The sequence below is a fragment of the Xiphophorus maculatus genome, unplaced genomic scaffold (assembly GCF_002775205.1).
Source record: "Xiphophorus maculatus strain JP 163 A unplaced genomic scaffold, X_maculatus-5.0-male Unplaced_Scaffold_BN000161F, whole genome shotgun sequence".
Lineage (NCBI taxonomy): Eukaryota > Metazoa > Chordata > Actinopteri > Cyprinodontiformes > Poeciliidae > Xiphophorus > Xiphophorus maculatus.
The window spans coordinates 26,543-98,631 of NW_019369761.1; the positions used below are offsets into that span (position 1 = coordinate 26,543).

Here is a 72,089-nt window from a genome sequence, read left to right on the forward strand (position 1 = left end):
TGCTTTGCCAGCTTCTCTTACCGCTGTCACTGCAAAACATAAGAGAGCGTTGGCAAGAGTGGAATATCTGGAGCGGGACAAGAAAAACACCATGGCCAGAGAGAAGAAGGCAAAGACCACAGCAAAGTCACTTTTGGGGGAATTGAGTGAAAAAAATCTCATTACTGAAGAACTCAAAGAACGGCTTGAATTCTACTCTGGTAATTCAAAATTAATTCCTCAAAATTTATGTACATTTTCTTGTATGTTTATTTTTCCTCCTGAGCTACATCAGAAGAAGAGTTTATATTTTTTCCTCTTAAATTGTCAGATCTACAACTAGAGTTTATGGAGAAAAAGGGCCATGAATACTCCAACGAATATAGAGAGTTTGCCCTCAAACTTCATCTCCATGGCCCAAAGGCATACAAATACCTTAGAGAGAAGCGAAGATTTCCCCTCCCACATCCGCACACATTACAAAGGTAGCCTTAATATTCCCCAAATGTTTTTTTTATTTTATTTAACCTTTTAATATTGCAAACATGTTAAATATTGATGCTCCTCCTACTTTTTACAGGTGGTTGTGTTCAGTAGATGACAGGCCTGGCTTGAACAAGATGATGCTGGACATGCTGGAGAGAAAATGCCAGGAAGACCATGCTAAATATGGATTTGTTGCACTCATTTTGGATGCAATGGCAATCAGAAAACATGTGCAATATAATCTACATACACAGTCACTGTCTGGCTTCGTGGACCTGGGGGATGGAAACAATGAGACTGAGGTTGCTACTGAGGCTCTTATGTTTATGGTGGTTGGCCTCCAAGGGCATTGGAAGGCTCCCATTGCGTACTACCTGACGGCGTCTCTGTCACCAGACACACAAAAGGTACTTGTCAGTCATGCTTTAGAGGAGCTGCATGCTCGAGGAATTCGGGTGCTATGTATAACAATGGATGGGCATGCTACCAACATCAGCATGTGTAACCAACTTGGGTGTGAACTGAAGGGAAACCCACAAGAACCCCTGAAAACCCACATCCAGTTACTGGAGAGAAAGTATTTGTAATGATGGATCCATGCTTCAAGGCTATTAGATTGTGTAAAAATGTAATGAATATGTAAATACTGTCACAACAGATAAGTATGCATGTGTGTATGTGTGTATATATGAGATTATCGGAATATATACATAATGTGTGTGAATAAATTGCATCTTTGGTTGTATCTTGCAAAACATGTCATACTTTAAAACATTGTATTCCACCAAAATTATTTAAATATGCTAAACTATACGTTCCTATACATGCAATTTTAATAGCTGTATGCCTAAAATTTAATTATGTGAAAATGTGATTACTATTCAGCGTGTTATGATCTATTAAATGCGCTGATCCTTTATTGTGCCTGCCAAATATATAAGGCTGAGTGGAGTGGTATACCGCTCCAAGATGGCCGCCCTAAATCTCGTCAGCTCCAATAGGCGAGAGCGGCCCATGAGGCGTCTATCCATATATTATGTCTATGGTGCTCCCCACCTTTGTCTTCTTCTTCTTCTTCTTCTTCTTCTTCTTTGGGATTTTATGACTGTCGTTCATTCATGTCATTGCATTACCGCCACCTTGTGGATCTTACGATCATCACATCTAAAGATTTCTCATACAGTGCCAGTTCTCTTTGAAAGACGTAAAATCTTTTCTTCCACTTTATCTAAATAAAACAAATACAATATTAGTATTCCAGTTTTCCACAAATACAAAGTTAATATTGTCTTCTGATTCGTATCTCCTACATCCCGCAACATGTTTCACAGTTTCTTCACTCCACCAGATCAGAACCTTTCCTATAGTTTCCGTATATCCACAATGATCGCTGCTGCTTTGTTCGGAGTTACCGCTGGTTCCGCCCATCCTGTGGCTTATTGAGAGCCGATCAGCACCGGCTTGTTCACTGAATTGTGCGGTGCTGGTGGTCGAGTGTAAAAGACTTTTAACGGTTTTATCTATTTGATTTTTCTACCGGTATTTAAATAATACTGTAGTTTCTTTCTACTGCACTAGATGGGTTAAATGCTATTACTCTCTTTAATACTGAAATTATTCAATATATGATTTTATACTTTACCTTTGTAAGCATTTCTATGCAATATTTAATTTTTAAGCAGCGTTGTTGGTACTGGTTTTAAGTTATTCAGTTTAGCTGACAGATTTGCACTGTTTAACTTTTTTCTGCTGCTTCTACTCATTTCATTTCAGCAAGTGTTCTGCAGTTGAACTCAAATGTTTCTACAATTTTCAGCAGTAACATTCAGCACTAACACGACATTTTCACAGGAAAGGCAAATGTTCTACTTACTTTCTAAGACACTAATAATATATCTATGTGTGGAGGTTAAATTAGTTCCAGCATTAGAAACATGGTGATCTATAATAGAAAACAGCTGCAGCAGAACAGAGAAAAATATAACTAAGACAACAGAAACACTAAATTACTGAAGACAATAATAATCAACCATACTTTCTAAAATCAAGAACCATCAATGTATGAAAATTAATTTATAATGAATTTTAAAAGTAATTATTTTTTATTTATTCATTAAGCTATTACATAGGTGGAGTTGAACTGGTTAATATAATTTTACAAATAACAGCATCAGTTACAATGTCATTTTGTTTTAAAGAGAAACTTATCATCTTATAAGTTTTAAATCTAAGCTTAGATCACTTTTAGACCATATACAGTACAGACCAAAAGTTTGGACACACCTTTTAATTCAATGAGTTTCCTTTATTTTCATGACTATTGACATTGTAGATTCACACTGAAGACATCAAAACTATGAATAACACATGTGGAAATATGCACTAAACAAAACAGTTTAAAACAACTGAAAATACCCCTTATATTCTAGTTTCTTCAAAGTAGCAACCTTTTGCTGTGATTACTGCTTTGCACACACTCTGCATTTTCTTGATGGGCTTCAAGAAGTAGTCGGTCGGTCCATTTCTTGGGTTGGGGTTCTTTCAGTTAACCCAGTGCCCTGTATGTCTGCTGGATCTTCTTCATTGGGACTAGGTGGATCCTTTGGTTGGCAGGCTGGCTTTGTGACTTGGGATAGGGGTTTGGTTTGAATGATTCCTAAGCTGGTGGTCCTGGTTCTGGTTGGTTGTTGGATCTCTGTGTATGAGAAATGCAAGTGGGTGTATGGCGTCCATTTTTGTTTTGTTTATTTTGACATTGTCTACATGGGTTTGAATGTCTGGGTGTACACATGAGAATGGGAACATGTGATCTTGTCTCTGTGTGCCTGGTCTGTCTGTCAGGTTTGGTCTCTGGCTCCCTCCTCTCTGTGATCACCTTTATATCAAGTTGGGTGAGAGGAGGGGGCCCCTATAAAACTTTTTTCTCACCTTTCTTTTCTCTCCAGCTTTCTTCTCCGTCTCATTACAATTTAATAAAATAAACCCAAAGCAGTTTCTAATAAAGTTTCATGTAAATATCAGGGGGAAGCCATAATGGTCCACTTATGCAAGTCTTTAGGGCTTAACCTTGGTGCTCGACAATGCTGAGTGTCACACTGTCAGACAGGACAAGTTTAATACAAAACACAACAAAAAGACAAAATGCAAGTGTATAGTCAATGGTAAATGTATGTATAGCGATTTATCTAGTGCAGAGGATGCCAAAGTGCTTTACATGTTGATGGTGGTAAGCTACATTGTAGCCCAGCTGCCCTAGGGCAGACTGACAGAAGCTGCTACACAATCGGCACCATCGGACTTCTGACTAACAGCAGGTAAGGCAGGTTTGGTGCCTTGCTCAAGGACTCAACAACTGAGATGGATGTGTGTAGCGCCTTTCTCAACTGAGCAGATCTGACTGCGAGGTGTAGTGTTAACCAGTTTGTATAATCAGAAGTAGGTACGGCACGGAGTCATGAGTGGGGTGAATAATTAATACAACTGATACAAAAAAGTAAAGTTTCTAATTATTATTATTGATGGCAGTGGCAATAATATAATAATAATAATAATAATAATAATAATACCAAAACAAAACAATAAATTTCCAAAAACAGAAGGGGAAAAAAACAAACCAACAAAAACAATTATAATAATAATCAGTGATACTTCAAACGTAATAGAGTCCACAATAGATCCAAGAACAAAAAGAGAATAATTATGTTCCCTTTTCAATACTCAGAGTTTAGTTCGTTTCTGTAGGGAAAGTGTAGTTCCGTTTTCCTACCACCAGAGGGTGGGTGGGTAGCTCGCCATCTTCCGTCATCAAGTGAGTCAATGCAAGGGGGAAAAACCTGACCTAAAAGGCCAGATAACACACATTAAGTTCATATATAAACATTATATTTATATAAACTAAATGGAAGAGACAAGAAAACAATTAAATATGTACTTGCTATATTTTAACAACTTCATAGAAAAAATAAAAAAGAAAGGAGAAGATAAAAAGAAAAATTTAAATCCTTTTTTTTTAAAAAAAGCGCACTTCATAATTCAAGTTCAAAATTGCCTAGATAATATAATTAGCAGTCGTTACAAACAACCAATATTGAATCAAATCAATCAACTTACAAATGTGATTGATCAAAGTAGCTACAAACTAAATCATATTAGGTACCAAATTTCATCGCTGCAAAAACATGGAATGCAACACCAATAAAGAAATCATGGAAAAAATAATCAAATCTAAAGTTGAAAGGTAAACCCTTAAATATTAAAGGTGTGGTCTTTAATTCGGCTGCAACAGTGTGATTCTTCATTAAGTAAGTAATTAATAAGTAGACTAAACTGATGTGGGCCACTGATTGTCGATGGATCAGAGCTAATGCTAATGCTAACTGGCGCAGCAGAGCGAAAATAACGCCCTATTATCTACTCACCGTCGAGTAACGGATTATCTGATGAGGTGGATGCAATGATAACTTGCTCAGATCAGGAAGGTTCACCAGCTGTCAATGGATCACAACCTGGCGAGTGATTCAACAGGAGGGAAATATTAGCGGCGCTATCATTGCAAATGCTATACAACGTCAAGTCAGATGGTATTTAACAACTCACCGCAATCTTCAAGTTTTAGAGATTAAATGAGTGATGAGTCGATTCAGAAACTCCAGGTTGTTTTACAAACAACCAACAGTGAGTAGCAGCAAGGTGGGGAGGAAAAAACAAAACCCGGAAGCACCCATGACAATCAACTTAAAGGGAAGGTGATTGGGTCATGGCGGACACCTGGGTTACATGTGGGAAGTTTGAACCGGCAACCCATCAGTTACAGGAACCACAGTGGCTACAACCAGTACAGGTGTAGTACCACCATCTACTGGGTTCAAGGATCAGGCACAACATACACTAAAGAAAAACTCAAAACTTTTAATGTTAAATGAAATGTTACACCTTTATTTCTTTCTAAAATACATATAAACATAAAAATAGTTTCAACATTAAAATACAGTAATCTAAATGCTGCAGCAGAACAGATTAAAATATTACAGCTAAAACAAGAGAAAGCAAAATATTGCAAAAGCAAATATAAAAAGCAAATATTAAAAATAATTACATGTACTTTGTGCAATCAATGCATGAAAATTAGTTTGCGGTGAATTTTGCATTTTTTAAAGTACAAATGATTTTTTTTTATTTGAATAGATTTTAATTAGGTAGAGTAAAACTGGTTAACATAATTTGAAAGAAATGAAATCAGATTCAATCTCATTTTACATTAAACACAAAATTAACACAAATACTGTTTTGTAGATTTTTTTTAAAATACTCAACCATTATATACATTCTATTGTTGATTTAAAAAACTACAAAAATAAACCCCACTCACTCTCTATGGTACAGAATAATACAAATCAATCCCTCAAGTTCAATCATGTGAGAATGTTCTGGAAGGGAGTCCATGTCCGGTCAAACTCTGTTAATGCATGAAATAGTCAGTGGGCCCCCAAGCCTCTTCATCTATCAGCATCAGTACTGGCACTCCTCAGGGCTGTGTGCTGAGCCCTCTGCTCTTCACGTTGTACACACACAACATACAGTTTGACATAAACAGTAAGTTAATACAATAACATACAGTTTATCATTATTGTTTATTGATACAGAATATACCAGAAAAATAAAACACCAATGAAGGAAAATGTGTCATGGTTGAACATCTCTAAGTATCCAAATGTGAAGATCAAAATGATCACATTTAACAAATACAACATAGGACATGTATGGAACATACTTCTACAGCTTTTCAACTGTGTGACGCGTCATGTGCTGAGTTAAACTTTTTTTATGACTAAAACTTTTTAAACAGGTCACACATGAAAATGGCTTTTCAGTGTGAATCCTCATGTGCCGAATTAAATGGTTTTTTTGACAAAAACGTTTTCCACAATTTCCACATGAAAACGGCTTTTCACCAGTGTGAATCATCATGTGCTCAGTTAAATCCTGTTTTCGAATAAAACTTTTTCCACAGGTCACACATGAAAACGGCTTTTCACCAGAGTGAATCATCAGATGCGTAGTTAAATTCGATTTTTGAATAAAACATTTTCCACAGTTCACACATGAAAACGGCTTTTCACCATTGTGAATCCTCATGTGCTTAGTTAAATTCGCTTTATGACTAAAACTTTTTAAACAGTTCACACATGAAAACGGCTTTTCACCAGTGTGAATCATCATGTGCTGAGTTAAATCATGTTTTCGAATAAAACTTTTCCCACAGGTCATACATGAAAACTGCTTTTCACCAGTGTGAATCATCACATGACGAGTTAAATCATGTTTTTGAAAAAACTTTTTCCACAGGTCACACATGAAAACTGCTTTTCACCAGTGTGAATCCTCATATGCTGAGTCAAATTATATTTTCCACTGAAACTTTTTCCACAGTTCACGCATGAAAATGACTTTTCACCAGTGTGAATCATCATGTGCCTAGTTAAATGCGGTTCTTGAAGAAAACTCTTTCCACAGGTCACGCATGAAAACGGCTTTTCACCAGTGTGAATCATCATGTGCCTAGTTAAATGCGGTTCTTGAAGAAAACTTTTTCCACAGGTCACACATGAAAACGGCTTTTTACCTGTGTGAATCATCATGTGCTTAGTTAAATTATATTTTCCACTGAAACTTTTTCCACAGGTCACACATGAAAATGACTTGTCACCAGTGTGAATCATCATGTGCTGAGTTAAACTCTGTTTTCGAATAAAACTTTTCCCACAGGTCACACATGAAAACGGCTTTTCACCAGTATGAATCATCATGTGCTGAGTTAAATTATATTTTCCACTGAAACTTTTTCCACAGGTCACACATGAAAATGACTTGTCACCAGTGTGAATCATCATGTGATGAGTTAAACTCCGTTTTCGATTAAAACTTTTCCCACAGTTCACACATGTAAACGGCTTTTCACCAGTGTGAATCATCATGTGCTCAGTTAAACTCTGTTTTAGACTAAAACTTTTTCCACAGTTCACACATGAAAACGGCTTTTCACCCGTATGAGTTCTCATATGAGCATCAAAAACAGATTTGAAAGTCAAACGCTTTTTACAGATGACACATGAGAAAGGTTTTCTTCTTTCCTGATTTTGGTTCTCAGCTTCAGCAGCTTCCTGGAAGATGACTTGGTTCCTGGTTGGTTCTGATTCAGTGTGGTGTGTTTGCTCATCAACAGGAACCACCATGCAGGTATCAGTCTCCTGTTTTAATTCAATCTGTTCTTCACCCTGACTGCAGTAAACTTCTTTCTCTTCCACTTTTATCTGCTGGTGTTTTAGATCCTCCTGCTCTTCTTTTATCTGATGATCTTCAGGCTCTTCCTGTTCTTGTTTCACCTGCACAGGTTCCAACTCCTCCTGGTCCAGAGTGGATCTCCTCTCCTGGTAATAAATGTTACACTGCAGGCAATCTGGACAAGAAAACAGATTTAAAAAGCAATCGTTATTTTATTGAAGTAAATGGGAGAAATCGTTCATTGTTTACGACAGAAATGAAAAAAATGAAAAAACCCACACTGAAAAATTTAAGAGCGTAGACAGAGAGACAGATCAGGCGACAAATCCAGCTGACAATTGGAGAATTCTCAAACAAACGGATATTAAATATTTTTATTTATTATAAAATTAATAATAGTTGCCAATGTTGTTAATATTTACAAGTAAATTTTATTATTTCAAGATATTACTTCATTTGGAACTATCATTACTTTTATTTGTATTAAAATTTGACTTTAGTTCACTTTATATTTTTGGGGTTTATTTACAGAGTTTATTTACAGGTTAATAATTGTTTAGTTTTTGTTGCTTTGTGTTTGTTATTTACTTTTGTAAGTTAGACATTAAGAACTGTGGGTCCATTTTCTGTAAGTATAGGGACTGGTATAGGACCAGCATGCACTGGGTTGGGCCTGTGGGTTTTGACCAGAGCAGGAGAGGAAACAATGAAAAGTAGTGATGGTGAGATGCAGCTTCATGAAGCCCTGAGGAACTCCATCCAATCATTCGACTCATGAGCCGATGCACCGCGGTGCTTCATTTGTTCTACTGTGACATCAACTGGACAATATATGTAAAATAGGCAACGTGAAAACAACACGAAGCTTTACAATGAATAAACAAGTTTAAAATGTTTGTGATTCTGATACATAAATTCTGATTAATCTGGTTGTATGAAACAATGGCTGGATCCAAAAGAAACTAGAAACAAATAGAAAAGAGGGTTGTGATTGGCTTGTTACTCGCTATGTCACCAGGGACAACGATTTATTACTAAAAAATAAAAACTTTAACTGCTCAGGTTTAGGTGAGTTCTCTGTCTTACCCGCTTCATTACTCAACACATCACTAATGTAAAGTTTGATCTTTGTTATTTGCTTGTCAAACTGAAAAAATAAACTATAAAAGCAATTTTCAAGTTTTTTGGACATTGAACTTCTTTTACCTTCGTACGAAGCATCACCTCAGTGCAGCAGTGGCTTGTTGACTGAACTTTTATAGGATGTTTGGTTTGACAAACAATCGCCACTACAATTTATTTATTACAAATTATTACATTTTACAGCTACTAACACACTATTATTGTTTCATGCTGTTTGCTTTACTAACCTTGCGCTGCATTGTTCACATTTCTCCTGTTTTCAAAAGTAAGTTTGATTAGTTAAAGGAGAAAAAGCCATAAAAGGTCATTTTATTTCTACATCAATAAGCCATTTTCACAGCGTAATTGTGATTCCTGCGTTCATTTACCGGTTAACAAAACATTTATACGGGAAAAGAACATTTACTAAAATGATCCTCATACAGAAAGGTGCAGACATTTAGACCTTAACCTGCATCCAAACGCTGGTGGTTCCTACCTATTCGGTGTAAGATTATCTGGGGCCTCCGGGAGAAATCCAGCAGTCTGCGATGATCATCCATCTCTTCCTCCGACTTGACGATGATTTCTTTAAACTCTGTGAATGTTTCTTCAGCAGCAGTTAACGGCTCGTTGATAAACTCGTTTAGAGAAACAGTCGAACATTCAACCAAACAGACCATGCGCCATTTTCTTTGTCTTCTTCTTCTTCTTTGGGATTTTATGACTGTCGTTCATTCATGTCATTGCATTACCGCCACCTTGTGGATCTTACGATCATCACATCTAAAGATTTCTCATACAGTGCCAGTTCTCTTTGAAAGACGTAAAATCTTTTCTTCCACTTTATCTAATTAAAACAAATACAATATTAGTATTCCAGTTTTCCACAAATCCAAAGTTAATATTGTCTTCTGATTCGTATCTCCTACATCCCGCAACATGTTTCACAGTTTCTTCACTCCACCAGATCAGAACCTTTCCATATAGTTTCCGTATATCCACAATGATCGCTGCTGCTTTGTTCGGAGTTACCGCTGGTTCCGCCCATCCTGTGGCTTATTGAGAGCCAATCAGCACCGACTTGTTCATTTAATTGTGCGGTGCTGGTGGTCGAGTGTAAATGACTTTTAACGGTTTTATCTATTTGAATTTTCTACCGGTATTTTAATAATACTGTAGTTTCTTTCTACTGCACTAGATGGGTTAAATGCTATTACTCTCTTTAATACTGAAATTATTCAATATATGTGTTGGGTAAATTGTATTATTAGTATTATCAAATATTCGTTGTATCATGTAGCCTTGTAGTTACATTTAGATAATGTTTCTGTGTGTTAAATAACTTTGATTCCTTCCTGAGGCTTCCCTGGGAAATAGAGGTGACAGCTACTCTCAGCAGCTGTTGCCCTGCAGGACTTCCTACAAGACAGAGGTGTTAGTTGCTCCCAGCAGAGTTTTACAGTCCTGCAATAAACTCTGCTCTGTGCTACAAAGCCGTTGCTTTGAAGCTATACAACGTGTCCTATTCGACGCCGTGCCTGGAGCAAGAAGGATTTAGATTGTAGATAACATGTGTTTAGTTTAGTGATTGTCTTTTAGCACTGCATCTAAAATGCTTTGACCCCACCCCTTAGAGTTGCAGTGCTCAGTGTGAGAGGGTTCCTAAGAGCAATAAAAGAGAGGAACAGACAGATGTGTTTCAGAGCAGTTTGGAGATTTGTAACTGAAAGCACATCTCTGTCTGCTCTCCTCGCGAGAAACAAAGAATCTAACTCTCTTGTCTTTCCTGTGTTTGTTTAATAGGTATTTAGACCTGACAATATGACCTTATATTTTACCTTTGCAAGCATTATTATGTCATATTTAAAGTTTTAAGGAGGGATGTTGGATGTAATTTTAAGTTATTCAGTTTGGCTGACAGGTTTGCACTGTTTAACTTTTTCCTGCTGCTTCTACTCATTTCATTTCAGCAAGTGTTCTGCAGTTGAACTCAAATGTTTCTACAATTTTCAGCAGTAACATTCAGCACTAACACGACATTTTCACAGGAAAGGCAAATGTTCTACTTACTTTCTAAGACAGTAATAATATATCTATGTGTGGAGGTTAAATTAGTTCCAGCATTAGAAACATGTGTAACCGGGTTCTGCTTCACTCCACTGTACCAGGCCGGCCCCAGTAACCCCTCGACTCTGCGTTGTGTAGATTTTTAATGAAGACGAGAAGTTTCTGGTTTATCAAGTTTATTTCCTGAATGGGAACATATGGGGAGTTCAGATCAGTGCAACGGCTCCGCTTCATTCAGCACACTACAACAGAGCGTTAAGTTAGCCTTTAGCTTAGCACATGAAGTGTTAATTTTAACTAAACTAAAAGTACAAAAATTGGTGCTAGGCACACATCTAGTAATTAATAAATTTCACACTATTTGTCCAAGTTAATAAAAATTATGTTGCTAACACGTTTCTACTGTGTGCTGAAAAACGCAACTCACCTCTCGTGCAGCTTTCACAGACTGGCACTGAGTGCAGGAGCCAGCAACATTTAACCAGCCACACAGAGAGGGGGCGCTATTTCCCCATTGCACTGATCCATATAAAGCAAGTGGGATTCTACAACTTAAACCTAAACACTGTTACACATGGTAATCTATAATAGAAAACAGCTGCAGCAGAACAGAGAAAAATATAACTAAGACAAAAGACACAACAAATTATTGAAGAAAATATTCAACCATATTTTCTACAATCAAGAAAAATCAATGCATGAAAACCAGGTTGTACCAGGTTAGGATTGGCTTTTTTACTTATCACTTGGCGGCGGGGATGTTTATGGACCTGTGAGGGGCTGCTTCCTTATTCACAGTTGGTGCGTTGGCTTTTCTGTAGCATCCTTCCTACTGGTGGTGTAGTCGGCAAGTTGAGAGGCTTGTGTTTTTGGCTTATTTGTGTATGAAGTGGTGAAAGTGCTTGTGTTGGCTGGTGTTTGCATTTTGATTGGCCCCTTTTTTTGGGTCTGGTATCGTTTGCTGTCTGTCTGTCTTGGTGTTCGTATGGGGTGTGATTTATTGCTTTGCTAGCCTATCTGTGGCCACAGCCTGGTGCTGGGCTGGGATTCAGGGCTGTGGGTGGTTTCTTGTTCTGGATATTGCGCTGAGCTGGCTGGTCGGTCCATTTCTTGGGTTGGGGTTCTTTCAGTCAACCCGGTGCGCTGTATGTCTGCTGGATCTTCTTCATTGGGACTAGGTGGATCCTTTGGTTGGCAGGCTGGGTTTGTGACATGGGATAGGGATTTGGTTTGAATGATTCCTAAGCTGGTGGTCCTGGTTCTGGTTGGATCTCTGTGTATGAGAAATGCAACTGGGTGTATGGCGTCCATTTTTGTTTTGTTTATTTTGACATTATATACATGGGTTTGAATGTCTGGGTGTACACATGAGAATAGGAACATGTGATCTTGTCTCTGTGTGCCTGGTCTGTCTGTCAGGTTTGGTCTCTGGCTCCCTCCTCTCTGTGATCACCTTTATATCAAGTTGGGTGAGAGGAGAGGGCCCCTATAAAACTTTTTTCTCACCTTTCTTTTCTCTCCCGATTTCTTCTCCGTCTCATTACAATTTAATAAAATAAACCCAAAGCAGTTTCTAATAAAGTTTCATGTAATTATATCAGGGGGAAGCCATAATGGTCCACTTATGCAAGTCTTCAGGGCTTAACCTTGGTACTCGACAATGCTGAGTGTCACACTGTCAGACAGGACAAGTTTAATACAAAACACAACAAAAAGACAAAATGCAAGTGTTTAGTCAATGGTAAATGTATGTATAGCGATTTATCTAGTGCAGAGGATGCCAAAGTGCTTTACATGCTGATGGTGGTAAGCTACATTGTAGCCCAGCTGCCCTAGGGCAGTCTGACAGAAGCTGCTACACAATGGGCGCCATCGGACTTCTGACTAACAGCAGGCAAGGCAGGTTTGGTGCCTTGCTCAAGGACTCAACATGTAACCCACGTGACCGCCACGCCCCAACCACCTTCCCTTTAAGCCGTCCCTTTAACAGCTGGGACCCTCATGTGTATTTCCGGGTTTCCACTGTGCTGCTGCTCACTGTTGGTTGTGGCGTTGGTTGTTAATAAAACAATCTAAAATCTCCAACTCGACTCATCGCTGAACGAATTCATCTCTGAAACTCGAGGATCTGCGGTTGGGCTTTGTTGATGCCTGGTTTACCTTCTGATGAGAACAAGTAACATCCACTTCCTCAGACAATCCGTTACTCGACGGTCAGGTTTTTTTTTTCTCCCCCTTCATCGACTTGCGTGCTGAAGGAGGATGGCGAGCTACCCACACACCACCTGGTGGTAGGAAAAAGAAAGACACTCTCCACACAGGAAAACCAAACAACACTTTCCATACAGGAAACAAAATAAACTCTAAGGGAGTATCTAAAGGAAAAGAACAATTCTCCCGTTGCTCTTGGACTTTTGAACTACATTTGGTTTTGAAGTATTATTGATTATTTCATTTTTGGTTTGTTCTTTTTCCCCCGTCCTTGTTTCTTTTGAACAATTTCTCTTTGTTTAGTTTTTGCTGTTAGTATTATTATTATTATTATTATTATTATTATTATTATTATCATTATTATTATTATCATTACTATTTCCACTGCAATAAATGGCAATATAAACAAAGCTCTTTGCATCAGTTGCATCAATTATCCACCCAATCATGACTCCATGCCGTACCTATTTCTGATTTTATAGAGTGGTTAACACTAAGCCCTGCAGTCAGACCTGCGCATTTAAGAAGAGCGTTACATGTGGCGAGCTAGCCAGGAGTCTTGTAGTGGGTGAATAATTGCATAATTCCACAGTACCTTTATTTTGGATGTGTTATCATTATCAATAACGAAAACAAAAATGGATGTTGTTACTCAGCTGGGGTTAAACATGCAACGATCTGTGTTAGTTACTGGCACTCAGAGCAGTGAGGACGAAAAAGAGATAGTTGATCGTTTACAATGTTATGGTGCAGTAAAAGAGGTTTTCCATGTCAGTGATCCACAAAGTACATTTTATAAAAACCTGATTGTCGAGTTTGAAGAAGATTCTACATTAAATGCACTACAACCCCTTTTCCCATATAATTACCCTTCCAGAACCACAGTAGATGCGATATTTCGTGTTACTTCTCTCGCTTCAGAGTATGCAGCCTTAGTGAGTAGCAGCAGCCCTCCCATGGACTACATTGATGAGCTGAAGAACATAGCTAAACGAAGTGGAAAACGGTTTGAGGAGGTCCTGAAAGGTGTAATGGATCAAATCAGCACACATTTGGAGACAACAGGAGATGATGATGGTGATGAGGACGATGATGATGGTGGTGATGATGGAGATGATGGTGGTGATGAAGAGGAGGAAGAAAAAAAAGAAGACATCCTTACCTTAGTACAGTCTGTGCAAAGTCAGCAGATGTTACCAACTGTGCCTCAAGCCTCTTCACCTCCTCCAACCCATTCGTCCACTGATCAGCAGGGAGCACCTCCTGGACCCAGTCACTTCCGTATACCACCAACCCAGAGGGTTCCTTTGTCGAGGAATGACCTTATTCCACAGGACGTTCAAAGAGTTGTGGTGGAGCATGTTGTACAAAATAGTGACTTTTCCACATCTTCACTTAGACTCCGCTCATTTTCAGGAAAAATTCCTAAACCAAGCAATGAAGCGGACTATGACTCATGGCGATCTCAAATCGAACTGTTACTTGCTGATCCCAGCCTTTCCAGATTGCATGTTAATCGGCGAATTGTGGAAAGTTTGTTGTCGCCAGCTGCAGATTTAATTAAATGTTTGAGCCCTGGTGCACCACCTTCCACTCTTCTTCAAGTCCTTGATTCAGCTTTTCAGACAGTACAGGATGGAGAGGAGCTTTTCGCTCAGTTTTTAAACATTTTCCAAAATCCTGGAGAGCGGCCATCTTCCTATCTCCAGCGATTGCAGCTTACCCTCAACACAGTAATAAAAAGAGGAGGAATATTACCAAGAGACAAAGACACACATTTACTTAAACAGTTCTGCCGGGGATGCTGGGACAACTCAGTCATCTCCAAGTTGCAACTTGAGGAGAAAAAAAGCAATCCTCCCCCATTTTCTGAACTTTTGTTGTCACTCCGGACAGAGGAGGACAGACAAATTGCTAAAGAATCTCTAATGAGAAAGCACATTCATTCATCTAAACAAAAAGTGACCATTCAGTCTCAGAGTACCTGCTCTTGTGGTCATGTCACAGTTAATGAAGAACTGAAAGAATTAAAAAAGCAGATTCAGCAACTCCAACGGCAGATGTCTTCCTTCATGTCCAGAAAGACACCCGTTGATGCAAAATCAGAACTGCAACAGACCAAGTCTAAGCCAAGGACCAGCAACACCTCACCTCAGACCGCTGGAAGACCAAAGCCAGGGTACTGTTTTAACTGTGGTGAGGATGGTCATATGTCTTCCCAATGTAGCAACAAAGCAAATCCAAGCCTTGTGGAACAAAAGAAGAAACAGCTTCGTCAGAAACAACAAGCGTGGGATGGACAAAAGTCAAGTCAGCAGTTAAACTAAATGCAGTTCCTGCTGAGGGACACCCAGGAGCTGCCACCATCAGCTGTCCCAACCCCCATTCTGAATCACATTTTGTATTACCTAAGGGTCTCATCGGTACAAAGAGCATGGGCCAAATCCAAATAAAGGGGACAAACTTCAGCTGCCTCCTTGACAATGGGTCGCAAGTCACTACAGTACCACATTCATTTTATAATACCCACCTCTTTGACCATGAAATTATGTCTCTGAACAATCTGTTGGAATTTGAGGGCGCCAATGGCCAAAATGTACCATACCTTGGGTACATTGAATTAAATTTGACTTTTCCACCTGAATTTCTTGGCTCACCAATTGAAGTGGACACCCTAGCTTTGGTAGTCCCAGACACCAAAACCACACATCCACTTTTACTAGTAGGCACAAATACTCTTGATATTGCCTACAAGAAGCACCTTGAGAGCCAGTCTACTACTTTTAAACCCACTGCTTGTGGGTATCAAGCTGTCTTGAAGATCCTGCAGAACAGGTATGTTCAAAACTCACCTGAACATCCAGTTGTTTTGACTCTGCAGCCTGATCAGCCACAAACCATTTTATCTGGCCAAACTGTTGTCCTTGAGGGATGTTTGACCACACGGGTGTTGAGGGAAGAGAAAGTGGTTGTTGTTGAACACCCAGCCTCTTCCTGTCTGCCTGGGGGACTTATGGTTAAAGCCTGTCTCATTAACATACCTCAACATCGGCCTTGTTACCTGCCAGTGGTAGTAACTAATGAGTCAGACCATCCAATTATCATCCCCGCGAGAGCAGCCATTGCAGAGATTGCCGCTTTAGAGTCTGTTATCTCCAAAGAGCAAAGTGTCAAAGTCCATGACAAGCCTGCAGAGTCATTAACACCTCAGCTTCAATACAATTTTGGAGAATCGCCTCTAACACCAGAATGGAAAAGTCGGATCATTTCAAAGCTCAACAGCATACCAGAGGTCTTTGCCAAACATGACCTTGATTTTGGTCGTACAGACAAGGTGAAACATCAAATAAAATTGTCTGACCCTACACCGTTCAAACAAAGACCACGCCCTATACATCCACAGGATGTTGATGCTGTGAGAAAACATCTTCAAGAACTGCTTGAGTCTGGAATAATCCGTGAATCAGAATCTCCATTTGCTTCACCCATTGTGGTGGTGCGTAAGAAAAATGGCTCTGTACGCCTCTGTATTGATTATCGGAAACTTAACATACAAACCATTAAAGATGCTTATGCCCTTCCGAAGCTAGAAGATGCATTCACCGCACTAGCAGGCTCTAAATGGTTCTCTGTGCTGGACCTAAAATCTGGGTATTACCAGATAGAAATGGAGGAAGCTGACAAGAACAAAACAGCCTTTGTTTGTCCTTTAGGCTTCTGGGAATTTAATCGTATGCCTCAAGGAGTGACCAATGCTCCAAGCACTTTTCAACGACTCATGGAAAAATGCATGGGTGAGCTCCATCTGAAAGAAGTTCTGGTTTTTATTGACGATTTGATCATCTTCGCACCAACTCTTGAAGAACATGAAAAAAGATTGATGAAAGTCCTAAACAAATTAAAGGACTTTGGACTAAAACTGTCCATTGAAAAATGTGTGTTCTTCCAAACTTCAGTGAAGTATCTTGGCCATGTTGTGTCCAAGGATGGTGTGGAGACAGATCCTGATAAAATTTCCACCCTTGCATCTTGGCCAGTGCCAAAGAACCTGAAGGAACTGAGATCGTTCCTGGGATTTGCAGGATATTATCGGCGATTTGTGAAGGACTATTCTGCAATCGTCAAACCGTTGCATGACCTTACTGCTGGCTATCCACCTAGCCAAAAGAAACTAAAACCTATGTTGAAACCCCAGAACTATTTCAACCCAAAAGAGCTTTTTGCTGAACGTTGGACTGCATCCTGTCAGCATGCATTTAACATCATTATTAAAAACCTCACTACTTCTCCTGTACTTGTATTTGCAGATCCTCGCAAGCCATACACTCTCCATACTGATGCCAGTTCTTCAGGCCTTGGAGCAGTGCTATATCAAGAAAATGATGGCAAAAATCGAGTTGTAGCTTATGCAAGTAGAGGTCTGTCCAGAAGTGAATCAAACTACCCAGCACATAAATTAGAATTTCTGGCACTTAAATGGGCAGTTACTGAGAAGTTTAATGACTATCTATATGGCACACAATTCACTGTGGTCACAGACAGCAATCCGCTGACCTACCTTTTGACATCAGCTAAGCTTGATGCTACAAGTTATAGATGGCTCTCTGCTCTGTCCACATTTACCTTCAAGATTGTTTACAGAGCAGGAAAACAGAATGCAGATGCTGATGGGCTGTCCCGACGACCACATCCTGAGATACCGGATGACCTTAAATCCTGCAAAGAAAGGGAGAGAGTATTAAAGTTTGTTCGACATCATCTCGAGGAACCAGGTTGCACCACCATTGACCAGCACATTGTCGAAGCCATCTGTGACCGCCACCTGGTGCTCAGCTCAAGCAATGACCATGCCCTTGTTCTCTCTTTGTCTGCCCATGTGGAAAGCCTACCTGACAGTTACACAGACGATGCCCAATTTGCCACTGCTGTTCTGCCCCGGTTCTCTACTACTGATCTTACTGCCAAACAGCGAGCTGATCCCATCATCCAACATGTGATTGCTCAGCTTGAGAGAGGGGAATCTCCACCGCCATTGCTGAGGGATGAACTTCCAGATCTGCCACTCCTGCTGAGAGAAATAAATAAACTGGAGCTCCGTAACAACCTTCTTCTCAGGAGACGGCAAGTGGGAAACAGTGTTACCTATCAGTTAGTGTTACCAGAGGAGTGTCGGCATATGGTGAAGGTTCAGCTTCATGATCATATGGGCCACCTTGGGATTGAGAGAACATTAGACTTGATTCGTTCCCGGTTCTTTTGGCCACGAATGTCCACTGACGTTTACAACAAAATCAAGACCTGTGAACGATGTGTAAAAAGAAAAGCTTTACCAGAACGGGCTGCACCTCTCGTTAACATCAAGACTTCAAGACCTCTAGAGCTAGTGTGCATGGACTTCCTGTCTCTGGAGCCAGACCGCAGAGTGAAAGATATTCTCGTGATTACAGATCACTTCACAAAATATGCTGTTGCTGTTCCAACACCAAATCAGAAAGCTCGAACTGTTGCTAAATGCTTGTGGGAAAATTTTTTTGTCCACTATGGCATTCCAGAGAGGTTACACAGTGACCAAGGACCGGATTTTGAGTCCCGTACCATCAAAGAACTGTGTGATATTGCTGGCATCCATAAAGGAAGGACAACTCCTTATCACCCCAGAGGTAACCCTGTGGAAAGATTCAATCGCACATTGCTTAACATGCTAGGGACATTAAGTGAGCAGAATAAATCTCGATGGAAAGATTTTGTAAAACCCCTTGTTCACGCATACAATTGCACTAAAAATGATGTCACTGGGTTTTCTCCATACGAACTAATGTTTGGTCGCCAACCTCGTCTTCCCATAGATGTGGCTTTTGGGTTACCACTGGAAGAGGACACCTCCACCTCTCACCTACAGTATGTCCAAAGACTGAAAACGCATCTGCAAGACAGCCATCAGTTGGCTGCGGAAAACTCAGAGAAGGTGATGTCCCGCAATAAGGCCTCTTTTGATCGGCGTATCACCACTTCTGAACTTGCCGTAGGCGACAGGGTCCTTGTTAGAAACGTCCGACTGAGAGGAAAGCACAAATTGGCTGACAAATGGGAACCTGACATATATGTAGTGGTAAAGAGGGCTGACAACCTCCCTGTTTACACTGTAAAACCAGAGAACCAGGATAAACCTCTCAGAACACTCCATCGTGATCTTTTGTTGCCTTGTAATTACCTAGCTGAACAGAGTCCTGTAAAAAACTTACCTGTGAAGAGGAAAAAGCACCTGCCTGTGAACTTACCTGACCCTGATAATGAAGATGCATCAGAAGATGAGATCATCTCACCTCTGTATGATCCTTCTTCCTTCGAGCCTGTGAAATTCATCACTGTTGTTAATTCACCAGTACCTCCTGTCCAGCAATTTGTTCCACCTGCAGACCTACCTGAAGTTCCTGATCAGCCCCCATCCTCTGCTGCAGAAGAGGAGGAGGATTTGGAACAGGAACTCCCAGTTGTCACAGAGGAACCAAGGGAATTTCAACCTGTGGACAGAGAGGCAGTAAACATCAGTTCAAAAACTAATGATTCTGCAGGAGATGCTGCTGGAGATCCTGCTGCTGAGGGAGGTCCTGAGCCTGTCACTCCAGAGCCCTCCACCAATAATATGGAACCAGAAGTGGACTTAATTGTTCAAACAGAACCATCAAGCCCTGAAACAGAATCATCAAGTCCCGAAACAGAACCATCGAGTCTTGAGGGAGAACCATCTTTGCGGAGGTCAACCCGAGCAAGAAGACCACCAGAACATTTACAGTACTCCCAACTCGGTCACCCGCTGTTGAAGAGTATCCAGTTGTTGTTTCATGGACTGACCACTGCATTTACACATGCTCTTGAAGGGACTGAGGATGATGAACACATGACTGTTCCTGGTATTATCCAGCCAGCCATCCAGACTCAACCTGGTCCATGTACGGGGACGTGCATGGGATCAGGGGGGGAACATGTAACCCACGTGACCGCCACGCCCCAACCACCTTCCCTTTAAGCCGTCCCTTTAACAGCTGGGACCCTCATGTGTATTTCCGGGTTTCCACTGTGCTGCTGCTCACTGTTGGTTGTGGCGTTGGTTGTTAATAAAACAATCTAAAATCTCCAACTCGACTCATCGCTGAACGAATTCATCTCTAAAACTCGAGGATCTGCGGTTGGGCTTTGTTGATGCCTGGTTTACCTTCTGATGAGAACAAGTAACATCCACTTCCTCAGACAATCCGTTACTCGACGGTCAGGTTTTTTTTTTCTCCCCCTTCATCGACTCGCGTGCTGAAGGAGGATGGCGAGCTACCCACACACCACCTGGTGGTAGGAAAAAGAAAGACACTCTCCACACAGGAAAACCAAACAACACTTTCCATACAGGAAACAAAATAAACTCTAAGGGAGTATCTAAAGGAAAAGAACAATTCTCCCGTTGCTCTTGGACTTTTGAACTACATTTGGTTTTGAAGTATTATTGATTATTTCATTTTTGGTTTGTTCTTTTTCCCCCGTCCTTGTTTCTTTTGAACAATTTCTCTTTGTTTAGTTTTTGCTGTTAGTATTATTATTATTATTATTATTATCATTATTATTATTATCATTACTATTTCCACTGCAATAAATGGCAATATAAACAAAGCTCTTTGCATCAGTTGCATCAATTATCCACCCAATCATGACTCCATGCCGTACCTATTTCTGATTTTATAGAGTGGTTAACACTAAGCCCTGCAGTCAGACCTGCGCATTTAAGAAGAGCGTTACAAACAACTGAGATGGATGTGGGAAGTTTGAACCGGCAACCCATCAGTTACAGGAACCACAGTGGATACAACCAGTATAGCTGTAGTACCACCATCTACTGGGTTCAAGGATGAGGCACAACATACACTAAAGGAAAACTCAAAACTTTTAATGTTAAATGAAATGTTACACCTTTATTTCTTTCTAAAATACATATAAACATAAAAATAGTTTCAACATTAAAATACAGTAATCTAAATGCTGCAGCAGAACAGATTAAAATATTACAGCTAAAACAAGAGAAAAAAGCAAAATATTAAAAATAATCACATGTACTTTGTGCAATCAATGCATGAAAATTAGTTTGCGGTGAATTTTGCATTTCTTTAAAGTACAAATGATTTTTTTTTATTTGAATAGATTTTAATTAGGTAGAGTAAAACTGGTTAACATAATTTGAAAGAAATGAAATCAGATTCAATCTCATTTTACATTAAACACAAAATTAACACAAATACTGTTTTGTAGATTTTTTTTTAAAATACTCAACCATTATATACATTCTATTGTTGATTTAAAAAACTACAAAAATAAACCCCACTCACTCTCTATGGTACAGAATAATACAAATCAATCCCTCAAGTCCAATCATGTGAGAATGTTCTGGAAGGGAGTCCATGTCCGGTCAAACTCTGTTAATGCATGAAATAGTCAGTGGGCCCCCAAGCCTCTTCATCTATCAGCATCAGTACTGGCACTCCTCAGGGCTGTGTGCTGAGCCCTCTGCTCTTCATGTTGTTCACACACAACATACAGTTTGACATAAACAGTAAGTTAATACAATAACATACAGTTTATCATTATTGTTTATTGATACAGAATATACCAGAAAAATAAAACATCAATGAAGGAAAATGTGTCATGGTTGAACATCTCTAAGTATCCAAATGTGAAGATCAAAATGATCACATTTAACAAATACAACATAGGACATTTATGGAACATACTTCTACAGCTTTTCAACTGTGTGACGCGTCATGTGCTTAGTTAAATTATGTTTATTACTAAAACTTTTTAAACAGGTCACACATGAAAAAGGCTTTTCACCAGTGTGAATCCTTATGTGCTGAGTTAAATCCGGTTTTCGAATAAAACTTTTTCCACAGGTCACACATGAAAACGGCTTTTCACCTGTGTGAATCATCATGTGCTGAGTTAAACCCGGTTTTTGACAAAAACTTTTTCCACAGTTCACACATGAAAACGGCTTTTCACCAGTGTGAATCATCATGTGCCGAGTTAAATGCTGTTTTTCACTAAAACTTTTTCCACAGTTCACACATGAAAACGGCTTTTCACCAGTGTGAATCATCATGTGCTTAGTTAAATGCGTTTTTTGACTAAAGCTTTTTCCACAGTTCACACATGAAAAAGACTTTTCACCAGTGTGAATCATCATGTGCTGAGTTAAATGCGGTTTTTGACTAAAACTTTTTCCACAGGTCACACATGAAAACGGCTTTTCACCAGTGTGAATCATCATGTGCTTAGTTAAATTCGTTTTTTGACTAAAGCTTTTTCCACAGTTCACACATGAAAACGGCTTTTGACCAGTGTGAATCATCATGTGCTGAGTTAAAGCCAGTTTATAACCAAAACTTTTTCCACAGTTCACACATGAAAACGGCTTTTCACCTGTATGAGTTCTCATGTGTCCAGTTAAATGCTGTTTTCGACTAAAACTTTTTAAACAGGTCACACATGAAAACGGCTTTTCACCAGTATGAATCATCATGTGCTGAGTTAAAGCCCGTTTTCGAATAAAACTTTTTAAACAGGTCACACATGAAAACGGCTTTTCACCAGTATGAATCATCATGTGCTGAGTTAAAGCCCGTTTTCGAGTAAAACTTTTTCCACAGTTCACACATGAAAACGGCTTTTGACCCGTATGAGTTCTCATATGAACATCAAAAACAGATTTGAAAGACAAACGCTTTTTACAGATGACACATGAGAAAGGTTTTCTTCTTTCCTGATTTTGGTTCTCAGCTTCAGCAGTTTCCTGGAAGATGACTTGGTTCCTGTTTGGTTCTGATTCAGTGTGGTCTGCTTGCTCATCAACAGGAACCACCATGCAAGTATCAGTCTCCTGTTTTAATTCAATCTGTTCTTCACCCTGACTGCAGTAAACTTCTTTCTCTTCCACTTTTATCTGCTGGTGTTTTAGATCCTCCTGCTCTTCTTTTATCTGATGATTTTCAGGCTCTTCCTGTTCTTGTTTCACCTGCAGAGGTTCCAACTCCTCCTGGTCCAGAGTGGATCTCCTCTCCTGGTTATAAAGGTTACACTGCAGGCAATCTGGAGAAGAAAACAGAGAAAGAGTAATTGGTACCTTTTCTGAAGTAAATACGAGTAATTGTTCATCGTTTAAGACAGAAATGAACAAAAAAAAAAAACACCTTGAAAACTCAAGAGCGTAGACAGAGATACAGATCAGTCGATATATCCAGCTGACATTTGGGGAAATCTCAAATTAACGGATATGAAAAAAAATATTTTATTACAAAATTAATTGTAGTAGGGATTATTGTTAATATTTACCTGCAAATTTTATTATTTCAAGATACTATTTATTTTTATTACTTTGAATTATATTGAAATTTTACTTTAGTTCACATTATATCTTTATGGTTTATTTATAAACATGAGTTTATTTGTAGGTTAATAATTGTTTAGTTTTTGTTACTTTGTTATTAACTTTTCTAAGTTAGACATTAAGAACTGTGGATCCATTTTCTGTAAGTATAGGGACTGGTATAGGACCAGCATGCACTGGGTTGGGCCTGTGGGTTTTGACCAGAGCAGGAGAGGAAACAATGAAAAGTAGTGATGGTGAGATGCAGCTTCATGAAGCCCTGAGGAACTCCATCCAATCATTCGACTCATGAGCCGATGCACCGCGGTGCTTCATTTCTTCTACTGTGACATCAACTGGACAATATATGTAAAATAGGCAACGTGAAAACAACACGAAGCTTTACAATGAATAAACAAGTTTAAAATGTTTGTGATTCTGATACATAAATTCTGATTAATCTGGTTGTATGAAACAATGACTGGATCCAAAAGAAAACTAGAAACAAATAGAAAAGAGGGTTGTGATTGGCTTGTTACTCGCTATGTCACCAGGGACAACGATTTATTACTAAAAAATAAAAACTTTAACTGCTCAGGTTTAGGTGAGTTCTCTGTCTTACCCGCTTCATTACTCAACACATCACTAATGTAAAGTTTGATCTTTGTTATTTGCTTGTCAAACTGGAAAAAAATAAACTATAAAAGCAATTTTCAAGTTGTTTGGACATTGAACATCTTTTATTTATGTAACTGTTTGGTGTATTAGTTGAAAACGGCGTAAAAATAAAGAAACTGTAAATTCCCACTCATATTGGGCCCATGAATGCACCTTTGCCCATAGTCACTGTGCCCTTTTTCCCCATAAACTATAAATAAACGCCTCATGGACCGCTCTTGCCTATTGTTACTGAAGAGATTTAAGGCGGCCATCTTGGAGCGGTCGACCGTTCCACTCAGCTTTATGTTTAACAGACTCAATGACGTATCAGCGCATTTATCAATCATAACTTGCTAAATACTAAACAGATATTCACCAATTTTTCTGTAAACCTTATTAAAAGGTTAGCAACATTTACAAGGAAATGATTTTTAAAGTATTTTTGAATGACTGATATAAGGTTGAGCATATTTAACTATTCTTAGTGGGGAAAACAGAATAGAGTCAGAATAGAATGTGTTGATATTTCTGTATTATGATTATTTTACAAAGCACACAACCAGTCATAATTTTTGAAATATGTTATTTAGTAATATCAGTACATATTTATATAAATATACAAACACAAAATAATACAATCAGAGAGAAATAAAGATGCTTAAGTAATTATTAATGCTGAATAATATGCATTAAACTACACATATTTATATGGACATGCGTATATACATAATATCTATATAGGTTTTATTCATGTTTTCCAGCCGATGAGGAGCTTAAGAGAGATTCAGCAGCTGAGATTCATCAGTGCAGTGAATCCGTCTCTCCTTAAAGACATTCCCCACTTCTTCCTCACATGGTCTTTATGAAACCTTCAAAACAAAAACAGGAGCTATTTTACTTTAGACAGAGTGAAAGAATTTCATATAAATAAGAGTCTTTCCCACCTTGTGTGGAATAATCTAAATCAATGTTAGGGAAAGAGATCCAAAAAGTGGTGAAATCAACCTTTATTGAAGTTTAACTAATTAGAAAAAGGTTTCACAAATCCCTAACATGGTTCTGAATATTCTGCTGTTAGAGCAGAATAATGCAGCTCAGGTCTGAAGAGTCCAGGTGTTGTAGTTTTTAAACTAGAATCGAATAAGATGCGGAAGCTAGTGAAAAATTAGGTGGAATAACCCTTTAGCCATTTCCCGAATCGGAAACCAAATTCAGCTTCGTGTATATGAGCCATTTTCACAGCGTAATTCTGATGTCTGCGTTCATTTACCTGTTAAAAATCATTTATACGGGAAAAGAATATTTACTAAAATGATCCTCATACAGAAAGGTGCAGACATTTAGACCTTAACCTGCATCCAAACGCTGGTGGTTCCTACCTATTCGGTGTAAGATTATCTGGGGCCTCCGGGAGAAATCCAGCAGTCTGCGATGATCATCCATCTCTTCCTCCGACTTGACGATGATTTCTTTAAACTCTGTGAATGTTTCTTCAGCAGCAGTTAACGGCTCGTTGATAAACTCGTTTAGAGAAACAGTCGAACATTCAACCAAACAGACCATGCGCCATTTTCTTTGTCTTCTTCTTCTTCTTTGGGATTTTATGACTGTCGTTCATTCATGTCATTGCATTACCGCCACCTTGTGGATCTTACGATCATCACATCTAAAGATTTCTCATACAGTGCCAGTTCTCTTTGAAAGACGTAAAATCTTTTCTTCCACTTTATCTAATTAAAACAAATACAATATTATTATTCCAGTTTTCCACAAATCCAAAGTTAATTTTGTCTTCTGATTCGTATCTCCTACATCCCGCAACATGTTTCACAGTTTCTTCACTCCACCAGATCAGAACCTTTCCTATAGTTTCCGTATATCCACAATGATCGCTGCTGCTTTGTTCGGAGTTACCGCTGGTTCCGCCCATCCTGTGGCTTATTGAGAGCCGATCAGCACCGGCTTGTTCATTTAACCCTCCTGTTATGTTCGTTTCTAGGGTACAGCAAAAATGTTCGTGGGTCAATTTGAACCGGGGAGTGTTTAATCATGCTATAGAGTCCGAAACCAAAAAAAACCCTCCAAGACATATTTATATCTGATTATTAACTCCAATACTAATCATTTCAATCAATATTTGTGCAATGGTGTTTTTTTATTTCTCAGCAATTAAGGATCAATAACATCAACCCACTCATTTACTCATTTGGACATAAAAAATGGAATTTACATTTTTTTATGTCCACTAAAAAAAACCTAGACACAAAAAAACTATAATTTCCTTGAAATTGATCTTTGGTGAAACATTTTATATTATACTTTTTTTTTAATGTGTGGTCTTTATAATTAAATTTGAGACACACATACTGTTCTTAGTCAAATTGTCCCGCTGATTAAAATCAAGAGAAATGAGTCATGCAGAGAATATTTATGTTTTCCTCCACTTCTGCTGAGTGTCACTCAGTGTGGGTGGAGCTTATCCACGGGAACAGAAAAGATTCCCATCAAAAGTTGTGTGAATGTAGTGGTTATAAAACTGTTTTAGACAACCAAAAGGGAAAACAAGATCTAGTGATCTGCGATCGATTATTTTGGTCTTTCAAGTTCAGTGCTACAGACAGATACAGTAAAAGGTAGCCTAAGTTTAATGAAGTTTAAAAACAATGTATTTGGGGCCTGCCCATAGCAATGCATAGGGATGAAATCCCTATGCATTGCATGGCAGGCACCTATTGTTCTACACCTCAAAATAACTGCCGCTTCCTACTACCGTTAATGCGGCTCGTACCGCTGCATGCCCCCTCACAATATATATATCAAAACGTGAGGCTCAATCCCGTGAGGGGAGCTATTACTTTTGTTGGCATTTCGAGTAACTGTGGCGACATAATTAACAAAAAACGAGCCAAATTTAACTCAAAACAAAAGTCTAACTGACACAAAACAGTGTCAGTTAGACTCAAAATAGACATAGAATTTAGTCTGCCTCTCTGAACTGCTCTTTAGAACTACAATGACTGAAGGTTAGAACTACAACATGGCGGACACTGAGTGCCTACAAAAGAGGTCTGAGCTGAATGTCAGAACTACAAACATGGTGGAACTGTCAGTTACTACAGAGGAGGACTGAGCTGGCCTTTAGAACTACTTGTGTTTTGGGCTTTTTATAACTGATTTTACCCAACCATTGTTACACATGGGATTAGTGTGGCAATTTAAAATGAAGCTTACTGAAAATTTCAAAATAAAAGCCTTGAATATTTTTACATCATGTAGTTGCTCTTTTTGGCTTTATTTGACTTTTTCATCCAAAGCACTGTTACACATGATATTAGTTTAGCTCTTTGAAATGAAGCATACTGAAAATTTCAAAATAAAAGCCTTGAATATTTTTACATCAGATAATTGCTCTTTTTGGCTTTATGTGACTTTTTTATCCAAAGCACTGTTACACATGGGATTAGTGTGGCAATTTAAAATTAAGCTTAACAAAAATTTCAAAATAAAAGCCTTGACAATTTTTACATCAGATAATTGCTCTTTTGAGCATTATATAACTGATTTAACCCAGCAATTGTTACACATGGGATTAGTTTGGCACTTTGAAATGAAGCTTAACAAAAATTTCAAAATAAAAGCCTTGAGAAATCTTACATTAGGTAATTGCTCTTTTGAGCAATAAATAACTGATTTAACCCAATGACTATTAGACATGGGATTAGTTTGGACCTTTGAAATTAAGCTTAACAAAAATGTCAAAATAAAAGCCTCAACATGCCCCTGAGGTTAGTGCATCGCCACAGGCAGTGCAATAATATTATTCTGCATTATCTTTTTCTCTCAGGTCAGGGAACTGCCTTGCGCAGCAAGGCAGTTCATTAGCATTAGCATTTTAGCTTAAATAAGCTATTAGCTATTTATTTGACTTATTAGCCATGTTTAGTCTACTGAATGGAGTAATACCATTATAGAAAACATCCCAGTGATGTCCCACATGCTACTGACAGCAATCACGCTAACATTAGCATTTTTGCTAATTTTAGCTGATACACTTACTTTATCATACTGAATGGTGCAAGTCAATGTTAGTAAACATTCTTGTCATTGTATTCATATGATTGCAGCTTTCTTTAGCATTGATGCTAATTTGTAGCATCAGAACGTTGGGTCCAAACCGACGGGCACACTTTGGCAGGCCCCGGTTAAATTTCTTCAGGAATTTTCTAGTTTTCTTTAATGTTACTTTTCCGGCTATGTTTGGTTATAATTCTTGAAAAGTTCAACCTTTTAGATTTTAAGTTATGAGGGTTTAATCATTCGGGTTTCGATTGGTTTTGTCTGATCGGATGTAGGGGAACGCGACGCTTCTGCTCCTCCATTACATCACTGGAGACGAAAGCAGTGACATCGTGTCCGTGTTTTCATTATTCCCCTACTGATAGAGTTCTTACTCATAAGGGGCGTAACATGAACACCTGCTTTCTCGCAGTTTCCTAGTGAAGTAAAGAGCAGGGACGTGCGGTGAGGTGCAATGCTGGTGAGGCGCTGACTTAATTATAATCAGATATACAAATATAGACCGCCTGCATGTTATTGTTTACATAAGGAAATTTCGCGCGTGCAGACAACACTCCATAGCCACGCTGCCGCGGTAGAATAATTCTGTTAACTCAATAAAATTTGGAAATTTAGATATTATTAATTTCGTGCTATGTTTCACAGCAAAGGAAAACCCGTTAAAGTACAACTCAAAACCACGTCTTTCTCCCTCTCTGCATTGGCCAGGCTACACACAGCAACTGACAACAACGCCCCTAAAAAAAACACTAAATATTTCCCACACAAAGAACAAAGCATTCAGTCTGTTGCAGTAGCATGGTTTTCAGCTTAATGTTTATTTTGCGGTTATTAATAAGTGATTGCTGTGATATGAGGAAAAAACTATAAATATGTCGCTGCACTTGACTTTACTGTATGGCTAGCTCGCTGTTACAGTCTCTTACTCTACAGTTGTGGAGTCACAATGTCAGGGATCATGAGCGCCCCCTGCCATGAGGCAAGAGAACTGCCTGCCTCACCTCGAATCTGTTCTCTGCCTTTCTGATCGCTCCTCAGCACACGAAACACGTTACACACACAGTTGGTGACAAAAAAAACTGTACATTATATACATAAGCTAAATTATGGAAATTCAGTTCATATATTAAATGTTTATTAACCATTTTACTGGCGACGCACAGACAGGAGGAACATGCTCTCATAAAATGGCATTTAGAGAGAGGTTGATCAATCCCAGGTGAGGCTCAGCTGCTGCTGCCTCACCAGCTTCGCTTCCGCGCATTTGAATGGGATAACGCGAAAATTCAGCAATTTTGAAGAGAAAAAATAATCAGAAATGGTTAAGCTAAATAAAAAATAAATACTTTACAGTACAAACCACAGGCTGAAAATAGCTATATGAATTATTTTGTCATATTTTTCCATTATGACAGGTGAAGCTCTGCCTCACTTGCCTCCCCTGACCGCACGTCACTGGTAAAGAGAGTAGTGATAAAGTGGGCTTGTGTGAGTGGGGGTGTCTGTGTGTGTGTGTGTGTGGGTGTGTGTGTGTGTGTGGTGAAATATGGTTCATAGCTGCAAGGAAACATATAGAATTGGACATTTTTTAAAATCTTATTTTGCACTTTAACCTGACTGCCGGGTCAAATTGACCCAAACAGTACCTATGTAAAAGTAGACGTAGGGGTTGGTACAAATGTGTAAAATGAATAAATTTTCAATTTATATGTAGAGTGCACCTATTAAGACAAATAGAAAAAGTTTCATGCAAAAAAATACTTGCAACTATTAAAAAAAAATAATTAAACTTTAAAACGGGTCAATTTGACCTGGAACTTAACAGGAGGGTTAAATGTGCGGTGCTGGTGGTCGAGTGTGAAGGACTTTTAACGGGTTTTTCTACTTGAATTTTCTACTGGTATTTTAATAATAGTTTGTATTTATTTCTTTGTTAGCTCTCAGGATTGAAGGTGGTGCGTTTGGCCCAGATGGTGGCGCCCCCTGTTGCTGTGGCTGTCCCGTGATCAACATAAATCGATGGAGGGAAATCCAACGAGTGTTTGTGACGTCACGGTGTTTGGCGATTCTTTGCTCGGTTCTTTGATTCTTTGCCAGGTGGCGTTGTTGGCAACAAACTAAATAATTGTGTATTTTTACCATCGATTGCCTCACTAATATTTATTTAGCTAATGTTAGCTTATACACTCTTTCTTCTGCACTAGATGGGTTTAATGCTATTACTCTCTTTAATACTGAAATTATTCAATATATGACCTTATATTTTATGTTTGCAAGCATTTCTATGTCATATTTAAAGTTTTAAGCAGGGTTATTGGTACTGATTTTAAATTATTCAGTTTAGCTGACAGCTTTGCACTGTTTAACTTTTTTCTGCTGCTTCTACTCATTTCATTTCAGCAAGTGTTCTGCAGTTTAACTCAAATGTTTCTACAATTTTCAGCAGTTACATTCAGCACTAACACGACATTTTCACAGGAAAGGCAAATGTTCTACTTACTTTCTAAGACACTAATAATATATCTATGTGTGGAGGTTAAATTAGTTCCAGCATTAGAAACATGGTAATCTATAATAGAAAACAGCTGCAGCAGAACAGAGAAAAATATAACTAAGACAAAAGACACAACATATTATTGAAGAAAATATTCAACCATATTTTCTACAATCAAGAAAAATTAATGCATGAAAATTAATTTATAGTGAATATTTCATTTTCTATAGAGTAAATGTTTTTTAAAAATTTCTTCATAAAGCTTTTACATAGTTAGAGTTAGACTGGTTAATATAATTTAAAACAAATAACAGCATAAGTTGCAATATCATCTTGTTTCAAAGAGAAACCTATCAAAGATTTTATTGTATATATGTTTGAGAATGCACAACCATTAATGAAAATGTTCAATTAGAGCTAATAAACAGAGGTGAATAAATTAATTATAACTTTTCTATCAATTATAAATATTATAATTTTATAACCTTGTTTAAGAACTGATTTCCTAAAATGACTTATGACAAAATAAATTGTCACATGGTGACATGACTACTTCAGTAACTAACCCGTATTTGGCTTGGACAGATCTGGCCCAGGTGAGGCATGCCTCATGTGAACCGTGCCATCACTGCCAGATCTTTCCTGAGTCTGGCTGACATCCAATTTGCCATGCCAGAGGTTTGCCAGATGTGTCAGCAGAATGCCAGATCCGGTTCAGGTCGGTCTGCTGTGTGGGAACCGGCGAAGGCTCGCTCCTCTGGTCACCGTTTGCTGGTGGTCCTGGTTCTGGTTGGTTGTTGAATCTCTATGTATGAGAAATGTAAGTGGGTGTATGGCGTCCATTTTTGTTGTTTATTTTGACATTATCTACATGGGTTTGAATGTCTGGGTGTACACATGAGAATGGGAACATGTGATCTTGTCTCTGTGTGCCTGGTCTGTCTGTCAGGTTTGGTCTCTGGCTCCCTCCTCTCTGTGATCACCTTTATATCAAGTTGGGTGAGAGGAGGGGGCCCCTATAAAACTTTTCTCTCACCTTTCTTTTCTCTCCCGCTTTCTTCTCCGTCTCATTACAATTTAATAAAATAAACCCAAAGCAGTTTCCAATAAAGTTTCATGTAATTATATCAGGGGGAAGCCATAATGGTCCACTTATGCAAGTCTTTAGGGCTTAACCTTGGTACTCGACAATGCTGAGTGTCACACTGTCAGACAGGACAAGTTTAATACAAAACACAACAAAAAGACAAAATGCAAGTGTATAGTCAATGGTAAATGTATGTATAGCGATTTATCTAGTGTAGAGGATGCCAAAGTGCTTTACATGCTGATGGTGGTAAGCTACATTGTAGCCCAGCTGCCCTAGGGCAGACTGAGAAGCTGCTACACAATGGGCGCCATCGGACTTCTGACTAACAGCAGGCAAGGCAGGTTTGGTGCCTTGCTCAAGGACTCAACAACTGAGATGGATGTGGGAAGTTTGAACCGGCAACCCATCAGTTACAGGAACCACAGTGGCTACAACCAGTTTAGCTGTAGTACCACCATCTACTGGGTTCAAGTATAAGGCACAACATACACTAAAGGAAAACTCAAAACTTTAATGTTAAATGAAATGTTACATGTTTATTTCTTTCTAAAATACATATAAACATAAAAATAGTTTCAACATTAAAATACAGTAATCTAAATGCTGCAGCAGAACAGATTAAAATATTACAGATAAAACAAGAGAAAAAAGCAAAATATTAAAAATAATTACATGTACTTTGTGCAATCAATGCATGAAAATTAGTTTGCGGTGAATTTTGCATTTCTTTAAAGTACAAATGATTTTTTTTATTTGAATAGATTTTAATTAGGTAGAGTAAAACTGGTTAACATAATTTGAAAGAAATAAAATCAGATTCAATCTCATTTTACATTAAACACAAAATTAACACAAATACTGTTTTGTAGATTTTTTTTTAAAACACTCAACCATTATATACATTCTATTGTTGATTTAAAAAACTACAAAAATAAACCCCACTAACACTCTCTATAGTACAGAATAATACAAATCAATCCCTCAAGTCCAATCATGTGAGAATGTTCTGGAAGGGAGTCCATGTCCGGTCAAACTCTGTTAATGCATGAAATAGTCAGTGGGCCCCCAAGCCTCTTCATCTATCAGCATCAGTACTGGCACTCCTCAGGGCTGTGTGCTGAGCCCTCTGCTCTTCACGTTGTACACACACAACATACAGTTTGACATAAACAGTATGTTAATACAACAACATACAGTTTATCATTATTGTTTTTTGATACAGAATATACCAGAAAAATAAAACATCAATGAAGGAAAATGTGTCATGGTTGAACATCTCTAAGTAACCAAATGTGAAGATCAAAATGATCACATTTAACAAATACAACATAGGACATTTATGGAACATACTTCTACAGCTTTTCAACTGTGTGACGCGTCATGTGCTTAGTTAAACAATGTTTATTACTAAAACTTTTTAAACAGGTCACACATGAAAACGGCTTTTCACCAGTGTGAATCCTCATGTGCTGAGTTAAAGCCGATTTATGCCTAAAAATTTTTCCACAGGTCACACATGAAAACGGCTTTTCACCTGTGTGAATCATCATGTGCTGAGTTAAAGCCGATTTATGCCTAAAAATTTTTCCACAGGTCACACATGAAAACGGCTTTTCACCAGAGTGAATCATCATGTGCTGAGTTAAATCCTGTTTTCGAATAAAACTTTTTCCACAGGTCACACATGAAAACGGCTTTTCACCAGTGTGACCCCTAATGTGCCGAATTAAATTTTGTTTTTGACAAAAGCTTTTTCCACAATTTCCACATGAAAACGGCTTTTCACCAGTGTGAATCATCATGTGCTGAGTTAAATCCTGTTTTCGAATAAAACTTTTTCCACAGGTCACACATGAAAACGGCTTTTCACCTGTGTGAATATTCATGTGCTGAGTAAAATCCTGTTTTCGACTAAATCTCTTTCCACAGTTCACACACGAAAACGGCTTTTCACCAGTGTGAATCATCATGTGCTGAGTTAAAACATGTTTTTGACTAAAACTTTTTCCACAGGTCACACATGAAAACGGCTTTTCACCCGTGTGAATCATCATATGCTTAGTTAAATACTGTTTTTGACGAAAACATTCTCCACAATTCACACATGAAAACGGCTTTTCACCAGTATGAATCATCACATGACGAGTTAAATCATGTTTTTGAATAAAACTCTTTCCACACTTCACACATGAAAACGGCTTTTCACCCGTATGAGTTCTCATAAGAGCATCAAAAACAGATTTGAAAGCCAAACGCTTTTCACAGATGACACTTGAGAAAGGTTTTCGTCTTTCTTGATTTTGGTTCTCAGCTTCAGCAGCTTCCTGGAAGATGACTTGGTTCCTGTTTGGTTCTGATTCAGTGTGGTCTGTTTGCTCATCAACAGGAACCACCATGCAGGTATCAGTCTCCTGTTTTAATTCAATCTGTTCTTCACCCTGACTGCAGTAAACTTCTCTCTCTTCCACTTTTATCTGATGATCGTCTGGCTCTTCCTGTTCTTGTTTCACCTGCAGAGGTTCCAACTCCTCCTGGTACAGAGTGGATCTCCTCTCCTGGTTATAAACGTTACACTTCAGGGAATCTGGACAAGAAAACAGAGAAAGAGTAATTGCTACCTTTTCTGAAATAAATACGAGAAATTGTTCATCTTTCAAGACAGAAATGAATAAAAAAAACCAATTGATAATTCAAGAGCGTAGACAGAGATACAGATCAGTCGATATATCCAGCTGACATTTGGGGAATTCTCAAATTAACGGATATGAAGAAAAATATTTTATTACAAAATTAATTGTAGTAGGGATTATTGTTAATATTTACCTGCAAATTGTATTATTTCAAGATACTATTTATTTTTATCACTTTGAAATATATTGAAATTTTACTTTAGTTCACTTTATATCTTTATGGTTTATTTATAAACATGAGTTTATTTGTAGGTTAATAGCTGTTTAGTTTTTGTTCCTTTGTTATTAACTTTTCTAAGTTAGACATTAAGAACTGTGGGTCCATTTTCTGTAAGTATAGGGACTGGTATAGGACCAGCATGCACTGGGTTGGGCCTGTGGGTTTTGACCAGAGCAGGAGAGGAAACAATGAAAAGTAGTGATGGTGAGATGCAGCTTCATGAAGCCCTGAGGAACTCCATCCAATCATTCGACTCATGAGCCGATGCACCGCGGTGCTTCTTTTGCTCTACTGTGACATCAACTGGACAATATATGTAAAATAGGCAACGTGAAAACAACATGAAGCTTTACAATAAATAAACAAGTTTAAAATGTTTGTGATTCTGATACATAAATTCTGATTAATCTGGTTGTATGAAACAATGGCTGGATCCAAAAGAAAACTAGAAACAAATAGAAAAGAGGGTTGTGATTGGCTTGTTACTCGCTGTGTCACCAGGGACAACGATTTATTACTAAAAAATAAAAACTGTAACTGCTCAGGTTTAGGTGAGTTCTCTGTCTTACCCGCTTCATTACTCAACACATCACTAATGAAAAGTTTGATCTTTGTTATTTGCTTGTCAAACTGGAAAAAATAAACTATAAAAGCAATTTTCAAGTTGTTTGGACATTGAACTTCTTTTATTTATGTAACTGTTTGGTGTATTAGTTGAAAACGGCGTAAAAATAAAGAAACTGTAAATTCCCACTCATATTTGGCCCATGAATGCACCTTTGCCCATAGTCATTGTGCCCCTTTTCCCCATAAACTATAAATAAACGCCTCATGGACCGCTCTTGCCTATTGTTACTGAAGAGATTTAAGGCGGCCATCTTGGAGCGGTCGACCGTTCCACTCAGCTTTATGTTTAACAGACTCAATGACGTATCAGCGCATTTATCAATCATAACTCGCTAAATACTAAACAGATATTCACCAATTTTTCTGTAAACCTTATTAAAAGGTTAGCAACATTTACAAGGAAATGATTTTTAAAGTAGTTTTGAATGACTGATATAAGGTTGAGCATATTTAACTATTCTTAGTGGGGAAAACAGAATAGAGTCAGAATAGAATGTGTTGATATTTCTGTATTATGATTATTTTACAAAGCACACAACCAGTCATAATTTTTTAAATATATTATTTAGTAATATCAATACATATTTATATAAATATACAAACACAAAATAATACAATCAGAGAGAAATAAAGATGCTTAAGTAATTATTAATGCTGAATAATATGCATTAAACTACACATATTTATATGGACATGCGTATATACATAATATCTACATAGGTTTTATTCATGTTTTCCAGCCGAGGAGGAGCTTAACCCTTTGATGCACAACATGGGTCAAAAATTACCTGCATTCATTTTCCATGTTATTTCATGCTGACTGAGTTTTTCTTTGCTCTGTGTTTCGAAATCAATTTATTTTATGATTGAATATTCCAAGTATTCTTTAAATATCTTGTTTTTAATTACCACAGATCATTAATTTATTTTTTTATTTCCTACTTTATGAACAAACATAATTTTTATATTACTATACATGGGTCATCCAAGTGTGATTTAAAATTAAATGTCTTAATACTATAAAACAAAAATGTTTCAAGTAATTACTTTAGTAGTGAATGGGGCCAAACAGTTATTTATTTAATACTTGCAACACGTTTGTCATTTTATCACACATACACATAAATCCTGATAACAGATAACAGCTATTGAACTGAACATTATCTGTGGTTGAACAACTGTAAACTGGTGAAATGTGACCAAACAAAATAAAACACAACTGAACACATTAGTAGAACACAAACTGCCATCTCAATTTTTGCATGCCTCACAAATGATCACTAATTTTTTGTGCTCCTTGCACACCGGCCTAGTGCACTGGGAACACTAGCTGCTGGCTTTTCTGTCTTTCGAAACTGGGCAGATCGCGCACCTCTTCCTCTTCCTCTTCCTTTGGCCCTCCTGTCTGATGTCCTCTTGTAGCTGAGTGGTGGCTGTGTCTTTTTTTAACCCACACCTTCCCATTGCCTCAATAATATGCTTCTGGAGTTTGGGTGTGCCCTCCAGGCGCCTCTTCATATGTGGCATGACGAGCTCTTTGCCCAGCTCCTTGATAAATAGTCGTCGTGCATTACTCGCACCACCCATATAATCAGGGTATTGTGCACTGAAGTTGGTGTAGGCATTGAGTGTGGCAACATCCAGCATATTGTACCAGAGAACCATGGGTCACCTCCTTGTTCTCCGCAGACATGTGTAGTTGCTAACCATTTGATCCATTGTGTCCACTCCTCCTTTCGTTTTATTGTAGTACTGGATCACTTCTGGTTTCTTCTTCTGACTGCTGTTATCCACTGCTTTGTCATCATGCATGGTGCTCAGTAGGACAACAGCCTTTCCTTTCTTCTGCACATAGCTCACCATGGTCATGTTGCCATAGAATCCAAATTCTGAGCTATGAAGCTCCCATGATTTGGATGGCTTCATGATAGATGGTATGTCAGGCTTGTTCTGGCGAAGAGTCCCAACGATGGTCAAGACACAAGGACAGTTCCCACCAAATGCTGTAGTAAATGCATGCAGGTCGTTTCTGACCCATGTGTGTAAACTTGATGTAGAATTACAAAAGCTGTGCTTGTTCATAACTTAAGAGAGAAAAAATAAAAATGATGATTTGTGGTAAACAAAAACAAGATATTTACTGCATATCTGGAAACGTAAATGATAAAATTAATTTATTTCAAAAGTATATCATAGAAACACTCAACCATACATGAAGTAACCTGGAAAATGAATGCGGGTCGTTTATGACCCATTTTGTGCGTTAGAAGGGTAGTGATACAAAAAGGGTTTTTGTTCAAAAAGTAAGAAAGGAAAAAATTAATTAAGGATGTATGATGATCAAAAACAAGTTAATTGAGGAATACCTTGAATACTGAATGATGAAATTAATTTATTGCAAAGATATAGAAGATAAAAACTCAGCCGGGTCACTTTTGACCCATGTTTTGCATCAAAGGGTTAAGAGAGATTCAGCAGCTGAGATTCATCAGTGCAGTGAATCCGTCTCTCCTTAAAGACATTCCCCACTTCTTCCTCACATGGTCTTTATGAAACCTTCAAAACAAAAACAGGAGCTATTTTACTTTAGACAGAGTGAAAGAATTTCATATAAATAAGAGTCTTTGCCACCTTGTGTGGAATAATCTAAATCAATGTTAGGGAAAGAGATCCAAAAAGTGGTGAAATCAACCTTTATTGAAGTTTAACTAATTAGAAAAAGGTTTCACAAATCCCAAACATGGCTCTGAATATTCTGCTGTTAGAGCAGAATAATCCAGCTCAGGTCTGAAGAGTCCAGGTGTTGTAGTTTTTAAACTAGAATCGAATAAGATGCGGAAGCTAGTGAAAAATTAGGTGGAATAACCCTTTAGCCATTTCCCGAATCGGAAACTAAATTCAGCTTCGTGTATATGAGCCATTTTCACAGCGTAATTCTGATTCCTGCGTTCATTTACCGGTTAACAAAACATTTATACGGGAAAAGAACATTTACTAAAATGATCCTCATACAGAAAGGTGCAGACATTTAGACCTTAACCTGCATCCAAACGCTGGTGGTTCCTACCTATTCGGTGTAAGATTATCTGGGGCCTCCGGGAGAAATCCAGCAGTCTGCGATGATCATCCATCTCTTCCTCCGACTTGACGATGATTTCTTTAAACTCTGTGAATGTTTCTTCAGCAGCAGTTAACGGCTCGTTGATAAACTCGTTTAGAGAAACAGTCGAACATTCAACCAAACAGACCATGCGCCATTTTCTTTGTCTTCTTCTTCTTCTTCTTTGGGATTTTATGACTGTCGTTCATTCATGTCATTGCATTACCGCCACCTTGTGGATCTTACGATCATCACATCTAAAGATTTCTCATACAGTGCCAGTTCTCTTTGAAAGACGTAAAATCTTTTCTTCCACTTTATCTAAATAAAACAAATACAATATTAGTATTCCATTTTTCCACAAATCCAAAGTTAATATTGTCTTCTGATTCGTATCTCCTACATCCCGCAACATGTTTCACAGTTTCTTCACTCCACCAGATCAGAACCTTTCCTATAGTTTCCGTATATCCACAATGATCGCTGCTGCCTTGTTCGGAGTTACCGCTGGTTCCGCCCATCCTGTGGCTTATTGAGAGCCGATCAGCACCGGCTTGTTCATTTAATTGTGCGGTGCTGGTGGTCGAGTGTAAAAGACTTTTAACGGTTTTATCTATTTGAATTTTCTACCGGTATTTTAATAATACTGTAGTTTCTTTCTACTGCACTAGATGGGTTAAATGCTATTACTCTCTTTAATACTGAAATTATTCAATATATGACCTTAAATTTTACCTTTGCAAGCATTACTATGTCATATTTAAAGTTTTAAGGAGGGATGTTGGATGTAATTTTAAGTTATTCAGTTTAGCTGACAGGTTTGCACTGTTTAACTTTTTTCTGCTGCTTCTACTCATTTCATTTCAGCAAGTGTTCTGCAGTTGAACTCAAATGTTTCTACAATTTTCAGCAGTAACATTCAGCACTAACACGACATTTTCACAGGAAAGGCAAATGTTCTACTAACTTTCTAAGACAATAATAATATTTCTATGTGTGGAGGTTAAATTAGTTCCAGCATTAGAAACATGCGTAACCGGGTTCTGCTTCACTCCACTGTACCAGGCCGGCCCCAGTAACCCCTCGACTCTGCGTTGTGTAGATTTTTAATGAAGACGAGAAGTTTCTGGTTTATCAAGTTTATTTCCTGAATGTGAACATATGGGGAGTTCAGATCAGTGCAACGGCTCCGCTTCATTCAGCACACTACAACAGAGCGTTAAGTTAGCCTTTAGCTTAGCACATGAAGTGTTTGATAATTTTAACTAAACTAAAAGTACAAAAATTGGTGCTAGGCACACATCTAGTAATTAATAAATTTCACACTATTTGTCCAAGTTAATAAAAATTATGTTGCTAACACGTTTCTACTGTGTGCTGAAAAACGCAACTCACCTCTCGTGCAGCTTTCACAGACTGGCACTGAGTGCAGGAGCCAGCAACATTTAACCAGCCACACAGAGAGGGGGCGCTATTTCCCCAAATGCACTGATCCATATAAAGCAAGTGGGATTCTACAACTTAAACCTAAACACTGTTACACATGGTAATCTATAATAGAAAACAGCTGCAGCAGAACAGAGAAAAATATAACTAAGACAAAAGACACAACAAATTATTGAAGAAAATATTCAACCATATTTTCTACAATCAAGAAAAATCAATGCATGAAAACCAGGTTGTACCAGGTTAGGATTGGCTTTTTTATTTATCACTTGGCGGCTGGGATGTTTATGGACCTGTGAGGGGCTGCTTCCTTTTTCCCGGTTGGTGCGTTGGCTTTTCTGTAGCATCCTTCCTACTGGTGGTGTAGTCGGCAAGTTGAGAGGCTTGTGTTTTTGGCTTATTTGTGTATGAAGTGGTGAAAGTGCTTGTGTTGGCTGGTGTTTGCATTTTGATTGGCCCCTTTTTTTGGGTCTGGTATCGTTTGCTGTCTGTCTGTCTTGGTGTTGGTATGGGCTGTGATTTATTGCTTTGCTAGCCTATCTGTGGCCACAGCCTGGTGCTGGGCTGGGATTCAGGGCTGTGGGTGGTATTCTTGTTCTGGATATTGCGCTGAGCTGGCTGGTCGGTCCATTTCTTGGGTTGGGGTTCTTTCAGTCAACCCGGTGCGCTGTATGTCTGCTGGATCTTCTTCATTGGGACTAGGTGAATCCTTAGGTTGGCAGGCTGGCTTTGTGACTTGGGATAGGGGTTTGGTTTGAATGATTCCTAAGCTGGTGGTCCTGGTTCTGGTTGGATCTCTGTGTATGAGAAATGCAAGTGGGTGTATGGCGTCCATTTTTGTTTTGTTTATTTTGACATTATATACATGGGTTTGAATGTCTGGGTGTACACATGAGAATAGGAACATGTGATCTTGTCTCTGTGTGCCTGGTCTGTCTGTCAGGTTTGGTCTCTGGCTCCCTCCTCTCTGTGATCACCTTTATATCAAGTTGGGTGAGAGGAGGGGGCCCCTATAAAACTTTTTTCTCACCTTTCTTTTCTCTCCCGATTTCTTCTCCGTCTCATTACAATTTAATAAAATAAACCCAAAGCAGTTTCTAATAAAGTTTCATGTAATTATATCAGAGGGAAGCCATAATGGTCCACTTATGCAAGTCTTCAGGGCTTAACCTTGGTACTCGACAATGCTGAGTGTCACACTGTCAGACAGGACAAGTTTAATACAAAACACAACAAAAAGACAAAATGCAAGTGTTTAGTCAATGGTAAATGTATGTATAGCGATTTATCTAGTGCAGAGGATGCCAAAGTGCTTTACATGTTGATGGTGGTAAGCTACATTGTAGCCCAGCTGCCCTAGGGCAGACTGACAGAAGCTGCTACACAATGGGCGCCATCGGACTTCTGACTAACAGCAGGCAAGGCAGGTTTGGTGCCTTGCTCAAGGACTCAACAACTGAGATGGATGTGGGAAGTTTGAACCGGCAACCCATCAGTTACAGGAACCACAGTGGATACAACCAGTATAGCTGTAGTACCACCATCTACTGGGTTCAAGGATCAGGCACCACATACACTAAAGGAAAACTCAAAACTTTAATGTTAAATGAAATGTTACACGTTTATTTCTTTCTAAAATACATATAAACATAAAAATAGTTTCAACATTAAAATACAGTAATCTAAATGCTGCAGCAGAACAGATTAAAATATTACAGCTAAAACAAGAGAAAAAAGCAAAATATTAAAAATAATTATATGTACTTTGTGCAATCAATGCATGAAAATTAGTTTGCGGTGAATTTTGCATTTCTTTAAAGTACAAATGATTTTTTTTTATTTCAATAGATTTTAATTAGGTAGAGTAAAACTGGTTAACATAATTTGAAAGAAATAAAATCAGATTCAATCTCATTTTACATTAAACACAAAATTAACACAAATACTGTTTTGTAGAATTTTTTTTTTAAAACACTCAACCATTATATACATTCTATTGTTGATTTAAAAAACTACAAAAATAAACCCCACTCATTCTCTCTATGGTACAGAATAATACAAATCAATCCCTCAAGTCCAATCATGTGAGAATGTTCTGGAAGGGAGTCCATGTCCGGTCAAACTCTGTTAATGCATGAAATAGTCAGTGGGCCCCCAAGCCTCTTCATCTATCAGCATCAGTACTGGCACTCCTCAGGGCTGTGTGCTGAGCCCTCTGCTCTTCATGTTGTACACACACAACATACAGTTTGACATAAACAGTAAGTTAATACAATAACATACAGTTCATCATTATTGTTTTTTGATACAGAATATACCAGAAAAATAAAACATCAATGAAGGAAAATGTGTCATGGTTGAACATCTCTAAGTATCCAAATGTGAAGATCAAAATGATCACATTTAACAAATACAACATTGGACATTTATGGAACATACTTCTACAGATTTTCAACTGTGTGACGCGTCATGTGCCGAATTAAATTTTGTTTTTGACTAAAACTTTTTAAACAGGTAACACATGAAAAAGGCTTTTCACCAGTGTGAATCCTCATGTGCTTAGTTAAATAATGTTTATTACTAAAACTTTTTAAACAGTTCACACATGAAAACGGCTTTTCACCTGTGTGAATCATCATGTGCTGAGTTAAATCCGGTTTTCGAATAAAAGTTTTTCCACAGGTCACACATGAAAACGGCTTTTCACCAGTGTGAATCATCATGTGCTGAGTTAAAGCCAGTTTATAACCGAAACTTTTTCCACAGTTCACACATGAAAACGGCTTTTCACCAGTGTGAATCATCATGTGCTGAGTTAAAGCCAGTTTATAACCGAAACTTTTTCCACAGTTCACACATGAAAACGGCTTTTCACCTGTATGAGTTCTCATGTGTCCAGTTAAATGCTGTTTTTGAATAAAACTTTTTCCACAGGTCACACATGAAAACGGCTTTTCACCTGTGTGAATCCTCATGTGCTGAGTTAAATCCCCTTTTCGAATAAAACTTTCTCCACAGGTCACGCATGAAAACGGCTTTTCACCTGTGTGAATCCTCATGTGCTGAGTTAAAGTCGGTTTATGACTAAAACATTTTCCACACTTCACACATGAAAACGGCTTTTCACCAGTGTGAATCATCATGTGCTGAGTTAAAGCTGGTTTATAACCAAAACTTTTTCCACAGGTCACACATGAAAACGGCTTTTCACCAGTGTGAATCATCATGTGCTTAGTTAAATGCGGTTTTCGAATAAAAGTTTTTCCACAGGTCACACATGAAAACGGCTTTTCACCAGTGTGAATCATCATGTGCTGAGTTAAAGCCAGTTTATAACCGAAACTTTTTCCACAGTTCACACATGAAAACGGCTTTTCACCAGTGTGAATCATCATGTGCCGAGTTAAAGCCAGTTTATAACCAAAACTTTTTCCACAGTTCACACATGAAAACGGCTTTTCACCTGTATGAGTTCTCATGTGTCCAGTTAAATGCTGTTTTCGAATAAAACTTTTTCCACAGGTCACACATGAAAACGGCTTTTCACCAGTGTGAATCATCATGTGCCGAGTTAAATCCCGTTTATGACTAAAACATTTTCCACAGGTCACACATGAAAACGGCTTTTGACCCGTATGAGTTCTCATGTGAATATCAAAAACAGATTTGAAAGACAAACGCTTGTTACAGATGACACATGAGAAAGGTTTTCTTCTTTCCTGATTTTGGTTCTCAGCTTCAGCAGCTTCCTGGAAGATGACTAGGTTCCTGTTTGGTTCTGATTCAGTGTGGTCTGTATGCTCATCAACAGGAACCACCATGCAGGTATCAGTCTCCTGTTTTAATTCAATCTGTTTTTCACCCTGACTGCAGTAAACTTCTTTCTCTTCCACTTTTATCTGCTGGTGTTTTAGATCCTCCTGCTCTTCTTTTATCTGATGATCTTCTGGCTCTTCCTGTTCTTGTTTCACCTGCACAGGTTCTAACTCCTCCTGGTCCAGAGTGGATCTCCTCTCCTGGTTATAAACGTTACACTGCAGGCAATCTGGAGAAGAAAACAGAGAAAGAGTAATTGGTACCTTTTCTGAAATAAATACGAGTAACTGTTCATCGTTTAAGACAGAAATGAACAAAAAAAAAAAACACCTTGAAACCTCAAGAGCGTAGACAGAGATACAGATCAGTCGATATATCCAGCTGACATTTGGGGAAATCTCAAATTAACGGATATGAAAAAAAATATTTTATTACAAAATTAATTGTAGTAGGGATTATTGTTAATATTTACCTGCAAATTTTATTATTTCAAGATACTATTTATTTTTATTACTTTGAATTATATTGAAATTTTACTTTAGTTCACTTTATATCTTTATGGTTTATTTATAAACATGAGTTTATTTGTAGGTTAATAGCTGTTTAGTTTTTGTTCCTTTGTTATTAACTTTTCTAAGTTAGACATTAAGAACTGTGGGTCCATTTTCTGTAAGTATAGGGACTGGTATAGGACCAGCATGCACTGGGTTGGGCCTGTGGGTTTTGACCAGAGCAGGAGAGGAAACAATGAAAAGTAGTGATGGTGAGATGCAGCTTCATGAAGCCCTGAGGAACTCCATCCAATCATTCGACTCATGAGCCGATGCACCGCGGTGCTTCATTTGCTCTACTGTGACATCAACTGGACAATATATGTAAAATAGGCAACGTGAAAACAACATGAAGCTTTACAAGGAATAAACAAGTTTAAAATGTTTGTGACTCTGATACATAAATTCTGATTAATCTGGTTGTATGAAACAATGGCTGGATCCAAAAGAAACTAGAAACAAATAGAAAAGAGAGTTGTGATTGGCTTGTTACTCGCTATGTCACCAGGGACAACGATTTATTACTAAAAAATAAAAACTTTAACTGCTCAGGTTTAGGTGAGTTCTCTGTCTTACCCGCTTCATTACTCAACACATCACTAATGAAAAATTTGATCTTTGTTATTTGCTTGTCAAACTGGAAAAAAATAAACTACAAAAGCAATTTTCAAGTTGTTTGGACATTGAACTTCTTTTATTTATGTAACTGTTTGGTGTATTAGTTGAAAACGGCGTAAAAATAAAGAAACTGTAAATTCCCACTCATATTGGGCCCATGAATGCACCTTTGCCCATAGTCATTGTGCCCCTTTTCCCCATAGACTATAAATAAACGCCTCATGGACCGCTCTTGCCTATTGTTACTGAAGAGATTTAAGGCGGCCATCTTGGAGCGGTCGACCGTTCCACTCAGCTTTATGTTTAACAGACTCAATGACGTATCAGCGCATTTATCAATCATAACTCGCTAAATACTAAACAGATATTTACCAATTTTTCTGTAAACCTTATTAAAAGGTTAGCAACATTTACAAGGAAATGATTTTTAAAGTATTTTTGAATGACTGATATAAGGTTGAGCATATTTAACTATTCTTAGTGGGGAAAACAGATTAGAGTCAGAATAGAATGTGTTGATATTTCTGTATTATGATTATTTTACAAAGCACACAACCAGTCATAATTTTTAAATATGTTATTTAGTGATATCAATACATATTTATATAAATATACAAACACAAAATAATACAATCAGAGAGAAATAAAGATGCTTTAATAATTATTAATGCTGAATAATATGCATTAAACTACACATATTTATATGGACATGCGTATATACATAATATCTATATAGGTTTTATTCATGTTTTCCAGCCGAGGAGGAGCTTAAGAGAGATTCAGCAGCTGAGATTCATCAGTGCAGTGAATCCGTCTCTCCTTAAAGACATTCCCCACTTCTTCCTCACATGGTCTTTATGAAACCTTCAAAACAAAAACAGGAGCTATTTTACTTTAGACAGAGTGAAAGAATTTCATATAAATAAGAGTCTTTGCCACCTTGTGTGGAATAATCTAAATCAAGGTTAGGGAAAGAGATCCAAAAAGTGGTGAAATCAACCTTTATTGAAGTTTAACTAATTAGAAAAAGGTTTCACAAATCCCTAACAAGGTTCTGAATATTCTGCTGTTAGAGCAGAATAATCCAGTTCAGGTTCCCCCACCTTTCCCACCCCTCCCCCCAGACAGATCCGTTTTTCCCACGCCTTCAGACCTGTATGAGTTGTAAGAATAATACAAGTAAAGTATAAACCCCTCCCCCACCTTTCCCACCCATCCCCCCACACAGATCTGTTTTTCCCACGCCTTCTGACCTCTATGGATTTGAATTAGCCAATAGAAACAGACAAGGGGTTCGGCCTTTACTGTTTCTGCTATAAGTAATGTTGGGAAAAATCAAGCACTCTACTTGTAAGAGTTGTTCAAGAACTTTACAATGAATGGAACTAAACGAGTTCATCCTGCTGTTGAGAAAAATGGACCTACCTCCTCTGCATCAATTGATACGGATTCGAAGTTACCTAGCCCTAAGACATTCGCTAAAATGATGAAGTCAACACCGAAAAGAAACAAATACTTGCTTGCTGAACAAGAAGAAGAAGAACGTGCTGTTGTATATGAGATCCCGATAGCTGTGAAACCGGATATATGCCCTGTGCTGGATAAACCTGCAAGCTCACCTTCATCGCCTGATGCATCTACCTCAAACACTGCTGATAAAAGAGAAATACCGACAGGCGGAACGTCTCTTCTATGTGAGACCCCGATATCCATCTATGACAACTCCAGGTTTGGAGCGGATGCCCCAAAGAAATCGACATTTTATCTGTGTCGTGTGCAGAGCCCGGTATTTGGATCCCTCAAGGCAGACTGGTCTTTAAAACCTCATGGTCTATGGGGGTCATGGGGTTATGTTTTCCGTTACGAGATCGGAGAGCTTTTCCTGTACCAGCTGGACAAGGATGAGGAGCTTTCACCGATATCAAATACATGCAGCCTCACCTATAATGACTGGGCAGTGCTAAGGCTCGCAATTCCTCGCGCCAATGAAGATATGGAATTGGCCTTAGAGCAAAATACAAGAGAAGATGAGGCCGGCCCTCGATCTGCAAAGAAAACCAGAAGACAGTGTTTCCCGACTGATACTGAAATTGGAAAGGGACAAATTCTTTTCAGCGCAGTGTGGAAAACGAAAACTACAGAATCAGGGCGCTGGTCCTTAAGGGCGAGCAGACGGAGGGGCGAGAGCCTGAATTCCCCAGACCTGTTTGTGCTGGAGGCTTTCAATGTGGACTGTGGTGTATTCAGAACCATGCTGGCTCTCCCCTTTGAGGCCTGGTCTGAGAAAATGACGGAAGTCGGGGATCGGATTTCAGAACTGTTCCGAAAATCTCGCTGCTGGCTCGATATTTTAGCAGTGAAGAAAACTCTGACATTTCCTGTCCTACCATCCTCTTCTGGCCCGACCCTCTTCTGAGGACCCGCCCTCCCTCTACCTTATATAATGAGACCGCCGCGAGGACTTCTGACACCAGACCTTTAGAATGGGAGAAGTAAGGAGCTATGGACTATGGGGGTCAAACTGGGGCGAGCCCAGTTATTCTACAGAGAGCCTCTTCACTCCTCCGTCTCCTGGAAGCTACAACATGGGTCCATATTACCCGCCTTCTCCTGTTTTATACTCTTCCTCATCAGCATCATCTCCAGCACTCTCTCCTACAAAATTTCTGATACCGAGTACTCTAGCTGAAGAGGGTATCCCTCCGACAGCAGCAGCAGCAGCAGCAGCAGCAGAGGACTCTGAGGAACCTTCTACCACCTACCCCCAACCTCCAGCACCGGCAGCAGAGGATTCTGGAGAGCCTGCAACCGACTTCTCCGAACCTCCACCTTCTCCAATTCATCAAGAAGATGAAATTGATGGATGGATACCGAGCACGCTGATTGGTGGTGTAAAAACAGCCTTACTGCATCTATTCAGTTTAATTTGTGCCAAGTATGTCAAGGAAACCTGCTACGGCTGCAAAACAGATCACCCAAGCCAGCGACAGCATCAGTGCCTGGAAATACCGGAGGAGGAATATTACCAACTCCACTTTCATCGCATCACACAGCGACTCCTCACTCCACGATTCATTCCTGCTGTCCAGAAACTGCTGAAGCAGCGCCACATACAGGTTGAGGATGCAAAAGTGAAGATGATTGCAGAAACGGTTTTACACGAACTGAAATCGGCATTCGGAATCCAGACTGCAATTAACGACATGTATCAAAGCATGTCCACTGATGAAAAACTCAACCAGCTTCGTTCTGTTTCAGAGTGTTACACTCAGAATGAAAAGTAATCTCTCTTCTGTTCTGACTTGTATTTTTCTAGTTCTATAGATTTAGTTTAAGTATTATCCTTTTCTTCATCTTATTTAGCATGTTTAAGTATTTTATTCATTATCCTTTACTTGTGTTTTATGACTGATTGACTAGCATTAAATATATCTTTATACACATATTATCGGTAAAACATTTAATTGTAATTTCTAGTAAATAATTGTACTGTTTGTGATTTCTTACTATTAAAGCAAGAATAAATCCTTTGTACTACGATCTGGTTTTGTCATTATTTATCATCCGCTCACCAAAGCAGCTGACAGAAGGATGGCTGGGAAAAGGTTAATGAAAACGGTATATTACACTCCGTCACATCCCGGTAGTTTAGGAGGAATAGAGAGACTGAAAAGAGGTTTGGAGGATGAAACGGGAAAGAAGATTAAGGTGGAAAAAGTACAAGGTTTTTTATCGGAACAAGACACTTATACTTTGCATAAACCTGCACGCATAAATTTCCCAAGAAACAGAGTTTTTGTCACGAGGCCTTTAAAACAGTTTCAAGCAGACCTTTGTGACATGCAAGCTTTGGCTGAGGAAAATGATGGTTATAATTACTTATTAACAGTCATTGACATATTTTCTAAAAGAGCATACGTACGAATTTTAAAGAGGAAGACTGCAGATGAAGTGGTAAAAGCCTTTGCATCCATTTTCAAAGATAGTCAGACTCCTAAAAAATTGCAAACAGATGCGGGTAAAGAATTTTTTAACAAAAAATTTAAAGCTTTAATGAAAAAGCACGGCATTGAGCATTTTGCCACAGCAAGCGAAACAAAAGCCTCAGTGATTGAAAGGTTTAATCGTACGTTAAAAACAAGAATGTGGAGATATTTCACCGCTAATAATACCCGTCGTTACGTCGATGTTGTGCAAGACTTGGTGAAAAGCTACAATCACAGCTACCATGCAAGTATTAAAACTACCCCTATGGAAGTGAATTCAAAAAATGCCTTTCAAATCTTTCAGAACCTGTATGGTACGTCCTCGAGCACACGTCGCAAGAATGCCAAACCTAAGCTTAAACCCGGGGATCTGGTTCGATTATCTAAATTACGCGGTGTTTTTGATAAAAAATATGAGCAGAGTTTTACGGATGAAGTGTTTACAGTGGCCGATACCATACTTCGATCCCCTCCTGTGTATAAACTGAAAGATCTTGATAACGAACCTATTCAAGGTTCTTTTTACGAGGAGGAGCTTCAGAAAGTGAAACTGTGTAAAGATAAAATGTACCAAGTGGAAAAGATATTAAACCGACGCACCGTAAGGGGGGTTAAACAGGTTTTTGTGCAGTGGAAAAATTGGCCTCAGAAATTTAACAGCTGGATCAGACTGGCTGACCTTCAAGATGTATAAAAGACACCTGCAGTAAATCTTACACCTGACACAACATCATGTAGCGCTCGGTAGAGGATGAAGGGTTCTACGTTACCTTACCCTCAAACGCGGGTTTAAATGTTTTTAAGGATAATACCATTTCAAGTTTTCGTGTGAATTTAGCACAGCATATTAATTTAGAAGGTTCCTGGCAAGTTGCCTTGACAGAGATTTCTTATCCTCACACCTGGTATAATGTCCCGGAAGAATCAGCTTACTTTGAATGGAGGGATAGAAAAGTGAAAAAGGTGTTTCGGGAAAGTATTACTCACGGATACTACAAAAACGCAACACATCTGGTTGGAGAAATCGAAACTGCCCTTAGAGCAATAAAATCTGACATTTACTTTGAACCGATTTACACGTTTGTAAATAAAGTATTCTTTCAAGTAGGAGGACAATATCAAATACGTTTTCATGCTCCGATTGCTTACATGCTCGGCATGGAACCTGGAAAATGGTTAACTTTTGATAGAAAAGCTTCTCAACCAATGGACATGCAAGCAGGATTTTACATGATTTATTGTTACAGCGACGTGGTCGAACAGCAAATAGTGGGGGATAGTTATGCTCCTTTGCTGCGTACGGTTAAAGTGGACGGTAAATTCGGTGATATGATCACTCAAACCTTTAATCCCCCCGATTATCTTCCTGTGGCGCGGAAACATATCGAATCTATTCAAATAGAACTGAAATCAGACCAGAATGTTCCGATAGATTTCACCTATGGAAAGGCAATCGTGAAATTGCATTTTCGACCTGTGAGGTCACGAGGAAGCCTGAGATAATAACTGTATGAACTTTGATGAGAAACATTCGTATAAAATACGGCTGATGATAAGGTGATCATTCATACGGGCTCACCCTCGCAGCGTGAAAGAGAGTATTTACCTTAAGAGAAGAACTGTATAAATCCGGGGTAACATGAGTCAAATAAATCTGAGAGATGATCCTCACCGGTTTGTACATTATTACCATAACCAGGTAGGGGGCGCGTTACCTGGTTTCTATGGGGCGCCAGTGATGTACGGCAGAGGTATAGGGGCGGTATTCTCAAGATTATTCAGATTTGTGTCGCCCCTAGTCAAATCAGGTTTCGCCCTGGCTAAACCTCACTTAAAAAGAGCAGCCGCTAATATTGCCACGGATGTTCTAGGCAAAGCTATGAATAAAATATCTGGTTCTAAAGAGGGTCAAGAAGGGTCAGGAATTATGGTTCTGTCAAGAAGAGCAAGGACGCGCCCACCGGGAGAGCGTGCGCATAACTTACAAATACGTAGAGCACTGAAGCGAAAGAAATCAAACGGGAGAAGGAAGGCTAAAGCGAGGAACTCTGTTCCTAGCAAAGATATATTTCAATAAAACATGGCTCTTTTGCATCACAAATCATCGGAATGCACTTTAGCCGAGTTAGATTTATTTTCAGCCCCTATGACTCAGCTATCTATAGAGGATAAGGTCTACACTGAAATTTTGCCGCTGTCGGCTCTTACGGACAACGGTCCTATCGAATTTATGATCCCGGGAGGAGAGAAATATCTGGACTTAAACGACACCCTGCTTCATCTACGCATCAAGATCACCAACGCCGATGGTAGCAACCTGGCTAATGACGCTGCTGTGGGATTAATTAATTATCCTCTTAACACAATATTTTCCCAATGCGACGTCACGTTGGGAGACCGTCTGATATCTCAGTCGAGTTCCACCCACCCTTACAGGGCAGTGATTGAAACTTTACTTAATTTCTCTCAAGATACGCTGAGAAGCCAATTTAGCGCAGGTCTTTTTTACAAAGATACAGCGGGAGCCATAGACTCTATAGTTGTAAATAATGGTCCAAACCAGGGTTTAAATAAAAGGGCCTCATTCACCGCTGAATCCAGAGAAGTGCACCTGTTGGGGGCACTCCATGCTGATATATTCTTCTGTGAGAGGGTGCTGCTTAATTCTGTGGATTTAAGGATTAAATTAACAAGAGCCAGCGATGCATTTTGTCTGATGGGAGCCCGTGACTCAACTTTTCGATTGAAAATTTTGGGGGCTTCTCTTTTTGTGAAAAAAGTATCGGTTTCTCCCGCGGTCCGTTTAGGACACGCTTCTGCTTTAATGCGGGGAAATGCGTTGTACCCACTTTCCAGAGTTAATGTTAAAACATATTCTATCCCTGAAAACTCAAGAATATGTACTCAGGAGAACCTATTTTTGGGGGCTATACCAAAGTATATAGTTCTGGGAATGGTTCATCACGAGGCCTTCACAGGAAGAAGGGACTTGTCACCTTTTCATTTTAAACATATGGATGTTGAGTACTTGGCTCTGTGTCAGGAGGGCAAACAGATCCCCGGCAAAGCTTTCCAGCCCCAATTCAACCAAGGAATATCGGTCAGAGAATTTTACAACATATTCTCTGCATCAGGCCGTCATCTTAAAGACCTTCCGCTGAGCATAGACCGAACTGATTTTAACCAGGGATACTCACTGTTTGTCTTTAATCTCAACCCTGGAGAGGACGCAGACGCATTATCACCGGTTTCTAACGGAAACTTGAGGTTAGAGATCCGGTTCAGAGTACCATTACCCCACACGACCACTCTGGTCGTATATACATGTTACGATTCCATTTTGGAGATCAATTCTAAAAGAGAGGTTTTGGTGGATTATTATTAATCATGAATAATCATCAACTTGAGAGTCTGCTACACCAGCTGTTGGGGAAAGTATTTTGCGGAGTTTGGGCGTGCGATGAACTGTCTTTGCTCTCACACGAGTACGCAGGACCCGCATATTTTATTGTGAACACACATCCTGCTCACATGCCCGGAGAACACTGGTTAGCTCTTACTTTGGAAGGGAACGGGATTGCCACGTTTTTTGACTCCTACGGCTTTCGGCCAGACTTTGATTTCTATCCAACAAGCATCGCAAAATTTTTGAAAGACAGGTCTTCAAAAATAATATATCATAATAATCAACTTCAAGATACTCTGTCTGTTGTCTGCGGTCATCATTGTGTTTATTACTTATGTAATAGAGCATGTGGTTTATCAATGCAACAAGTGCTTGATTCATACCCCGGTGATGTGAAAAAAAACGATGTCATGGTTTCAGATTTTGTGAAAAAATATCAACGCTGTGTAAAAAACCAAAAGGTTTGTTATTTTCACCACGGAACATGTTCTATGCAAATGTTTAAAGATTGTCACAAATTGTTAACGTGATTTTCTAATATTATTGTATTAAAACAAGAGACTGTACACCTGAAAAATTCTTTAATAAAATATTTTATTGGAAAAAAAGAATTGTTGTCAGAGAGTTTATGGAGTAAAAGCAATCCAACGTGATGGTTTTATTCTTTTACGAGTACTTTGTCTGTTTCTGATCTTATTCTGTAGATCAAATTTAGGGGATAAGATAAATTTCTTTTTACGAGTACTTTTTACATCCGTCACCTCTTCCCCAAAATCAAATTTAGGGGTTAGGATAATCTTCTTTTTTTCTCTTCTGGAAGGGATTTTGACACCGTCTGTCTTGACACGTAAATATTGTTCACGAGCTTGTGGATTATTAACAGAGGATACCGGGAAATTTAATTCATCCAGTGTGGAAAGGAAATCGGTCCATCCTGCAGGCAGGAGGCTTTGGGATTTTCTTTTAAACGGAAGCAGAAGGTTTTTGAGTAAATCAACCAAATGAGAACCTTTCGTGACATTTCCTTTATAAACAAATTCTGCTTTAGATGTCCAACCGCTGTTACTTTCGGACAGCTTTTTCAAAATGTATTCAGCATTTTTACGATCTCTTTCAGGAAGCGCTTTCACAACTTCATTAGCAGTTTCATCCAATTCGGTAGTTTTATGAATAGAATCATCTTCACGGTTTCTAAGTTCAGGATCATCCTTGGTACGCTGCACAGTCACAGATAACTGTGGCTCTTCTAGTTGACCTTGCTTGATTAAAGATAGAGATCTTTGTAGCAAAGCATCATATTTCTTAATTTTCTCGTATGCAGTGAGCCCTGATTCATTCAAAATGGCTCTCATTTGAGAATCCAGATCCTCCTCCGCCGCATCTCTGATTGAAGTCTTTGAGGAGTTCAAATGTTTAAACTGATGAGGTGAGATGAGAAACATCTTTTGAGATGTTTTAAGAGCCATTGCTTTTGTTCTATCTGCTGAGGATTCCGCCCACTAAGTTTCCTATTAACGGAGTCAGAGCAGCTAGCAGGGGGAGAATAAATCCTCCTCCTTGACTTTTAAGAGCCAGCTGTTTACGCTTTAATCCGGTTCTTTTATCCGCCAACAGTCTGATAATTTTTCGCTGCTTTTTCAATTTCCGATGTTGAGAAGGTGTTAGTTTAATATTTCCTTTTAGAATGTTCAGAGCAATCTCACATAAAGTTTTAAGAAAATCCGGTGAGCAATGAGCTAAAATATCTTTACGCTTCTGAGGGGTGGCCTGGTAAAGAGCCCTGAGCATCGGAGCATTCCTTTTTATGCGTGCAGACATTCTGACTTACTTTGATTTAGGTACATACACCACTGGCGATTCGCCGGGTAATATCCCCGTCCTTAACCTGTAACGTTCTGGGCAGCTAGGAGTAAGATCTACGATTAAATATCCGTGAGCTTCTTTGGTTGCGTCTTCAAAACTCTCCAGGAAACTTGCCGCAACACACCATAAAACGCGATAAAAAAGGGTTCGTTTTAAGAAACGTGACATTTCTTAAAAGGTTTCAGGTTGTGTATGACAAACGCAGGCTTTTTCCTGATGGTTCAACTCTACCTTTTGGTTATTAGAGTTTAAGAGACAAGGAAAAAATAAAAAAATAAAAATGTCTTATTCCAACGATGTTCAAGAGGTATACTTTGACCCTAGGTTCAATTCACCTTTCTCATGTATGATCGTTGGGGCTAGTGGTTGTGGAAAATCATACTTTGTAGGGAAAATGTTGCAAAATCTTGAGCATGTCATGAATGATGTACCGGACAATATTGTTTGGATTTTTACTTCTTTTCAACCATTATATGCTGAATTGCAAAAACTGAATAAAAATATTAAATTTGTGGAAGGACTACCTGATTATTTTGACGACGAAGATTTATTCCCTGTGAATCAAAGTCACTTGGTCATTTTGGATGATGTCATTTTCCAGGCTTCTAACCACCCTGAAGTAGCCAAATTGTTCACCCAATATCGACATCATAGAAATATGTCTGTTCTATATCTCACCCAGAATGTATTTCAGCAGGGAAAATACAGCCGCACCATTAGTCTCAACAGTAATTATATGGTGCTCTTTAAGAACCCTCGAGATAAATTACAGGTGGATATACTAGCGCGTCAAGTCTTCCCATCAGCTAAAGCAAGTTTCCTGGAGAGTTTTGAAGACGCAACCAAAGAAGCTCACGGATATTTAATCGTAGATCTTACTCCTAGCTGCCCAGAACGTTACAGGTTAAGGACCGGGATATTACCCGGCGAATCGCCAGTGGTGTATGTACCTAAATCAAAGTAAGTCAGAATGTCTGCACGCATAAAAAGGAATGCTCCGATGCTCAGGGCTCTTTACCAGGCCACCCCTCAGAAGCGTAAAGATATTTTAGCTCATTGCTCACCGGATTTTCTTAAAACTTTATGTGAGATTGCTCTGAACATTCTAAAAGGAAATATTAAACTAACACCTTCTCAACATCGGAAATTGAAAAAGCAGCGAAAAATTATCAGACTGTTGGCGGATAAAAGAACCGGATTAAAGCGTAAACAGCTGGCTCTTAAAAGTCAAGGAGGAGGATTTATTCTCCCCCTGCTAGCTGCTCTGACTCCGTTAATAGGAAACTTAGTGGGCGGAATCCTCAGCAGATAGAACAAAAGCAATGGCTCTTAAAACATCTCAAAAGATGTTTCTCATCTCACCTCATCAGTTTAAACATTTGAACTCCTCAAAGACTTCAATCAGAGATGCGGCGGAGGAGGATCTGGATTCTCAAATGAGAGCCATTTTGAATGAATCAGGGCTCACTGCATACGAGAAAATTAAGAAATATGATGCTTTGCTACAAAGATCTCTATCTTTAATCAAGCAAGGTCAACTAGAAGAGCCACAGTTATCTGTGACTGTGCAGCGTACCAAGGATGATCCTGAACTTAGAAACCGTGAAGATGATTCTATTCATAAAACTACCGAATTGGATGAAACTGCTAATGAAGTTGTGAAAGCGCTTCCTGAAAGAGATCGTAAAAATGCTGAATACATTTTGAAAAAGCTGTCCGAAAGTAACAGCGGTTGGACATCTAAAGCAGAATTTGTTTATAAAGGAAATGTCACGAAAGGTTCTCATTTGGTTGATTTACTCAAAAACCTTCTGCTTCCGTTTAAAAGAAAATCCCAAAGCCTCCTGCCTGCAGGATGGACCGATTTCCTTTCCACACTGGATGAATTAAATTTCCCGGTATCCTCTGTTAATAATCCACAAGCTCGTGAACAATATTTACGTGTCAAGACAGACGGTGTCAAAATCCCTTCCAGAAGAGAAAAAAAGAAGATTATCCTAACCCCTAAATTTGATTTTGGGGAAGAGGTGACGGATGTAAAAAGTACTCGTAAAAAGAAATTTATCTTATCCCCTAAATTTGATCTACAGAATAAGATCAGAAACAGACAAAGTACTCGTAAAAGAATAAAACCATCACGTTGGATTGCTTTTACTCCATAAACTCTCTGACAACAATTCTTTTTTTCCAATAAAATATTTTATTAAAGAATTTTTCAGGTGTACAGTCTCTTGTTTTAATACAATAATATTAGAAAATCACGTTAACAATTTGTGACAATCTTTAAACATTTGCATAGAACATGTTCCGTGGTGAAAATAACAAACCTTTTGGTTTTTTACACAGCGTTGATATTTTTTCACAAAATCTGAAACCATGACATCGTTTTTTTTCACATCACCGGGGTATGAATCAAGCACTTGTTGCATTGATAAACCACATGCTCTATTACATAAGTAATAAACACAATGATGACCGCAGACAACAGACAGAGTATCTTGAAGTTGATTATTATGATATATTATTTTTGAAGACCTGTCTTTCAAAAATTTTGCGATGCTTGTTGGATAGAAATCAAAGTCTGGCCGAAAGCCGTAGGAGTCAAAAAACGTGGCAATCCCGTTCCCTTCCAAAGTAAGAGCTAACCAGTGTTCTCCGGGCATGTGAGCAGGATGTGTGTTCACAATAAAATATGCGGGTCCTGCGTACTCGTGTGAGAGCAAAGACAGTTCATCGCACGCCCAAACTCCGCAAAATACTTTCCCCAACAGCTGGTGTAGCAGACTCTCAAGTTGATGATTATTCATGATTAATAATAATCCACCAAAACCTCTCTTTTAGAATTGATCTCCAAAATGGAATCGTAACATGTATATACGACCAGAGTGGTCGTGTGGGGTAATGGTACTCTGAACCGGATCTCTAACCTCAAGTTTCCGTTAGAAACCGGTGATAATGCGTCTGCGTCCTCTCCAGGGTTGAGATTAAAGACAAACAGTGAGTATCCCTGGTTAAAATCAGTTCGGTCTATGCTCAGCGGAAGGTCTTTAAGATGACGGCCTGATGCAGAGAATATGTTGTAAAATTCTCTGACCGATATTCCTTGGTTGAATTGGGGCTGGAAAGCTTTGCCGGGGATCTGTTTGCCCTCCTGACACAGAGCCAAGTACTCAACATCCATATGTTTAAAATGAAAAGGTGACAAGTCCCTTCTTCCTGTGAAGGCCTCGTGATGAACCATTCCCAGAACTATATACTTTGGTATAGCCCCCAAAAATAGGTTCTCCTGAGTACATATTCTTGAGTTTTCAGGGATAGAATATGTTTTAACATTAACTCTGGAAAGTGGGTACAACGCATTTCCCCGCATTAAAGCAGAAGCGTGTCCTAAACGGACCGCGGGAGAAACCGATACTTTTTTCACAAAAAGAGAAGCCCCCAAAATTTTCAATCGAAAAGTTGAGTCACGGGCTCCCATCAGACAAAATGCATCGCTGGCTCTTGTTAATTTAATCCTTAAATCCACAGAATTAAGCAGCACCCTCTCACAGAAGAATATATCAGCATGGAGTGCCCCCAACAGGTGCACTTCTCTGGATTCAGCGGTGAATGAGGCCCTTTTATTTAAACCCTGGTTTGGACCATTATTTACAACTATAGAGTCTATGGCTCCCGCTGTATCTTTGTAAAAAAGACCTGCGCTAAATTGGCTTCTCAGCGTATCTTGAGAGAAATTAAGTAAAGTTTCAATCACTGCCCTGTAAGGGTGGGTGGAACTCGACTGAGATATCAGACGGTCTCCCAACGTGACGTCGCATTGGGAAAATATTGTGTTAAGAGGATAATTAATTAATCCCACAGCAGCGTCATTAGCCAGGTTGCTACCATCGGCGTTGGTGATCTTGATGCGTAGATGAAGCAGGGTGTCGTTTAAGTCCAGATATTTCTCTCCTCCCGGGATCATAAATTCGATAGGACCGTTGTCCGTAAGAGCCGACAGCGGCAAAATTTCAGTGTAGACCTTATCCTCTATAGATAGCTGAGTCATAGGGGCTGAAAATAAATCTAACTCGGCTAAAGTGCATTCCGATGATTTGTGATGCAAAAGAGCCATGTTTTATTGAAATATATCTTTGCTAGGAACAGAGTTCCTCGCTTTAGCCTTCCTTCTCCCGTTTGATTTCTTTCGCTTCAGTGCTCTACGTATTTGTAAGTTATGCGCACGCTCTCCCGGTGGGCGCGTCCTTGCTCTTCTTGACAGAACCATAATTCCTGACCCTTCTTGACCCTCTTTAGAACCAGATATTTTATTCATAGCTTTGCCTAGAACATCCGTGGCAATATTAGCGGCTGCTCTTTTTAAGTGAGGTTTAGCCAGGGCGAAACCTGATTTGACTAGGGGCGACACAAATCTGAATAATCTTGAGAATACCGCCCCTATACCTCTGCCGTACATCACTGGCGCCCCATAGAAACCAGGTAACGCGCCCCCTACCTGGTTATGGTAATAATGTACAAACCGGTGAGGATCATCTCTCAGATTTATTTGACTCATGTTACCCCGGATTTATACAGTTCTTCTCTTAAGGTAAATACTCTCTTTCACGCTGCGAGGGTGAGCCCGTATGAATGATCACCTTATCATCAGCTGTATTTTATACGAATGTTTCTCATCAAAGTTCATACAGTTATTATCTCAGGCTTCCTCGTGACCTCACAGGTCGAAAATGCAATTTCACGATTGCCTTTCCATAGGTGAAATCTATCGGAACATTCTGGTCTGATTTCAGTTCTATTTGAATAGATTCGATATGTTTCCGCGCCACAGGAAGATAATCGGGGGGATTAAAGGTTTGAGTGATCATATCACCGAATTTACCGTCCACTTTAACCGTACGCAGCAAAGGAGCATAACTATCCCCCACTATTTGCTGTTCGACCACGTCGCTGTAACAATAAATCATGTAAAATCCTGCTTGCATGTCCATTGGTTGAGAAGCTTTTCTATCAAAAGTTAACCATTTTCCAGGTTCCATGCCGAGCATGTAAGCAATCGGAGCATGAAAACGTATTTGATATTGTCCTCCTACTTGAAAGAATACTTTATTTACAAACGTGTAAATCGGTTCAAAGTAAATGTCAGATTTTATTGCTCTAAGGGCAGTTTCGATTTCTCCAACCAGATGTGTTGCGTTTTTGTAGTATCCGTGAGTAATACTTTCCCGAAACACCTTTTTCACTTTTCTATCCCTCCATTCAAAGTAAGCTGATTCTTCCGGGACATTATACCAGGTGTGAGGATAAGAAATCTCTGTCAAGGCAACTTGCCAGGAACCTTCTAAATTAATATGCTGTGCTAAATTCACACGAAAACTTGAAATGGTATTATCCTTAAAAACATTTAAACCCGCGTTTGAGGGTAAGGTAACGTAGAACCCTTCATCCTCTACCGAGCGCTCCATGATGTTGTGTCAGGTGTAAGATTTACTGCAGGTGTCTTTTATACATCTTGAAGGTCAGCCAGTCTGATCCAGCTGTTAAATTTCTGAGGCCAATTTTTCCACTGCACAAAAACCTGTTTAACCCCCCTTACGGTGCGTCGGTTTAATATCTTTTCCACTTGGTACATTTTATCTTTACACAGTTTCACTTTCTGAAGCTCCTCCTCGTAAAAAGAACCTTGAATAGGTTCGTTATCAAGATCTTTCAGTTTATACACAGGAGGGGATCGAAGTATGGTATCGGCCACTGTAAACACTTCATCCGTAAAACTCTGCTCATATTTTTTATCAAAAACACCGCGTAATTTAGATAATCGAACCAGATCCCCGGGTTTAAGCTTAGGTTTGGCATTCTTGCGACGTGTGCTCGAGGACGTACCATACAGGTTCTGAAAGATTTGAAAGGCATTTTTTGAATTCACTTCCATAGGGGTAGTTTTAATACTTGCATGGTAGCTGTGATTGTAGCTTTTCACCAAGTCTTGCACAACATCGACGTAACGACGGGTATTATTAGCGGTGAAATATCTCCACATTCTTGTTTTTAACGTACGATTAAACCTTTCAATCACTGAGGCTTTTGTTTCGCTTGCTGTGGCAAAATGCTCAATGCCGTGCTTTTTCATTAAAGCTTTAAATTTTTTGTTAAAAAATTCTTTACCCGCATCTGTTTGCAATTTTTTAGGAGTCTGACTATCTTTGAAAATGGATGCAAAGGCTTTTACCACTTCATCTGCAGTCTTCCTCTTTAAAATTCGTACGTATGCTCTTTTAGAAAATATGTCAATGACTGTTAATAAGTAATTATAACCATCATTTTCCTCAGCCAAAGCTTGCATGTCACAAAGGTCTGCTTGAAACTGTTTTAAAGGCCTCGTGACAAAAACTCTGTTTCTTGGGAAATTTATGCGTGCAGGTTTATGCAAAGTATAAGTGTCTTGTTCCGATAAAAAACCTTGTACTTTTTCCACCTTAATCTTCTTTCCCGTTTCATCCTCCAAACCTCTTTTCAGTCTCTCTATTCCTCCTAAACTACCGGGATGTGACGGAGTGTAATATACCGTTTTCATTAACCTTTTCCCAGCCATCCTTCTGTCAGCTGCTTTGGTGAGCGGATGATAAATAATGACAAAACCAGATCGTAGTACAAAGGATTTATTCTTGCTTTAATAGTAAGAAATCACAAACAGTACAATTATTTACTAGAAATTACAATTAAATGTTTTACCGATAATATGTGTATAAAGATATATTTAATGCTAGTCAATCAGTCATAAAACACAAGTAAAGGATAATGAATAAAATACTTAAACATGCTAAATAAGATGAAGAAAAGGATAATACTTAAACTAAATCTATAGAACTAGAAAAATACAAGTCAGAACAGAAGAGAGATTACTTTTCATTCTGAGTGTAACACTCTGAAACAGAACGAAGCTGGTTGAGTTTTTCATCAGTGGACATGCTTTGATACATGTCGTTAATTGCAGTCTGGATTCCGAATGCCGATTTCAGTTCGTGTAAAACCGTTTCTGCAATCATCTTCACTTTTGCATCCTCAACCTGTATGTGGCGCTGCTTCAGCAGTTTCTGGACAGCAGGAATGAATCGTGGAGTGAGGAGTCGCTGTGTGATGCGATGAAAGTGGAGTTGGTAATATTCCTCCTCCGGTATTTCCAGGCACTGATGCTGTCGCTGGCTTGGGTGATCTGTTTTGCAGCCGTAGCAGGTTTCCTTGACATACTTGGCACAAATTAAACTGAATAGATGCAGTAAGGCTGTTTTTACACCACCAATCAGCGTGCTCGGTATCCATCCATCAATTTCATCTTCTTGATGAATTGGAGAAGGTGGAGGTTCGGAGAAGTCGGTTGCAGGCTCTCCAGAATCCTCTGCTGCCGGTGCTGGAGGTTGGGGGTAGGTGGTAGAAGGTTCCTCAGAGTCCTCTGCTGCTGCTGCTGCTGCTGCTGCTGTCGGAGGGATACCCTCTTCAGCTAGAGTACTCGGTATCAGAAATTTTGTAGGAGAGAGTGCTGGAGATGATGCTGATGAGGAAGAGTATAAAACAGGAGAAGGCGGGTAATATGGACCCATGTTGTAGCTTCCAGGAGACGGAGGAGTGAAGAGGCTCTCTGTAGAATAACTGGGCTCGCCCCAGTTTGACCCCCATAGTCCATAGCTCCTTACTTCTCCCATTCTAAAGGTCTGGTGTCAGAAGTCCTCGCGGCGGTCTCATTATATAAGGTAGAGGGAGGGCGGGTCCTCAGAAGAGGGTCGGGCCAGAAGAGGATGGTAGGACAGGAAATGTCAGAGTTTTCTTCACTGCTAAAATATCGAGCCAGCAGCGAGATTTTCGGAACAGTTCTGAAATCCGATCCCCGACTTCCGTCATTTTCTCAGACCAGGCCTCAAATGGGAGAGCCAGCATGGTTCTGAATACACCACAGTCCACATTGAAAGCCTCCAGCACAAACAGGTCTGGGGAATTCAGGCTCTCGCCCCTCCGTCTGCTCGCCCTTAAGGACCAGCGCCCTGATTCTGTAGTTTTCGTTTTCCACACTGCGCTGAAAAGAATTTGTCCCTTTCCAATTTCAGTATCAGTCGGGAAACACTGTCTTCTGGTTTTCTTTGCAGATCGAGGGCCGGCCTCATCTTCTCTTGTATTTTGCTCTAAGGCCAATTCCATATCTTCATTGGCGCGAGGAATTGCGAGCCTTAGCACTGCCCAGTCATTATAGGTGAGGCTGCATGTATTTGATATCGGTGAAAGCTCCTCATCCTTGTCCAGCTGGTACAGGAAAAGCTCTCCGATCTCGTAACGGAAAACATAACCCCATGACCCCCATAGACCATGAGGTTTTAAAGACCAGTCTGCCTTGAGGGATCCAAATACCGGGCTCTGCACACGACACAGATAAAATGTCGATTTCTTTGGGGCATCCGCTCCAAACCTGGAGTTGTCATAGATGGATATCGGGGTCTCACATAGAAGAGACGTTCCGCCTGTCGGTATTTCTCTTTTATCCGCAGTGTTTGAGGTAGATGCATCAGGCGATGAAGGTGAGCTTGCAGGTTTATCCAGCACAGGGCATATATCCGGTTTCACAGCTATCGGGATCTCATATACAACAGCACGTTCTTCTTCTTCTTGTTCAGCAAGCAAGTATTTGTTTCTTTTCGGTGTTGACTTCATCATTTTAGCGAATGTCTTAGGGCTAGGTAACTTCGAATCCGTATCAATTGATGCAGAGGAGGTAGGTCCATTTTTCTCAACAGCAGGATGAACTCGTTTAGTTCCATTCATTGTAAAGTTCTTGAACAACTCTTACAAGTAGAGTGCTTGATTTTTCCCAACATTACTTATAGCAGAAACAGTAAAGGCCGAACCCCTTGTCTGTTTCTATTGGCTAATTCAAATCCATAGAGGTCAGAAGGCGTGGGAAAAACAGATCTGTGTGGGGGGATGGGTGGGAAAGGTGGGGGAGGGGTTTATACTTTACTTGTATTATTCTTACAACTCATACAGGTCTGAAGGCGTGGGAAAAACGGATCTGTCTGGGGGGAGGGGTGGGAAAGGTGGGGGAGGGGTTTATACTTTACTTGTATTATTCTTACAACTCATACAGGTCTGAAGGCGTGGGAAAAACGGATCTGTCTGGGGGGAGGGGTGGGAAAGGTGGGGGAGGGGTGGGAAAGGTGGGGGAGGGGCATCCTGTGACCGGAAATCAAAAGCTATTAGTCATCAATCAATCATCCATCAAACTCCGATTAAAATTTGACAGAAGGGTGCCTATAGAGTCTCTCTATCAGTACATAACGACCTAATCACAGTGATGGAGGACACCCACCCATGGGGTAGATATATAGATTTTTATTTCGAGCTTGGGCTTGAGTATAAACACATTAAATCAGTGCTTGACAGCAGACATGGATTTAGTATTAGTGAGAGACATCTGAAGAGAGTTTTCAGAGCGCGGGGACTCATTCGGCGCAAGTCCTTTTCCGACTTGGCAGTTTTGGTAGAATTCATTAATAACCAGCTACAGTCCTCTGGACAGCTTCACGGTTACCGATGGATGTACGCTAAATGCAGAGAGCATGGACTTCGTGTGAGAAAAGAAGATGTGCGCTTTGTGTTGAAGGAATTGGATCCCCAAGGGGTGGCACTGAGGCAGGCAAGACGTCTCAGACGGAGAAATTACTTTTCAAAGGGACCAAACTTCATCTGGCACATGGACTCCTACGACAAACTTAAACCATATGGAATATGCATCAACGCAAGTATTGATGGGTTTTCAAGAAAAATAATCTGGCTTAATGCTTACACAACAAGTAGTAATCCAAAGGTGATCGGGGGGTATTACATCGAAGCGGTGCAGCGTTTAAATGGCTGCCCTAGAGTTGTACGTGGTGATCTTGGAACCGAAAATGGCCATGTGAGAAGTTTCCAGCGTTTCCTTGTACCAACGGAACCAAACGAGACCCTTGACAGTTACCTGGAAGGAGCAAGTTCAGCTAATCAAAGAATTGAATATTGGTGGCGTTTCCTTCGTAACCAGTGTGTGGAGTTCTGGTTGTCCCTTTTTGGAGACATCAGAGACAACGGTTACTTTGATGGTGGATTTTTAGACAAAAACCTTCTTCAGTTTTGCTGCATGGGGATCATACAGGTGAGTTAATCTTAATAATTTATTTATGTTTGGATAATAATAGCAAACTGAGATCCTAGAGGGATTACTTGTTTTTAAACACAGCGGATGCTGCGCAGCTCGCACACGCATCCGCTGTGTTTCCAAACAAATAGTCCCAACGTAGTTCATTTGACATTCAGATCAAATAATAAAGTCATACCAGAACTCTGGAGAACTCAACAGAATAGCGAGATCAGTCTACTTTGGACCGAGGACACATTATGGGTTCCAAAGTGTGGTTATATTCTACAAAAAAAGACTAGGACCCAAACAAAGCTTGAATCACAATAAAGGGAACAAATCCTTCCAACGTCCCAAAAAATTAACACACATCATGCAAATGACTATTGAATGTAAAGTGTTTGACATGTTGCTTAGCCGTGATCCTCAGGGAGGTCTGAGGGTTCCTGGGGGAGGAATGGACTCTAGCTCTTCTGCCAGGCAAGTTTAGATGCTTCCATATCAAGGTTATTGTTTTAATATCAGCTCTGTACTGTATGAATAGTCTCAATCTCAGTTATATGTACAGTCATATTCAATAAATTAGAATTTGGGATGAGTATTGTCAAATTAAAAGCACTTTAAAATAACCTTAAAGCAGGAGTTTAGTGTTTTTATTGGTGTGATGTAATATTCTAATCTAAAATGTTATATTTTCCTTAGCTGTAAGCAAGACATCATTTTCATTAACACATAAATGCTATGTGTTAAGTCCACTAGTTTAAGCAGTGGACTAAATAAATCAGTATGACCATGATTTGATCTTGCATACTTGAAGTTGCTTAGCTTTCTCAGATGTTTAAATAACAATACACATATAATAATGTGTTTAACCTTAGCTGGAGACACTGTAAGTCTTGAAAGATTTTTCCTGAGATGTGAAACATGCAAAATTGTGTTCGCAAACATTGTTGATGTGCAAAAAGTTGAATTTCATGTTAAAATTGTAATCTAACTGCAGGATTCTTCTTTTTTAAGCCACCTTCAGTTTTGTTTGAATTGAATACAACATGGTGCAAATTTTAAATTAAGGACTTTATTCTCAAACTCATTGAGAATTGATGAAAATAAAATCAATAATTAATAATCATAATGAAATTGGTATTGCAAAGTTTTTAGGAATTCCTATCCCTATTTATGACTCTTATAATTTACTAATTTTAAGACAGATGAGTGTGTATGATTCTCATATTCATGTGTTCTTTGTGACAGGATGAGCTGGATGATACTGCCCAGGTTTGGAATGCACACTCCATCAGGCCATCAAACAACAGAAATGTCCCCAGTGGTCGACCCAATGTGATGTATGCATTACTTGAGCTCTACAGGACAAGAGACTTTCTTTGCCTTGTTGAAGAGGAACATGTTGAAGTATGCAAAAATGAGTGCATTTCTCGACTGACCAAACCATGTGATCCAGATGTCTTTGACCTCTGCAACATCCTTATGGCAGAGTCCCATCTGACCTTACCCACAGACGCTTACCAGGCTTTGAACTTGTATATGCATCTAAGAGAGGCAATCATTGCATCACTTTAAAATGTGCTGACTGCAAGCAAGAACATTTTTCAGCACCTTTACAAGCCCACTTAGAATGGCATGCAGATGTAAACAAACTGTGTTTCTTTTCTTTCAAAAGTATTTCATTATGTTCTCTAGAAGGGACAATGAAGAAATGTATTGTTCATTTGAGTTTCATGAACTGCCAGTTTATTCAACTGCTTCTAACCATTTTGTAAATATGCAATATCTGTTTCAGATCAAAATAAACTCTGTGAAAGCAAATATTTACTTGTCAAACAAAGATAAACATAAAAGGAAAATAAGGGTATTTAGTATAAATAATATTTATCTGAAAATGTAATTCTGTGATCAAAACAAAATGCTTCTTTTAAGTGATAAACTCTGTCCTGCCATTCTATTTTTAAAATAAATGTTGCATTAATTAACTTTTTAAAATTTGAAATTCTATAAAGAAAGGAAAAGTATTTGAAACAATCAACATGATACAAAGCAAAATGCATATTTCTTGCCTCTGAAGTTAATAAGGGTTGTAAACACAATTATGAACTTTTTAAAAAATCTGTAAAAACATCTAAAAGCTTAAACAGTAAACCTTACTGAAAGAACAAACTCTGCTTAAAGCAACATTGCACAGAGGCTACATCAACAGATCGGTCTTGTAGTACAGCATCTTGAAAGAAAATGAGAACACATTTCTGTTTAATTACAAAAAAAGGGGTTAGAATATGATAAAATCAAAGGAGCACTTCTTCATACATTGAAAAACAAAATCTTAACAAGTAATTCTGGTCTAGTTTCTAGTGAAAATATCCTATTACACTTAAAATAAGACAAATTAACTTAAAAGTAACTTTTCAGCAACATATAGAGTTTTAAGTAAGTAATTCTTTAATATTGATGAGAAAGTACTTGCTCTATTGGCAGATAAATTAACTTATAGGAAAAATATCTTGTTATAAGTTAAATAATCTTCCAATATAAACAGTACTTTTTGATCAATATTAAGGAATTATTTACTTAAAACAAGATCTTAAAATCTTGCGGAAAAGTAATTTTTACATTAATTTGTATTATTCACAAGGTATCTTTGAAAATAAATACAATTGAAATGTAAAGTAACAAAAACATACAGCCAAACCATGAAAACATAAAATCAATTGCTATATGACTGAATGCATTAAATATTTAAATATGAAATTTAGAAAAAAAAAAACTGCATTCAAAATTTCCAACCAAAACAAAAAGGTGCTGTAAATACCTCCCATCAACTTCAAATTATGTCCATTTCAAAGTAATTACTGGAGAGGATGTTGTCGAACTCTGTGTGAAAGTCTGGGTAAGAACTATAAGTGCAAGGAAGTTCTAGGGTAGCTCCACAGGTGCGAGCAACAGGCCTTCTATTAAGCCCGGTTTCAGTGTTGAAACAAATGAGAATTTTGTCAACACAGATTACAGAAGAGCCGGTGCAGAAACGCAGTATTTTTTCGGCTTTGTCTTCATCAGCATTTTTTTCCAAACGTTGAAGGTGGTTAAAGGTTGTCTGTTCTCTCTGGGACAGCGTCACATTTGCTGATTCAAACAGCTGTAACAGTCTTTTACCTGAGGCCTTCTTTTTTTCATACAAAGACAACAGACTTTTCTTGTCAGCAAGTTCCACTTGTACACATGCCATGGATGTGGAGAAGCAATCCAATATATACTTTGGCTCTTGAAGAATTGCCTTGTGAGCCATGGTTTCAATGGCCTGCTGAATGTTCTCATTGGGAGGCAGGAAGTGGGACCCCATCCTTGTGAAGAGGTCTAGCAAGTCCTCTTCATCACCTTGATCCATGGTGCCCTGTAGAGCCTTCTCAACAGCTGATCTCTCTACTAGAGGGAGGTAGTTGAGAAATGATGGGATCAATACATCATCATCCACTGATTCAATTCCATGGACACAAGCTAAAATGAAAGCTTTCGATAGCCTCACTGGAATGACTCCATGGTCTAGAAATCCTTTGACCCAAATGTGTCCAATGGCTTGCCATTCAGACTCACAAAAGTCAGACCTCAACCTGGGAACTCGCTCTGTTTCACCCTCACACTGTTCCAAAAACTGCTCCCAAAATGCAGTGTAAACCTCCCTTGATACCCCAGCATCATCGATTGCTCTTTCATTCACAAACTCCATTTTTAAAGTCTGATTCAAAAGGTTGTTTTCCATAAACACAGCCAAAAGATCTTCCACAACCTTGATCCTGCGAATTGACACATGTAGATGGTTTGCTAGATTTTCTGAGTTACCAGCTGAAACAGATTGGGGCAGTAGACCGCTTGAACTTGGGTGAGAATCTTCGGGTGGAATCAAGCCAGAGTCCTGGGTAAAAGATAAAGCAATAACCATTATTAACAACACAGATACAAATATAAGATTTCTACAAACAGATTGGACATTTGTTTGTTAATATTCTCTTCATTACTATGTTATGATTACCAAGCTAATTTGTAGAACTTTGGAAGATCTGGTGGAACACTAACCCTTCTGCTTAATCCATACTTTAATACTTTCATATGATTTTTTTAATTAAATAGAAAATACCAATTCAATTAAATGAAAAATATATATTCAATTCAATAAAAAAATATGTATTCAATTCAAAAGATGTAATAATTGCATGACCTTTAAAAAAAAGGTGGTACTGAGTTGTTCATTACAGAGGAGAAAATGAGCTCTGGGTTGTATTGACTGTGTCCATTTCACCTGGCCAGTTTGTCCTGCCTCCATATTACTGGTTTGCATTTGTGATGAGAAGAGACTCCTGGCTGAAGGCAACAGTATCGGGGAACCGTGTCCAAAGGGACTGCTGAGATCGTCCTGAATGACAAAGTTGTACAGTATTGTAATATATAAAGTTATGTTTGATTACAGCACACAACACAAGTGTTAAACTATTCATACCTTTGCCTTAAGATAGATATTTATTTCACAGTTGATTAAAAATACATCACAAAAAAACTATGTAAATTCTACCAAATAATATGTTACTATTTTACCTCAATTCAAATGTCACATATCACTTCTATAAGTATCTAAATCGTATCACGCCAAAGCGTTTCTGATCTTACCTGTACAACTTCTTCAGTGTTGTCATAATTTAGTGTTACAACGACTATGTCACTGTCATCATCCAATCCAATTAGGTCCTCTTCAGGATTCCATACAACCGTGTCTCCCTCATCCATGTGTGGAACAGATCCAGAATTTTCAGAGCTGAAGGGCTGGGGCTGCCGAGGTGTGGATCCAGAATGAGGTGGATCTGTAAAATCAACAACTCCAGAATGGTTGTAGGAAGAGTCTAGGTGATTCAAAGTTTGATCATCACAATCCTCCATTTCACCAAAAGATCCTTTTCTAGCTGTTGGGGTTGAATCCATGTCATTTGGTTGTTCAGGACTTTGACAATCTTCTTCAGATGAATACTGAACTGTTTCTTCTTTCTTTGTGCACATGTAAAACCGTAGAAGCTTCAGCTTGGTTTTTTCATAAAGATTTCCGACTGTTTCATCTAAAGAAATCAGATTTTTTTTGAAGTCACAAACTTCAAAAAGAAAGTCTTCAATTACCCCTTTGGTGGAGGTCCCATCTGGAAAAAAAAGCTCCTTTCCCATTTCAAGAATTTGAGAAACAGTTGTACTTTTATCCACTGTTGCATGCCTCGTTCCTCCACCATTTCTTGTTCTCACTTGTTGGAATTCATCAATGTGAAAATGAAGCCACCCAATTTGAATTTTTCTCGAAGTCCTCCCTGCTACCTTACTTCTTCCTCTTGCCATCTCCACCCCTTGCATTTGGAACAAACCAGATGTGCTACAAACAGCTCTTTTGGTCCTAGATCTCATTTTCCGTGCTCCAATTTTATCTCTTAAGTTCTGGAGAAGAGTATCTCTTTCTGCAATAAGTATACTTTGCTGACAAAAAGACAGAACTGCTATTCTGTCACCATATGAAGTGATGTAATTGGTCATCTGTTCGTCTGTCATTATAGACAGCACAGCCTTGTCCACCTGGAGACATAAAAAATAAAAAAATAATTAGAATAAAGACATCCACATCTTTATATATATATATATATATATATATATATATATATATATATATATATATATATATAGTAATAGTTGTATTTCAGAAAGCCATGCGAAGACTTCTTGTGTAGCACTATCGCTGCTAGTTATGGGTCGCATAATTTGTTGTGCCGTTGCCATAGTAACCCCCTTTTTTGAAGACAAATTGTAGAATGTGTGGTCAAACTTTAACAGATAAAACAAGTTTTTCTTGATAAAATACAAAGCGGTTCTTAGCTAAGGCTATCAAACGTAGTTTTTCACTGAGCGGATATTTATCAAACAATGTTTTATGCGATTATATTTACCTTGTCTCTTTGCATGTGCATGATATCCTCCTCTGGGACATCTCTGGACCGCAGAAAATGATATAAGTCGTCCTCCATAATCAATGTAGACACACTCCCCCACGTTTACCGCATAAAAACATGCCTTTCCCCCCAAAAAAAGTAACTCGCGATTTTTCAGAAATGTCGCGGGATCTCGAGATAATAAGTCGGGATCTCGAGATAATAAGTCGGGATCTCGAGATAATAAGTCGGGATTTCTTTCCTTTTTTTTCTCTCTCCATGTCCCCTAGGGGCTCCGTACTAACACGACATTTTCACAGGAAAGGCAAATGTTCTACTAACTTTCTAAGACACTAATAATATATCTATGTGTGGAGGTTAAATTAGTTCCAGCATTAGAAACATGTGTAACCGGGTTCTGCTTCACTCCACTGTACCAGGCCGGCCCCAGTAACCCCTCGACTCTGCGTTGTGTAGATTTTTAATGAAGAAGAGAAGTTTCTGGTTTATCAAGTTTATTTCCTGAATGTGAACATATGGGGAGTTCAGATCAGTGCAACGGCTCCGCTTCATTCAGCACACTACAACAGAGCGTTAAGTTAGCCTTTAGCTTAGTACATGAAGTGTTTGATAATTTTAACTAAACTAAAAGTACAAAAATTGGTGCTAGGCACACATCTAGTAATTAATAAATTTCACACTATTTGTCCAAGTTAATAAAAATTATGTTGCTAACACGTTTCTACTGTGTGCTGAAAAACGCAACTCACCTCTCGTGCAGCTTTCACAGACTGGCACTGAGTGCAGGAGCCAGCAACATTTAACCAGCCACACAGAGAGGGGGCGCTATTTCCCCATTGCACTGATCCATATAAAGCAAGTGGGATTCTACAACTTAAACCTAAACACTGTTACACATGGTAATCTATAATAGAAAACAGCTGCAGCAGAACAGAGAAAAATATAACTAAGACAAAAGACACAACAAATTATTGAAGAAAATATTCAACCATATTTTCTACAATCAAGAAAAATCAATGCATGAAAACCAGGTTGTACCAGGTTAGGATTGGCTTTTTTACTTATCACTTGGCGGCTGGGATGTTTATGGACCTGTGAGGGGCTGCTTCCTTTTTCACAGTTGGTGCGTTGGCTTTTCTGTAGCATCCTTCCTACTGGTGGTGTAGTCGGCAAGTTGAGAGGCTTGTGTTTTTGGCTTATTTGTGTATGAAGTGGTGAAAGTGCTTGTGTTGGCTGGTGTTTGCATTTTGATTGGCCCCTTTTTTTGGGTCTGGTATCGTTTGCTGTCTGTCTGTCTTGGTGTTGGTATGGGCTGTGATTTATTGCTTTGCTAGCCTATCTGTGGCCACAGCCTGGTGCTGGGCTGGGATTCAGGGCTGTGGGTTGTATTCTTGTTCTGGATATTGCGCTGAGCTGGCTGGTCGGTCCATTTCTTGGGTTGGGGTTCTATAAGTTAACGCAGTGCCCTGTATGTCTGCTGGATCTTCTTCATTGGGACTAGGTGGATCCTTAGGTTGGCAGGCTGTGTTTGTGACTTGGGATAGGGGTTTGGTTTGAATGATTCCTAACCTGGTGGTCCTGGTTCTGGTTGGTTGTTGAATCTCTGTGTATGAGAAATGCAAGTGGGTGTATGGCGTCCATTTTTGTTTTGTTTATTTTGACATTGTCTACATGGGTTTGAATGTCTGGGTGTACACATGAGAATAGGAACATGTGATCTTGTCTCTGTGTGCCTGGTCTGTCTGTCAGGTTTGGTCTCTGGC

The 72,089-nt window shown here is 38.9% G+C and overlaps 4 protein-coding genes and 2 long non-coding RNA genes across 6 annotated transcripts in view; 1 reads left to right on the plus strand and 5 right to left on the minus strand.

Moving 5' to 3' along the window:
* The window catches only part of LOC111607845 (THAP domain-containing protein 6-like), a gene marked incomplete at its 3' end in the record, with an annotated part of 1,596 nt that extends 1,221 nt beyond the window's left edge, over positions 1 to 375 (plus strand). The window contains exons 4-5 of the mRNA XM_023330053.1: positions 1 to 200; positions 311 to 375. The exon at positions 1 to 200 is cut by the window's left edge and continues 11 nt beyond it. Coding sequence (XP_023185821.1) covers positions 1 to 200; positions 311 to 375 — 265 coding nt within the window. The remainder of the gene's footprint in view (positions 201 to 310) is intronic.
* A 3,683-nt stretch (positions 376 to 4,058) lies between these two features.
* LOC111607838 lies at positions 4,059 to 5,250 on the minus strand. The gene is made up of 3 exons (XR_002752446.1): positions 5,062 to 5,250; positions 4,884 to 4,970; positions 4,059 to 4,303 (listed from the first exon to the last, which is right to left on the minus strand). It is a non-coding gene; the product is annotated as an uncharacterized LOC111607838 (long non-coding RNA).
* A 1,550-nt stretch (positions 5,251 to 6,800) lies between these two features.
* LOC111607846 (gastrula zinc finger protein XlCGF8.2DB-like) lies at positions 6,801 to 7,508 on the minus strand (the record flags this gene model as incomplete). Its single annotated transcript, XM_023330054.1, has 1 exon — positions 6,801 to 7,508. A coding segment is annotated over one exon (708 nt), but the record flags the coding sequence as incomplete, so codon positions are not given.
* Positions 7,509 to 33,260: 25,752 nt separating this feature from the next.
* Positions 33,261 to 34,244, minus strand: LOC111607841 (gastrula zinc finger protein XlCGF8.2DB-like; the record flags this gene model as incomplete). The annotated part of the gene is made up of 1 exon (XM_023330050.1): positions 33,261 to 34,244. A coding segment is annotated over exon 1 (834 nt), but the record flags the coding sequence as incomplete, so codon positions are not given.
* An 8,061-nt stretch (positions 34,245 to 42,305) lies between these two features.
* Positions 42,306 to 58,243, minus strand: LOC111607839 (gastrula zinc finger protein XlCGF57.1-like). Its single transcript, XM_023330048.1, has 2 exons — positions 58,081 to 58,243; positions 42,306 to 44,039 (listed from the first exon to the last, which is right to left on the minus strand). Exons 1-2 carry the CDS (start codon positions 58,241 to 58,243, stop codon positions 42,397 to 42,399), a joined length of 1,806 nt encoding a protein of 601 aa, XP_023185816.1. The 3' UTR covers positions 42,306 to 42,396.
* Positions 58,244 to 67,892: 9,649 nt separating this feature from the next.
* LOC111607844 lies at positions 67,893 to 69,108 on the minus strand. Its single transcript, XR_002752447.1, has 3 exons — positions 69,017 to 69,108; positions 68,652 to 68,765; positions 67,893 to 68,267 (listed from the first exon to the last, which is right to left on the minus strand). It is a non-coding gene; the product is annotated as an uncharacterized LOC111607844 (long non-coding RNA).
* Positions 69,109 to 72,089: the final 2,981 nt, after the last annotated feature.

Excerpts from the sequence above, each read along its gene's own strand:
- LOC111607839 (XM_023330048.1), bottom strand. The coding sequence starts at position 58,243 with ATGACTCAGCTATCTATAGAGGATAAGGTCTACACTGAAATTTTGCCG. Across the intron at positions 44,040-58,080 it reads CAAGATCACCAACGCCGATG|AAAAGGTACCAATTACTCTT; the intron begins GTAGCAACCTGG and ends TATTTATTTCAG.